The 70,892-nt window shown below is 43.7% G+C and overlaps 3 protein-coding genes across 5 annotated transcripts; all 3 read left to right on the top strand.

Annotated features, from left to right (window-relative positions):
- The first annotated feature begins 7,350 nt into the window (after window positions 1-7,350).
- LOC131911117 (pyrethroid hydrolase Ces2e-like) lies at window positions 7,351-19,556 on the top strand. Its single transcript, XM_059263070.1, has 9 exons — window positions 7,351-7,432; window positions 14,935-15,139; window positions 16,267-16,408; window positions 16,994-17,127; window positions 17,209-17,482; window positions 17,629-17,773; window positions 18,257-18,346; window positions 18,882-18,954; window positions 19,370-19,556. The coding sequence occupies exons 1-9, from the start codon at window positions 7,351-7,353 to the stop codon at window positions 19,554-19,556; spliced, it is 1,332 nt and encodes a 443-aa protein (XP_059119053.1).
- Window positions 19,557-27,723: 8,167 nt separating this feature from the next.
- On the top strand, window positions 27,724-36,907 carry LOC131911116 (acylcarnitine hydrolase-like). The gene is made up of 14 exons (XM_059263069.1): window positions 27,724-27,769; window positions 28,261-28,362; window positions 29,897-29,902; window positions 29,995-30,199; window positions 31,318-31,459; window positions 32,051-32,184; window positions 32,266-32,521; window positions 32,937-33,035; window positions 33,270-33,410; window positions 33,529-33,609; window positions 34,762-34,906; window positions 35,390-35,527; window positions 36,015-36,087; window positions 36,509-36,907. Exons 1-14 carry the CDS (start codon window positions 27,724-27,726, stop codon window positions 36,693-36,695), a joined length of 1,755 nt encoding a protein of 584 aa, XP_059119052.1. The 3' UTR covers window positions 36,696-36,907.
- A 14,278-nt stretch (window positions 36,908-51,185) lies between these two features.
- Window positions 51,186-66,405, top strand: LOC131910724 (acylcarnitine hydrolase-like). 3 transcript variants are annotated; one of them, XM_059262621.1, is made up of 13 exons: window positions 51,186-51,258; window positions 52,718-52,723; window positions 60,335-60,539; window positions 61,690-61,831; window positions 62,428-62,561; window positions 62,642-62,897; window positions 63,327-63,425; window positions 63,661-63,801; window positions 63,920-64,000; window positions 64,237-64,381; window positions 64,883-65,020; window positions 65,682-65,754; window positions 66,180-66,405. In XM_059262621.1, exons 1-13 carry the CDS (start codon window positions 51,186-51,188, stop codon window positions 66,364-66,366), a joined length of 1,680 nt encoding a protein of 559 aa, XP_059118604.1. In that variant the 3' UTR covers window positions 66,367-66,405. The 3 variants fall into 3 exon arrangements, with proteins under 3 accessions (XP_059118604.1, XP_059118601.1, XP_059118602.1); XM_059262618.1 differs by lacking the exon at window positions 52,718-52,723; XM_059262619.1 differs by lacking the exon at window positions 52,718-52,723 and having other exon boundaries at window positions 63,661-63,821; window positions 63,943-64,000.
- Window positions 66,406-70,892: the final 4,487 nt, after the last annotated feature.

Below are 70,892 nucleotides of genomic sequence, written 5' to 3'. Positions count from 1 at the left end.
GCAAACTCTATAGAACTATTTTACAAACTTTAGCACACATCTAGAAGAGATTTCTTAAAAGAATTATTTACCGAATGTATATTCAAGATGAAACTCTATTAGAAAACATCTAGAATGAATCTCTTAACAGAACTAACTTACACTAGAAAGAATCTCTTAACAGAACTAACTTACATTCAAAATCAAACTCTATTAGCAAACATCTAGAAGAGATTTCTTAACTGAATGATTACATTTTCTTCTAACAAGAAATCATTTTTAAAGTTCAGAGTTCATAGTCAGACTTGATATCATTCTGAAATTTTCTTGAGAGTTTAAAGTCAGAGCCTAATTAATCAGTGGCTCTAAGCTTGACTGAGGGTAAAATTCCCTCTTCTTAATATATTTCAAGCTGCTTTTTGAACTGCCATAAGCTCTTTTAAAGATGACTTGTCTTTGATAGGTTTTTATTAGTTCAATATTTCTGATAAGGTTATTTGTTCACAGAAACTGCTAGTATCCAAAAGAGTCAAGGACATAGATGTGTTGTCTTAAACACATCTTTGATTAGCTCACTCTGAGGAAGAACATTTTCATGATTTTTTAAATTGCCTCCTGACAGGCATCACCTGTTTCTCATTCTTCCATAGTAAATAATTCCCACCTGACAGCCAGGTTGTTCCCCTGTTTCTCATTCTTAGGATTCAAGCTAACAAAGCTTGTGGAAAAAATTTGGTCTTTTGAGCTGAGAAAACAGAGTTTTTTGGGCAGTGCCAGCATCTCTGTTATGGACTACATTTCCCAAACTTCCTTTCTCTATATTGTCATACTGTTACAAATGAATTACATTTCCCATGATGCTTTTCTGTGTCCAGGAGAAGACCCAGCTGTGACCAATTGTGGACATTGCACTCCCAGCTTTCTTGGTCTGTATTTGTGCTAAAAATCAAGATCAAGCAAGCTTTTTCACAATGGGGGGTTTCTATTCTCCCTGAGCTGGCATTGATAGGTGTACTTCCTTTATCTGACATTTTTTCCCAGAGTAGGCAGAGTTTTGGGGGTCTGAAGGATGTGATACCTGGAAAGCGCAATAACAACTCAGAGACAATGTTCATGCAAGCTGACAGGTATGTAGCTAGAGTTTTCCTGCCTGGCCCACAGTCAGGACAAATCTTTGTCTACCGCCAGTCCCACACACAGCTGCTCAGATCCAATCAAGTAAACACAGAGACTTATATTGCTTACAAACTGTATGGCTGTGGCAAGCTTCTTGCTAACTGTTTTTATATCTTAAATTAATCCATTTCTATAAATCTGTACCTTGCCACGTAGCTCATGGCTTACCAGCATCTTCACATGCTGCTTGTCATGGCGGTGGCTGGCAGTGTCTCCTCCCACCTTCCTGTTCTCTCAATTCTCTCTGTTAGTCTTGCCTATATTTCCTGCCTGGCCACTGGCCACTCAGTATTTTATTTATTGACCAATCAGAGCATTTGACATACAGACCATCCCACAGCACAGGTCACTTCAGCCTTCTGCAGTTGCTAAGTTTCTTTTGCTTCCCTAGCTTCTCTTAGCTTCTCTAAGCATCTCTAACTTCTCTTAGCTTCTCTTACTTCTCTTAGTTTCTTTTAGCTTCTCTAACTTTTCTTAGCTTCTCTTAGTTTTTGCTACAGCTTTGTTATTTTTATATTTTTTCATTTTTCTTTATTAAGAAATTTTCTACTCACTCCACATACTATCCACAGATACCCCCTCCTCCCTCCTCTCACCCCCAGCCCTCTTTCCCAAGCCACCCTGCATCCCCACATCCCCCAAATTAAAGTCTCCTATGGGGAGTCAGCAGAGCCCAGCACACTGAGCCTAGGCAGGTCCAAGCTCCTTCCCACTGCACCAAGGCTGTGCAAGGTGTCACACCACAGGCACCAGATTCCAGAAGCCTGCCCATAGACCAGGGACAGATCCTGATCCCCTTGCCTGGGTGCCCCCCAAACAGTTTGAGCCAAACAACTGTCTTCCATATCCAGAAGGCCTATTCCAGTCCCATGGGGGCTCCACAGCCACCAGTCCACAGTTCATGGGCTTCCACTAGTGTGACTGGTCATCTCTCATCATGATCTTGACCTCCCTTGCCTGCAGTATCTCTCCTCTCTTTCATCAATTGGATTCCTGGAGTTCAGCCTGGTGCTTGGCTGTGGATCCCTGTATCTGCCTCCATCAGTCACTGGACAAAGGCTCTATGATGACAACTAGGTTATTTGCTAGTTTGGTCACCAGAGTAGACTGGTTCAGGCACCCTCTGGACCACTGCCTGCAGACCAAGATGGGGTCAACGTTGTGGATTCCTGAGAGCCTCCCCAGCACCCTGCCTCTTCATATTCCCATGATGTCCTCATCTATCATGGTATCTTCCTCCCTGTCCTCCCACTCTGTCCCTGTTCCAGCTAAACCCTCACATTTCCCTATGTTCTCATCCCCCACTCCTCGCCCTCTGCCACCCCCCATACCCAGTCCATTCGTGTAGATCTCATCTATTTCTCCTTCACAGGGCCATCCATGTGTTCTTCCTAGGGTCTTTCCCTGTTAGCTAGCCTCTCTGGAGTTGTGGGTTGCGGTCTGGCCATCCCTTCACTCACATTTAGTATCCACTTATGAGTAAGTCCATACTATGTTTGTCCTTCTGAGTCTGGGTTATCACACTCAAGATGATATTTTCTAGTTCCATCCGTTTGCCTGCAAATTTCATGATATCATTGTTTTTTACTGCTGAGTAGTACTCCATTGTGTATATGTGCCACATTTTATTTATCCATTCTTCAGTTGAGGGGCATCTAGATTGTTTCCAGGTTCTTGCTATTATAAATAATGCTGATATGAACATAGTTGAGCATGTGTCCTTGTGGTAAGATTGAGCATTCCTTGGGTATATGCCCAAGAATGGTATAGCTCGTCATGAGGAAGACTTATTCCCAATTTTCTGAGAAACTGCCATACTGATTTCCAGAGTGGCTGTACAATTTTGCATTCCCACCAACAGTGGAGGAGTGTTCCCCTTGCTCCACATCCTCTCCAACATAAACTGTCTTCAGTGTTTTTGATCTTAGCCATTCTGACAGGTGTAAGATGGTATCTCAGAGTTGTTTTGATTTTCATTTCCCTAATGACTAAGGATGTTGAGCAATTCCTTAAATGCCTTTCTGCCATTTGAGATTCTTCTGTTGTGAATTCTCTGTTAAGCTCTGTAGCCCATTTTTTAATTGGATTGTTCAGTATTTTGATGTCTAGCTTTTTGAATTCTTTATGTATTTTGGAGATCAGCCCTCTGTCAGATGTGGGGTTGGTGAAAATCTTTTCCCATTCTGTAGGCTGTTGTTTCTTCTTATTGACTGTATCCTTAGATCTACAAAAGCTTCTCAGTTTTAGGAGGTCCCATTTATTAATTTGTTTCTCTCAGTGTCTGTGCTACTGGTGTTATATTTAGGAAATGGTCTCCTGTGCCAATTTGTTACAGACTACTTCCTACTTTCTTTTGTATCAAGTTCAGTGTAACTGGATTTATGTTGAGGTCTTTGATCCACTTGGACTTGAGTTTTGTGCATGGTGACAGATATGGATCTATTTGCAATCTTCTGCATGTTGACATCCAGTTATGCCAGCACCATTTGTTGAAGATGCTTTCTTTTTTCCATGGTTCAGTTTTGTCTTCTTTTTCGAAAATCATATATTCATAGGTGTGTGGATTAATGTCAGGGTCTTCAATTCGATTCCATTGGTCCACATGTCGGTTTTTATGCCAGTACCAAGGTATTTTTATTATTATAGCTCTATAGTAGAGCTTGAGGTCACTTATTCCAAGCACCTGATCAGTTACAAGCCTCTGCATTAACTGCTGACCACTGCACAGAGAAGCTTCTTTGGTTAAGGTTGAGGGCAACCATAATCTATGGGTATATGCATAAATATTTAGAGGGCAGATTCAAAGCGTGTCCATTTAGCAAGATAATAGCAGTAGGTTCCCATTAGCATCTATGACTTCCCACACCTTTGGCTTTTGACAATGTTTACAATATTAGACATGAATTCTCTCCTATGGAGCAGGTCTCAAATCCAATCCAAAAGCAGTTGGTTACCCTTATGACCTTTGTGGCAATATTGCTCCAGGGGGTATGTCTTACCTGACAAGTTGTACATGGGGTTTCCTCTTGGGGAATACCACTGATGGGTTTTCTCCCCCAGACAGCTTCATAGTCCCTTCTGAGACTATAAAAGCTAGCCATCAGAGAGAATGTTTTCAGGAGAGTTCCTTGATTTCTCTATGCCCTTTAACCAAAGTTATCTTCAGGGATAGAGTTTATCATCTAGTTAATGATTTACCCACTCCCCAGTTTTCTCTGTAGTTCTGGTAGGCAACTGTGCTGACTAGTTTTTGTCAGTTTGACACACCTGGGAAGAAGAACTCTCAACTGAAGAATTGCCTTCATAAGATTGGCCTGTAGGCAAATCTGTGGAGCATTTCCTTGACAATGACTGATTTGGGCAGTCCCACCCCTGGGTAGACGGTGCTGGATTGTATAAGAAAGCAGGCTTGGCAAACCATGAGGAAGAAGCCAGCAAGCAACTTCCCTCCACGGTTCCTACCTCTGTTCTTGGTATTTCTGACCAATAATTCACAGGGAAGTATGGCCTGCTTGCAACTAAGATCTTCATTTAATAATCCTTGCCTTCTAGAGTAAGCACTGTCTACCCATGCAGATACTTGAATGCACACAACACATTTTACCTGATCTCTACAGGTACACATCAGAGTGACCTGTTTTTGACTACTTTTAATCAAGCTCTTCAAGAACTTTTTCAAACATGGGCTTTGTGATTGGTGCTGTCATTCCACAGGGCTATGGACCTAGGACAATACTGTGGTGATATATTGTGTATCAAATAAAGCTTGCCTGAGCATCAGAGGACAGAGTCAGCCAGTAGATTAAACATAGAGGCCAGGCAGTGGTAGCACACATCTTTAATCCTACCACTCGTGAGGCAGCGATCTGTCTGGATCTCTGTGAGTTCAAAGCCACCTGGACTAATGAGATTGATTCAGTCTAGGAGAGAAACAGAGCCAGGCATTGGTGGCACACACTTTTTATCCCAGTTCTTGGGAGTCACTGGCCTTTAATCCCAGCACTTGAGATCTGATTCCTTTGCAACAGTATTTGGGAAGCACATATGCCTTTAATCCCAGCACTAGGAAGGAAATGATATGGCTGGGTGGAGAAAGGCATATAAGGTGTGAGAATACAGGAACTAGAAGGCCTTTTGCCTGAAAGCCCTTTCAGCTGAGGATTCAGAGGCATTTGTGGCTCATTCCTTTGTCTCTCTGATCTTTCAGCATTTACCCTAATATCTAGCTCTGGGTTTTTATTAAGACCATTTAAGATTCATGCAACAAGTACATGTTTAATTTTTGAAGAAATTGCTAAACTGTCTTCCAAATGATTATACAATTTTGCATCTCTTCCAGCCTTGTATGATAGTGTCAGTGAGTCCATGTCTTTGCCAACATTTGGCCTTATAGGTCTTAAAGTGAATGGGAATGTGATTGAATCTCATTTCATGTATTTCTATGATGTTTGAGAGATTTCTATCTGTTTCTCGATCCTCCCCTAATTTTGTTCTCTTACCACAGAAATACATTGAAGAGTCTTCATTCCACCTTTTAATTAGGGCTTTGGCCATCATTAGCACAAAGCCTTTGAGTGATGGTCTAACAAATGGCAGAGAGACATGGGCATTCCCAAATTTGAGTTGAAAAAAAAAAAATCTCAGATTAAGAAGTAGTACCAGGATATCTAGGAAACATGATGAAGCTGGTTCCCTGACTCCAAGATTAGAGTAACTAGAGACTTCCCAGCCCCACAGCCCAGCAGTTCTCTGGGTCAGAGAATTTAGAATAGAGACAACATCTGCCAAAGAGGAGTTCATGGACTGCACAAGAGTGCAGAGAAGTGGCTATTGGGAAATGAAAGTAAGCCTTGATGATGAGAGGAGGCAAGAAGCATGACTGCCATGCTAGGGGAAAGAGAAACTAGGAGGAAGTCTTTCAGTTCTAGGCTGAGGGTTCCCAGGACTACTGGGGCTGGAAATATGGACCAAGGCCAATTCTCAGACAACAGTACAGACTGACACTGATCCCTACAGCACATCCTCCAAGAGGTTAGACTGGGTCTCATGGTAACTCCCAATCCTGTGTTCTTTGATGCATCTTTCCAGGTTTCTTTATGATTCTGATACTCCTATTTATAGATGTGTCTCCAGATTTTATCACAGGCTATGAAAGCCCAGACTCTCTTCAGTCTGGAGCCAGCAATGCCTCAAAAAATGTTCATCGAGTAAGGCCTGGGAAGAATGCCCAGTGAGTAAGGAAGCTTTCTGCCAAGCCTGACAAACAACCTGAGTTTAATCTTGAGGACACACATGCTAGAAAAAGAAAAGAACTGGTTCCTACTGTTGTCCCTTTGCTTCCACATAGGTGCCATGGTACATGAGTGCCCATACATGTGCATGTATGCATGCACACATATAATGATAAATGAATGTGAAAAATTAAACAATATTTGTAAAGTAGATCGATGACTGTGAAGTTTTCTTATAAGGATTTGACCAATAGAGTAACCGCAATATAGAGGTGGATAGAAAAGGAGATGAGGACTTAGGTGTGGGTCCCGAGTGTAATGTATACATCCATCAGGGAGAAAGACAACCTGGGCCTGAGCACTTATTCATCTGTCTTCTTCTTCTTCTTCTTCTTCTTCTTCTTCTTCTTCTTCTTCTTCTTCTTCTTCTTCTTCTTCTCCTCCTCCTCCTCCTCCTCCTCCTCCTCCTCTTCCCCTCCTCCTCCTCCTCCTCCTCCTCCTCCTCCTCCTCCTCTTCTTCTTCTTCTTCTTCTTCTTCTTCTTCTTCTTCTTCTTCTTCTTCTTCTTCTTCTTCTTCTTCTGTCCCTTCCCTCCAGACATGACCTCCACACCATCCTTCTTTCCAATCACTCCTCTTGATTCTGGTCCTTCTGTCCTACCCCAAGCCCACCTGCAGTCAATCCACTTCTACCCAAGGACTTTGTCAGCTGCTGTTGCCCCTCTACAGCTGCCCTTTCTGCCACACTCTTCACTATTTTCTGGAGAATTTCCTGTATTCTTGTCACATCAGCTTGGCGTTTTCTCACAGTTCATCTCTGCAAGTTGGGATACTTCCAGTCTCCACTCTGCTGTCCCCTCTCCTCAGTAGCTGTTTCACCCTTAGGCTGGACTCCAACTGACCTTGAAACGCTGGGGAAGGGATCGAAGAAGCTTGACTTTGATGGAAAGGCCAATAAGCGTGGCCATGCTGCAGTGTGGAATGGTGGGTGTGAAAGCCACTACCACTGTGCTCTCGGGGTCGCTAACCTGTATGGACAAGGGAGACTGTAAAGATCACACGACCGCCCCCAGCACAGAGACCCTCCCTTTAGTTTATTGGTTTGGACAAGTTACCTAACTTTCATGGGCTTCAGGTTTAACATCCATAAACTGGAAAAACAACCTCCCCACCCAAAGATCCTCTTAGGTGCTTGTGAATGGAGAATGCCAGCCTCTAATGCATAATGGTGCTGCAGGCCACAGGAATATATCATAAGAACTCAGCTGGTTATGGCAAAGTCACTACATGGAGGGATCAGGGAATTCCTCCAGAGGAAGTCAAATCCCAAGGAGTTTTTGGTGTTACTTGGCTTGTTATATATCAGCTGTATTGTTATGAAAATCATGTGTGCCTTCATAGTTTTCCCAATTGACCTTTCCCTAAGAAGGGCTAACAGTGTGGACTGATCACTCTCTGGACATACACATTCCAGGTATTTGGAGAATAGCCTTGGGAAAGGCTTTCTCTGGAATCAGATATCTCCCTTAGCCACTTTCAAGGACTACAGGAAACACCGCCCAGGTGGGCGCCCAACTTCCGAGGACTAACAATGATAACAGCCCACACGCAAGTCTCCTGACTTAAATTCCACAAGGAGACACCGCCCAGGTGGGCCCCAACTTTCAAGGAATAACAGTGATAGCAGCCCACATACAAGTCTCCTGACTTAAGGTAAATTCCTCAAGGAGACACCGCCTAGGTCAGGTGGACATTAAGTAATAGCTTTACACAATTTAGCTCGGACCCTCCCTTTATATACTGGGACTTCCAGGGCACAGGACGGAGAAGAGAAAAGAGAATGGAAGAACTAGATGGGTAAGAACTTGAGAGGAACAAACTGAGATGGGGAAGAACTAGGTTGAAGGGCTAGAAGAGAGGACTAGAGGAACGAGATGGAAGATGAGGAGGAGCCAGATGGGGAAGAAAAAGATGAGGAAGAGCCAGATGAGAGAGAAGGAGATGGGAGAAGAGCTGATAGGGGAAAGAACTAGATGGATGAGAACCTAGAAAGGACAGAACTAGATGAAGGAATTAAGATAGAACCTAGAGGGACAGTAGATAAATATAGAGAGAAATCAGGCAAGAAAGGAGCTAGATATGAGAGCAGAATAGAAGCTGTGTAGAGAGAGAACTATCACAGAATAATAAAGTGTATGAACTAAGGAGTTTCGTGTCCATAGATCCATTTCTTTTCATCAAAGATTAATTATCAGCTGGTTGTAGATTCTTCCGGACCCTGGGAGGGGACTATCGAGGGGCTGGACCCCCATAGTCCCCAATATAATAGAATCTTTTAAATTACTTGAACAAGGGACATTTTCATTCTCTGTGAGTGGCTGTGGAAGTGGTTGGAGCCGTTAAACACCAAAGGATAATGATGGTAATAATACCGTCCCTCTGGCATTTGGTTCTGAATGTGCTCTCCAGCACTGACTGATGAAAAAGGCTCATGCAAGGTTCCTTGTCCAGGGAGATGCAGAAACTCCCAGCCCCCACATCCCACACTTGCACTAGGAGGCCCCAGTGTTCTGTTCTCCATGTGATTGACCTGAACGTGGGGCAAAAGAGTGGCTTCACTTCCAGGGCAAAGGAGATGTGTCAGGCACTCTGTAGGCCTTATTAGTATCTGAGCCAGGATGGCACTATGTCCAGGGTGTGTCTGCAGCCTTTAATGTCTCTCACCCCCAGGACATCCTAATGTGGACCCTGGTGACCCCTGCTAGGCCACTTGAATCTGCTCTGAGGAGACAGCACTTGCTTTATCCCTCAGCTCCTCCCGACCAGACTTTCTCCTTTGCCTGCTGTCAGCCAGGCTATGGAGGCCACCAGTGCCTCGGCAGGCAGAAACTTTAGCCTGACCCCATCTGTTTCCTGATTAGAAAAATCTTTGGCTCTGACTCCTGTGGACAGAATCACTCACAACCACTAGAGGGCAGAGTTGGGTCCCATCCTCTCTGTCCCACCCAGGCTTGGTTTCTCAGGGACCATCAAGTTGGCAGGGTCTTATTGAATGTCCAGGATGTACAGGAGTGAGCACTTATGCTGATTTTTCACAACATGGTCACAAACTTCCACCCTTTCTGGAGCCGGGCTTTCTCACTAGCAGACAGCTCATTTCATCTTGCAGCTTGGCACAACTTTCTCAGGAGGATTCTCCCTTGAAGAAAAAGCATTAATAAAGAGAATCTCCAAACAGGGCCATTTTAACAAGGTCGTCTGTTGCTATAAAAAGTGTTAAGCATCAGTGGTGCTTCAGTAAGTTACCTGGACAGAGATGCCATCCATACTGTGAAGATGTTTGACTGTGGGTGTCTGGAATGAGGATGGGGATGTCAGGAGGCCCAGACATGTCCATCAGAAGAGATTGCTCTCCCCTGTCTCCCTGAGATCTATTCATTTATTGAGGGCCCTTCTGCCTTTTACAATTCTCTGCACACTTCTGGTTCCTGTGACACTCTATTCTTCGTGGTCTTCCCGTCCTTAATTTCCATTCTTACCTTATTTTCACCCCTATTTTTTTTAAAAAGATTTATTTATTTATTATGTATGCAGAAGAGGGTGCCAGATCTCATTGTAGATGGTTGTGAGCCACCATGTGGGTGCTGGGAATTGAACTCAGGACCTCTGGACCTCTGGAAGAGCAGTCGGTGCTCTTAACCTCTGTGCCATCTCTCCAGCCCATACCCCCTAAATTTTCTATTTATCCTCTAAGCAAACAGAACAAAACAAAACAAAACTCCTCCCTTCTATTTTGTCTTTATATAAAAGTGCCAAATCGTGTTGTCTGCAAGAGCTTTCCTAAAACATTTTATCTCTGTCACCACACAGCTAGATCCTTCTTCCTATAGACCTGAGATGGCCATAGCCTCTTGCCTCTGAGAAACTGCCTTTCTGGGGTTCTAGTTTTCCCAGGTTCTCCAAGTCCCTCATTTTCATCCACTGCATTGAAGACCAATCACAGGAAATCATGAAGGGACGCCTCTTGCATTGCTCTCCTTGGACACTAGAGGGCAGACAAAGATAAAGTTCCATAAGGTGCTAGATGACCTCTGAGCACAGGAAGACAGCTGCCTGATAGTTCTGCTGGAGCCTGAATTTACTGCTGATTGCAAGGACATTTCAGCAGATGAACAGGGCACTTCATAGGAGTGTTAGCAGGGGACTACTTCCTCCTCCTCCTCCTCCTCCTCCTCCTCCTCCTCCTCCTCCTCTTCCTCCTCCTCGTGCTCCTCCTCCTCCTCCTCCTCCTCCTCCTCCTCTTCCTCCTCCCCCTGCTCCCCCCTCCTCCTCCTCCTCCTTCTCCCCTTCTTTTTTGAGACAGGCTTTCTCTGTGTTGTTTTAGGGCCTGTCCTGGAACTTGCTCTGTAGACCAGGCTGGACTCTAACTCACAGAAATCCACTTGCCTCTGCCTCCCGAGTGCTGGGATCAAAGATGTGTGCACCACCACCCAGGAGCAGAAGATTTTTAAGATTTAGGTAATAGTCTTATTTTTGTAGAGCTTTATTGTCAAGTGATAAGTATGCACTCAAATTCATTCATTTATTCCATAGCTTAGTATATTGGAATAGAATATGAGGCATGTAACCACACCCACTCCATGCATAAGAACATATATTTTCTGACTAAACAACAAACATTTCTCTATGTTCCTTTTCATAAACCATGGACTAGAGCCCTGTTCCCTGGGAACCAACTGACTGCTTTCTGGAGTTGAAGTTTGGAAATAGAATATAATTCAGAAACATCAGAGTCTTGTCTACCCTATCACAGAGAAGAATCATGTATGGGAGGTTCTGACACTGAGAATAATGTCTTTGAGGTTCAAATGGCATTTTCCTTTGATGATGAGTGAACACACCACTTGTTGGTGCACATCTGAGTGACATCAGGTTTGGGCTATTTTAATCAAGCTGTCATGCTCTTGTTCAAACAAGACTTTGACTGGACATGTTGGTACATGCCTTTAATCCCAGCACTCAGGAGGCTAAGGCAGGTGAATCGATGAGTTTGGCCAGCCTGGTCTATAATTATGAGTTCTCAGACAGCCTGGGCTCTGTAGAGAGACTCAAAACTAACCAAAATACAAGCAAACAAACAAAACCCATGACTTGATGTGATGCCATTCACTTGTTTCTTCAGGCTAAAGTCCTGAAAGTAGAACTGTTGAGTCATAGAACAAAGGTGTTGAACTTTCAGAGAAGATGTGAAGTTACCTTCCCCAATCACCATGTAATCATTTTCCTTCCCCTCTAGCCATGTGAAGCTGTATCAGATGCTCAATGGCTTTGCCAACACTTTTGCTTATGGGTCATAATCTGGTTATAATGACTGGGTGTGAGGTGGTGTCTCATTTCAGATGCTTCCCTGAGCTTTACTCCCTTCCCAATACACACACACATACACACACACACACACACACACACACACACACACACACACACAGACAATTTCCTCATATTCAGAACATGATTGATGAGACTCTCCAGTCCACATTTCCTATGGTCTTTCCATCATCAATGTGGAGCCTCTGAAGACAGTGCAGTAAGTAACAGAGTGCATGGGGACCCTCCTCCAGCTTGGTGCAGAAGCCCAGGGTTTGGAAGATTACCATGCTGTCCAGTTAACTGAAGAAACTGGTCCTAGGACAGGGAGCTTGGAGAAGCTGAGGGCCTTCAGATTCCATACTCCAGCTGTTTCTTCAAACAGGGAATTGAGGGCAGAGAGAGCATTGCCTAGGCAGGAGCTGTGAATACAGAGTATGCTGAGGAGGAGACAGATTATTGAGAGCAGGGTGACAGGACAAGCCCTGATTACACCATTCTAGGGAAATGACCAGAAAACTGCCATGGAATAAATCTTTCTGTGTTGTTCTGTGGGTTCTGTAGACCTCCGGGGACTGGAAAACAGAACCAAGGCCCGTTCTTAGGTGACTCTAAAGTCTTTCTGAGATTGAACCTCATGACACTACATTTGGGAAATCAGGATGGGCTAGGTGTGAGCCCCTAATTCTGTCCTCTCAGATGCAGTCTGCCAAGGTTCACCATGTTTCTGAAACTCCTACTCAATGGCCTGTATTTGAGTCTTAATTCAGGCCCCAAGAGCCCAGACTATCCTCAGTATTAGAGCCAGCAGACACCAGTGCATGTGGGTTAGCAACTGTGAACTTGTGAGAAGCTGGCCACCAGAGTAGCTACAGTAAAGAGGCCAAGTGACTATGGTATGGTGGCAGAGTTGCAGTGTGATTCATGAACTGTCAAGGCATAACTGGGAGAAACACATGAAGACCCTAAGATCAATGTAAGTTTTGAGAGATACTGAAACGGGACTCAGGAAACTGTAAGTCCTGAAAGCAGGGAGGTGTTTTCAGGGTGGTGGGCATGCGCATTGCAATTCCTCTTTACCCAGGTCACATTTCCTCAGTTCCATTCCATTCTCCATCTGTGACATCCTGAGAATGCATCTACTCAGAAAAGCCCTGCAGCTTCTCCAGTTATAGCTTCCTGCTTCATCCTCTTTACACCAATACTTTAATAGTCCTGTTCCTGCTTAATAAGCCTGATATGGTGACACCAGATTTGGAGAGAGGGCTTCAGAGTCCCTGCTGTGCCTCCCAAGGGGACTAAAGGAAGAGCAGGAATGGGAGGCAGCTTTACCTCACTTGCTGCTCATTGGTTCCCACCATGCAGCCCAGCCAGTAGAGTTCAAGGACCTTGGCCTGGACTGCCCCACCCTCTGCCCCTACTCTGACCCCTCTCCTTTGGTTCAAAGTTCCTGCCCTGGCAAATTCATATGTTTGTGACATTTACACGAGGTTGATCACACACAGCAGCACAGACTCAGGACTGGGAGCTAAGCATGCCTTTCAGACAGACAGAGAACCTGTGGGCTTCTGTTTCTCTTTGCTGTGCACAGTGAGACTACCTAGGGAGGAATGGGGGACCCATGTCCAAGCTGCCAAAACTTGAGAAGAGTTATTGACTGAGATTGCAGGGGTTAAAGTTTCAGGGAGGAAGGAGTGTGGGAAATGTGAATCTCCTAATTCCCTATAAAAGCTCAGAGTCTTGCCCCTCTACCTAAAAAGGTGTCTGAGAGGCCAGAGGAACTCCAATAATGAGAAGCTACCCCAGTATGATGGGCTCTCAGTTGCTTTGGATCTAAAGGTCAAGGGACAGAGGAACAGAGGGGACATTTTCTCTGTGTGTTGCTGAAACTGTAGCTGCTACTGACTTGGATAATAACAGCATAACTTCATGCTGCTGAAGAGTCCTCATGTGTCAGTCTCAGAATAGAGACATGCCATGGCACTCCATAAAGGCCCTGCATAAGGTACTGGCTGCCACTAAGGTATGCAGACAGTCCCAGTCCTACAACCTACAGTTGTACCTAGAAATCTGGGTTCCCTTCTCCATGTTCCTTACCTGGGTCTTGGTTTCTGGGCAAACTAGCACGTCCGTTGGGAGAGTCAACAATTTTCAGGTCCTTATAAGAGCTGAGTCAGGAAGGTACTGTGCTCAGGGTGTGTGTGCAACCCTTGATACCCCTTACAAATCCTCTTAGTGTGATTACTGGTGACCTCTAGTCAGGCCTCCCCGCTAAGGAGACTGCACTCAACTCAGCCTGAGACTCTTCTCTGTTGTCGCCAGGGTTCAGGGCATCACCAGCACCTTCTAGACAGCAGGTTCTGCCAGATTCACTCATGGCTGTTATTTTATATTGTTTGTTTGAATGTCTGGATTCAGAATCACTGACAACTATAAAATGAAAAAGATTCATGTCCCATCCCCTCTATATCTCCCAGGCCTGTCTCGTCCACAGGGACAGCAAATGGCAGAGTCTGACATATAGTTTCCAGCATTACTCAAGAAGAGATGTGTGATATGGTTGTAGCCACACAGATGCAAATTAAGCACAGAGGAAATTAAGGCAGAAGGATCTCCAACTGCAGAATGGGCTAGCAAGACCTTGTGTCAAGAAAATAAAGAACGAAAAAAAAAAAAACAAAGGAAAACAGAAAATGAAATTTTTTCAGCTGTGTTTAATTTTACCTGTTGGTCATAAACTCTGTCCCCATTCTGGATTATAGCTTACAGCCTCTGGTGGGAAGGACAGATTACCAGATTTCGTGTGAACTTTATAGAGAGCTTTTCTGTGAGGATGTAACATCATGCATGCAGCTAGCCTACATGGGATAATTTTCAGTGTGACCGAATAGTCCCTATACTGGCTCACATAGAGCTGATGGAAAGGAGACTGTGTCATTGCCACATATGTGGCCCTGTACAGGAAGCTCATAGGGCTGAATGATGTCCTTGAGTCCCATGGTGCCTAAATGAGTCCGGTCAAGGGACTAGACCTGGAGGTACCTCAGTGAAGACTAAGTCAGGAAATATGTATATCCTGTGTTTTCAATCCAGGGTCTTTTGATGAGGCTGGGGATAGGGTTCAAACGATGGAGCAAAAGTGGCTTATTGGGCAGACTAACCCATTTGTCGCCTCTTTATTTACAGGCCAGGACTCATCCAGCCCCATCAGGAACACACACACCGGACAGGTTCAGAGTAGCCTTGTATACTTGGAGGATATCAACATGGGAGTCCACACCTTCCTGGGAATTCCTTTTGCCAAGCCACCTGTAGGACCTCTGCAGTTTGCTCCTCCTGAGCCCCCTGAACCATGGAGTGGTGTGAGGGATGGAACTTCCCATCCTGCCATGTAAGCTCTTCTGGGGTCCAGAGGAGTTCAGGCCCGGAAGTGGGCTAGTGTTGTGAGGGATGTCCCAGCTGCAGTGGTTTTTACCTCTCAATCCCACATCCAGTTCCCCCTCTTCATGGAGTAGGGGGATTCCCACTATGTTTTCCCAAGGACCTGCTCAGATTCTGAATGGAACAACCTGTGCCAGGCTCAAGGTTCAGTGCTTGGCACACACAAGGAGCTAGCCTTGAGTACTGCAGATGGGAGCACAGGCACATTTGTCTTGAGAGTCAGGTTATGTCCTGTGTCTCTGACACTAGGGGAAATGTCTCTGGGAGGAGATCAGACTCCATCACTTAACCAGAAGAACTCCTGAGTTTTATAGCAGAGACTGAAGAATCCTAAATAGTGAAGCAATGGTCCCCAAAGGACTGTACCCTTCACAGTCACTGTGCCAACCATAGGACCAGATGTCGTTTGTCAAGAACAAGTGCATGTGCTGACAATGAGAGGCCTGTGGGAGAGATGAGGAACCCTGAAAATGGAGACATTAGATGAAGTAGGTCTTACTACCTTATGGGAAACTAATTCACTTTTATTTATGCAATAGCAATGTAGAGGCAACTCACTTGTTTCAGGCCTTAATGGGGATAGGGAGAAGTGGTAAAAATGTCACAACCCATGGTCAAAGTCTACTAGGACTCTCTGTTCCCTGACCTTCCAATAAGTAGGATCTAAGATCATCTAAATCTATATATGGAGGTCTGGGCTCTATCACAGCTTCCTTAGAGCCTGAGGCTTCTATCTGTGGACGAGTGACTTTATTTTATTTATTTATTATTTTGTGTATTTGGGTGTTTATTTGCATGTATTTCTGTGTTCCATGTGCATTCATTGTGCTCAGATTCCCTTTGACTGGAGTTATACAGATTGTCAGCTGTCATGTGGGTGCTGGGGATCTAACCCAGGTCCTCTGGAAGAACAGCCAGGGCTAGTGACCACTGAGCCATCACTCCAGCCCCAAGAGGGTCTTTAGAAAATGATCTCATCTTCCCAGCAGGTAGTTTTCTAGGAGGCAATCTACCCAGTTTCTGGCTTTAACTACTGTTCAGTCCTTTGAATAGTTAACCATTTACCATTGTTGACAGTTGTCTACAGAATATCACTATAATGAATTCAGCAACCGAGATCCTGTTCAAAAGCACCCCATCTCTTCTTTCTATGTCTGAAGACTACCTGTACCTCAACATCTACTTACCTGCTCATGCTTCTGAGAGCTCCAACCTGCCTGTGAGTATCAAGCCATGACTAACTAGAGGTGGAAGGACATTTCCTCTGAAGGAATATGGTAGGGCTAAGATCATTCTTGCCTTTGCTTCAGTATAGACCCTGATATTATTTCCAAGAATGCTTGCTTGCCCACTGTAGGCAGTTAAGTCATGGGCTTAGGGACAGAAATCCCTGGAGTCACCGAGAAGTCAGAGTTTGTAACTTAATGAATTCAGGGCTTATGCCCAGAAAACACAATCAGATTTCCCAAAGATGAGGATTGTATCATCTAAGTCATAAAAATTGACTCATCTGTTTGGCCAGTAAGATTGGAGGGCATTTGTTTTATTTCCATATGTGACCATGAAGAACACATGCTTTTCCATTTCTGAGGGTATCCTGGAGTATTGGAGACAGACTTTGGTACATGAGGCAAATAAGGGTCAATACACTTTTCTTCCTGATGGAATTTGGAGCTTTCACCAGATCATGATACCTGGGATCTGTCTATGTGAGCAGCTTCAGAGACAGCGATGAATAGTCTAGACAACAGGTGGCACTTGGTCTGGGTAAGAGGAGTGATCTCTTATCTTATTTATTTACCAGGTAATTGTATGTATCCATGGCAGTGGACTCACTGTGGCCATGGCTTCTGTGTATGACGGATCGAAGCTAGCAGCCATTGAGGACATACTGGTGATCACCATCCAGTACTGCCTGGGTGTCCTGGGTTACTTCAGGTGATCCTAGGGCTGGACAGGGATTTTGGAACTGAGCAGAAACAGGAGAGTCCAGTGACTCCTGTCTCAGCTTCTTCTCAGCACTGGAGATGAGCATGCCAGAGACAACTGGGGCTTCCTGGACCAAGTGGCCGCCCTGCACTGGGTCTTGCAGAATATCGCCCACTTTGGAGGCCACCCTGGCCAGGTCACTATTTTTGGCGAGTCAGCAGGTGGCACAAGTGTGTCTTCACTTCTTTTGTCCCCATTGTCCAAAGGACTCTTCCACGGAGCCATTATGCAGAGTGGAGTGGCCAGGATGCCTGGTCTCGTCTCCCAGTCTGAGGAGGTTTACACAGTGAGTTCCCTCAATTCTTCCTATCCCAGCCCTCACTCTCAGAACTCCTGGTTCTGTCTGCTCTGTGAATGCAACAAATATCATAGGGGTACCTAGGACTTTCTCTTTCCTTCTTCCTTGCTGAAGTTTTACTAATACATCTTTTCCGGATCTCTCTGAACTAGATGATGCCTCTTGGTGTTGCTGACATTCTGGAAAGGAAGTATTTGGGAGACACTGAAGACCTTGAGATTTTCCAAGCACAGTTCAAGGAGGTGATGGAAGACTTTATGTTTGTGGTTCCTGCTTTGCAAGTAGCACATGCTCAGAGTGAACACATCTATAAATATGACTCTGGCTTAGGACTCTAGTTAATAATAGAACACTTGCTTCATATGCATAATGCTACATGTTTAATCTCCAGTAGTGTCACAAAGAAAAAGAGGCCTGATTCCAAGGAGATGTCTCAGAACTTTGGGCCCAAGGACATCCCTCTGGTGTCTTCATTTGTTCTCTAGTCCCAGGCTTCTGAGGACTCTTACCTCAGTAAATCCTCATGTCTAGTGTAAGTGTATAACACCTCCAGGCACAGATGAGGAAAGTGACATAATGATGTGATAGAACTTCCACAAATGACTCAAGGTTATGATTTAACCAAGGCCTTTCCAAAGCTCATGCTTCAGCCTTGGAGTCTACACTCCTCTAAACTCCCAGCCATTGTAACAACTTTAGGTCAAGGTATCTCACACAAAAGATGAGACAGGACAGGTCCAGGTAAGAGGCTACTATGTCACCATGTGTCTACACTTCCAGGTCCCCTTGCCCCTGTCTACTTTTATGAGTTCCAGCACCCATCCAACTTCTTCAAAGACGTCAGACCACCTGATGTGAAGGCTGACCATGGTGATGAGATTTTCTTTGTCTTGGATTTTTCTTCTGGGGCAGCAAATGTGAGTCTTCCCTTTTCTCCATGAGTATGATAGTGACCGAGATGAGAACTGAGGGATGACTGAGCTCACTGTCCAAGTGAGGAAACTGAGGTTCTTGGAGAGCCTTTCTCAGCCATCTTGTAGCCCAAAAATGGTAAACTAGGATTGTAATCTGAATCCTTTCCAGTCCAGATTGTAGTTTCTGTCCCAACCCTGTCCTGATAGTGGTGCCAGGCCTAACATCCAAGGGGGATGGTTAAAGCCATGATGTTTTATTAAGTGACTATGCCAGAGCAAAGAAAGGGCCTCTGGACTAAGAATAAGCTGGGGTGAAGGTGGTGGATTCAGTTAGAGGCTGGGGCAAGTAAGGGAAGGGAGGAAAATGGAAGACCCTGGATTTAGGCAGGTGGGGAACATGAGCACCAGAGTTAGGCTGTAGCTGGGATCGTGGATGTGGCAGCTGCATGGGGTGTCTGGGACCTGGACCTCTGTCTTCCTCGTGGCTACAATTGACTTCACTGAGGAGGAGGGTCTGCTGAGCAGGAAGATAACGAAGTACTGGGCTAACTTTGCAAGACATGGGTGAGAAGACACACCCCCTGAATCTCTAAGGCCTCCTCCTGTTTGTGGTAGCCTCAGGAGCAGTATAGATCCTTTATCACATGACAGGTTATTCTTCAGGGAGAGGTTCCTCTCACACAGTGGTCCCATATGAGTGTCAGCCAACGGTCATCTCCTGTGCCCTGGTGTGGCTGACAAACTGCTCTAGTTTTGTGTACATAAGCCTGCTATAGAGAAAGGGAAAAATCATCCCAGATGGTCTTGCCCCTAAAGGAGTGACACTAGTGGGACTTTCTTTTTTGCCTCTATCCTGAGACCATCCTTCCTTGTCCTTGAATTCTGGCCTGCTTCATACACCATATTGACCCAAAGTAGGAGATCACAGCATAACTCATAGTAATCCTCACTGCACCCTAACATGGAGGTGTGTCCACAGGAACCCCAACAGCATGGACCTGCCCCACTGGCCTGTGTTTACCCAGGATGAGCAGTACCTGCAGCTGGACATCCAGACTACTGTGGGCTATGCTCTGAAGGCCAACAGGATGCAGTTCTGGACCAAGATTCTGTCCCAGAAGATCCAGCAGCTGAAGGATGTTGAGAAAAAGCACACAGAGCTGTAGCATGTTATGCACCATAGTGGAGTGTCCTGAGTAGAATTGGAGTCAACCTAAGGTGCCCCCACACTCAAAAGAGGGGGGTGACTCCATCTTTCATGTGTCCATGCATCCCCTCTTCATGTATCTGTTCAGCTTACACTTAAGTGTGTCACTGGTACCCTGTTTGTGGGTCCTGTCTTGTTTCACATATTCAATAAATTCCCCATGACAGTGTGTTTGTGTGAGCCCCAGTGGATGCTAACATTGCTTTGTATCCCTGTGGACCTGCATCTCTTCCTCTCTTCTTTACCTCATCTTCTCCCAGCCCTCTTTCTCCTCTTTCCCAAATCCTAAATTTCTTCAGATGAATCAGAAGCTCTGGACAGTTTTAAACATGACACATGTGGGTGGGTATTAAAACCCCATATGCATCTCTCAGCAAGTCCCAATCCATTATCTATGAGTTGATTATAACCTGATTAGTAACAGCACTGGTGTCTTAGTATATTCAAGATGCCATGAGAAAATCATAATAAGCTGCAAGGTGAGTGTTGTGACAGATGTGTAGCCCCACTACTAGCAAGACTGAGTGAGAGGATCTATGCAGAAATGTAAGGGTAACTTGTTCTAAATATGGACACTGCATGTAAATATATAATAACTATACAGATGTATATATATATCACTGTGTATTTAAGTATGTATCACAAATAGTGTGGCTTATAAACAACAGAAATTGTTTCCAGAGTTGGTGATCATGAAGTTTAGGGTTAAGATGCCATTAGATTTGCCATGTGGAGAGGGCTAACTCTCTGACTCAAAGATTGCCCCATGTGTCCTCCTTGGATAAAATAGACAAACAATGGTGTTAATAACCTGTCCTCTGCCTATTGGACCCAATCTTATAATCATGGCATTGGACATCAGGCTGTAACTTACAAGTATGGGCCACAAAAACTTTCAGAATATAGCATCCAAGGTCTTCCCATCAGCCAGCAATGTTGCCAACAATTGAAAACCTGACTAGCTATTGTCTCCATAGATTGTCACCTATGATTGTTTGTGTAACAATTCACTTATTTATTTCTGTGCTCTAATGGGGAAAGGAAGTGTTTTGTTTTGTTTTGATTTTTAAAGTTAGTAGCATGTCTAGGCATGTCCATTTGTGCTTTGATCCTGGGACAGTGTGTGTGTGTGTGTGTGTGTGTGTGTGTGTGTGTGTGTGTGTGTGTGTGTATGGCAAGAAGAACAACTAAGAATCACTTTAGTTCCTTGCTGTCTGCCCACATCAAGGTTTGTTTTTATTCCAAGGGCTCTACAGATGTGGTGAGACCCTATTTGCATGATCACAGCACAGATCTGTGAAGATGTTTCACTGTGGGTTGTGTAGACGGGGTGTGATCTGTTCAGCAGAAGAAATGGTCTGCCTGATTACTGCATGGAGGGCTCTTCAGCCTTTCTCTGTTCCTAGCTATTTGTTGCTTCCTTATGGAACTCAAATTCTCTTTGGTCCTCTAGCTCATTAATTTTCTTTTCTTTTTTTGTGTTTTTTATTTTTATTTTGTTTTATTTTATTTTACTCTCCCCCCCCCCCCCCCCCCCCGAGACAGGGTTTCTCTGTATAGTTTTGGTGCCTGTCCTGGATCTTGCTCTGTAGACCATGCTGGCCTCAAACTCACTGCCTGGCTGTGCCTCCCAAGTGCTGGAATTAAAGGCCTGCGCCACCACCGACCAGCTTGGGTGATTTTTAAAAAAGTTTCTTTCTTTTTTATTTAAGAAATTTTAAAAATTCAATTTACAGAATTGTCCCTCTCTCATCCCTCTTCCCACTCCTCTTCAGCCTTCCCTCCATCGACCCACAACCTTTGTCCTCTTCCAAAAGTGTAAGGCCTCCCATGGGGAGTCAGCAAAGCCTGGTACATTCAGTAGAGGCAGGACCAAGCTCCTCCCCCTGCATCAAAGCTATGCAAGGTGTCCCACCATAGGTAATGGGCTTCAAAAAGCCAGCTCATACACCAGGGATGGATCCTGATCCCAGTGCCAGGGGCCCCTCAAACAGAAGAAACTACACAACTGTCTACCTTATTTATGCAGAGGGCTAGTCTGGTCCCATGCAGGTTCCACAGTTGTTGGTCTAAAGTTGGTGAGTTCCTATGAGCTTGGTTCAGTAGGCTCTGTAGATTTGGCCATCATGATCTTAACCCCCCTACCCCCTTATTCATATAATCCCTCTTCCCTCTCTTCGACTGGACTCCGGGAGTTCAGCCTACTGCTTGGCTGTGGCTCTCTGCATCTGCTTCCAAGTTACTGGATGAAGGAGCCATGACAGTCCAGGTATTCAGCAATCTGATTACTGGGGTAGGCCAGCTCAGGCACCCTCTCCACTATTGCTAGCAGTCTAAGCTGGGGTCATCCTTGAGGATTCCTGGGAACTTTCCTAGCACCAGGTTTCTTCCTATCCTCATGATGTCTCCCTCTATCCAGAAATTTCCTTCATTGCTCTCCCACTCCAACCTTCTCACAGCTCGACCATCTTGTTCCCTCAATTTCTCATCCCCCATCCCATCCCCTATATTGCTCCCCATCACCCCCATTTTACTCACGGAGATTTCATCTATTTCCCCTTCCCAAAGTGATTCATACATCTTTCTTAGGGTCCTCTTGTTACCTAGCTTCTCTGGAGCTGTGGGTTGTAGTCTGGGTACCCTTTGCTTTACATCTACTATCCACTTATGAGTGGGTACATACAATGTTTGTGTTTCTGAGTCTGGGTTACCTCACTCAGGATGCCCTTTTCTTGTTCCATCCATTTTCCTGCAAATTTCATGATGTCTGTGGGAGGTCTACCATTTCTCTGTGGGAGGACCACTCCCACTTTTCCTCCAGGGCACTCTTGAAGAGTGAGGGATAAGAGATATTAGATAGAAGGATAGAGGGGAGAGAAACAGATAGAAACACAGGATAGCTTAGGAATTGCCGGGATCAATTACCACTAGTCCCTTCTGTCTCTTCTAAAGGGCCTTTTGTAGGAATGCCAAGGGGTGAAGCAAAAGACCTCCCCCTAGCACAGCCAAGTGCAGACCCTTCCAAACACCTGGTAACCATGCATGTAGTCAAGCAATCCTCTAATTCAGCCCTGCTGAGTAAAACAAGCTCAGATCTCACTAGGAAACCTTTGTGGGCCTCCACAGAAGTCATTATTTTTTACTTCTGAGTAGCACTCCATTGTGTAAATGTACCATATTTTCTTTATCCACTCTTCAGTTGAGGGGCATCTAGGTTGTTTCCAATTTCTGGCTATTATAAATAATGCTGCTATGAACATAGTTGAGCACGTGCCCTTGTGGTATGATTGAGCATTCCTTGGGTATATGCCCAAGAGTGGTATCACTGGGTCTTGAGGTAGATTGATTTCCAATTTTCTGAAAAGTTGCCATACTAATTTCCAAAGTGGCTGTACAAGTTTGCACTCCCACCAACAGTGGAGAAGTGTTCCTCTTGTCCACATCCTCTACATCATAAGCTGTCATCAGTGTTTTTGATCTTAGCCATTCTGACAGGTGTAAGAGGGTATCTCAGATTGTTTTGATTTGAATTCTCTGATGACTAAGTATGTTAAGCACTTCTTTAAAAGTCTGGCTGCCATTTGAGATTCTTCTGTTGAGAATTCTCTATTTAGCTCTGTACCTCTTTTTTTTTTTAAATTGGATTATTTGATATTTTGATTTCTAGTGTTTTGTCAGATGTGTGGTTGGTGATTATCTTTTCCCATTCTGTAGGCTGATGTTTTGTTTTATCGACTGTGTCCTTTACCTTACGTAAGCTTCTCAGTTTCAGGATGTCCCATTTATTAATTATTGCTCACAGTGTCTGTGCTACTGCTGTTATATTTAGGAAGTAGTCTCCTGTGCCATTGTGTTCAAGGCTACTTCCCACTCTCTCTTCTATCAGGGTCAGTGTAACTGGATTTATGTTGAGGTGTTTGATCCACTTGGACTTGAGTTTTGTGCATGGTGAGAGATATGCTGTTCCCTGTCTGTGAGACACGGCATGTCTAACGGCAGTGCAGACACAAACCAAGCTACTGAAGATAATGTGGCCAGACAGACTCTGGCTGTTTAAACGCTGTGGTTTGTGGGCCCTTGATTCTCCTCTTCCCAGTACAGGAGGAGACCCTTGCAGGGGACAGAGACTTGAGTGGGAATTACACAATTGTGTAGAGTAGAGGCTGAGACTGAAGGTGAGGATGCACCATGGAGAGGAGCTAGCGGAGGAATAGTGCACCCACCCAATGAACTGTCAACAACATTTAGAGATACAGGGTCTCTTGCAGCATTAGGAGGGGCAGATATTTCTGAGGACACCCAGTACAGAATCTAGTCAGGCATAGGAGCTCTGAGGAGTGCTGTTCTTGGAGGTTAGAAACCTCTGGGTAGAGGTGGGTGGGTGAGGTTTGGGACATATTCATTCTCTGTGAATGGCTGTGGAAGTGGTTGGAGCTGTAAACACTATAGGATAATGATGGTAATAATAGCATACCTCTGGCATTTGGTACTGAGTGTGCTCTCCAGCACTGACTGATGAAAAAGGTTCACGCAAGATTCCTTGTCCAGGGAGATGCAGAAACTCCCAGCCCTCACATCCCACATTGCACTAGGAGGCCCCAGTGTTCTGTTCTCCATGTGCTCGACCGGAACGTGGGGCAAAAGAGTGATTTTGCTTCCAGGACAAAGGGGATGTGTCAGGCACTCTGTAGGCCCTATTAGTATCTGAGCCAGAATGGCACTTTGTCCAAGGTGTGTCTGCAGCCTTTAATGTCTCTTACCCCAGGACATCCTAATGTGGACCCTGGTGACCCCTGCCAGGCCACTTGAATCTGCTCTGCTCTGAGGAGACAGCACTTGCTTTATCCCTCAGCTCCTCCCGACCAGACTTTCTCCTTTGCCTGCTGTCAGCCAGGCTATGGAGGCCACCAGTGCCTCGGCAGGCAGAAACTTTAGCCTGACCCCATCTGTTTCCTGATTAGAAAAATCTTTGGCTCTGACTCCTGTGGACAGAATCACTCACAACCACTAGAGGGCAGAGTTGGGTCCCATCCTCTCTGTCCCACCCAGGCTTGGTTTCTCAGGGACCATCAAGTTGGCAGGGTCTTATTGAATGTCCAGGATGTACAGGAGTGAGCACTTATGCTGATTTTTCACAACATGGTCACAAACTTCCACCCTTTCTGGAGCCGGGCTTTCTCACTAGCAGACAGCTCACTTCATCTTGCAGCATGGCACAACTTTCTCAGGAGGATTCTCCCTTGAAGAAAAAGCATTAATAAAGAGAATCTCCAAACAGGGCCATTTTAACAAGGTCGTCTGTTGCTATAAAAAGTGTTAAGCATCAGTGGTGCTTCAGTAAGTTACCTGGACAGAGATGCCATCCATACTGTGAAGATGTTTGACTGTGGGTGTCTGGAATGAGGATGGGGGTGTCAGGAGGCCCAGACATGTCCATCAGAAGAGATTGCTCTCCCCTGTCTCCCTGAGATCTATTCATTTATTGAGGGTCCTTCTGCCTTTTACAATTCTCTGCACACTTCTGGTTCCTGTGACACTCTATTCTCCGTGGTCTTCCCTTCCTTAATTTCCATTCTTACCTTATTTTCACTCTAAGTTTTTTATTTATCCTCTAAACAAAACAAAACTTCCCACTTCTATTTTGTCTTTATATAAAAGTGCCAAATCATGTTGTCTGCAAGTGTTTTCCTAAAACATTTTATCTCTATCACCACACAGCTAGATCCTTCTTCCTATAGACCTGAGATGGCCATAGCCTCTTGCCTCTGAGAAACTGCCTTTCTGGGGTTCTAGTTTTCCCAGGTTCTCCAAGTCCCTCTTTTTCATCCACTGCATTGAAGACCAATCACAGGAAATCATGAAGGGACTCCTCTTGCATTGCTCTCCTTGGACACTAGAGGGCAGACAAAGATAAAGTTCCATAAGGTGCTAGATGACCTCTGAGCACAGGAAGACAGCTGCCTGATAGTTCTGCTGGAGCCTGAACTTACTGCTGATTGCAAGGACATTTCAGCAGACGAACAGGGCACTTCACCAAGAGTGTTAGCAGGGGACTTCTCCTTCTCCTTCTCCTTCTCCTTCTGCTTCTTCTTCTGCTTCTTCTTTCTCTTTCTCTCCTTCTGCTCCTTAACCTCGTTTCCATCTCCTCCTCCTCCTCCTCCTGTCTTTTCGAGAGTGGAGACAAGGTTCCTCTGTGTTGTTTTGTCCTGGAAGTTGCTCTGTAGACCAGGCTGGCCTGGAACTCACACAGATCCGCCTGCTTCTGCCTCCCGTGTCCTGGGATCAAAGACATGTGCCACTACCACTGGTCAGCAGGGAACTTTTTAGATTTGGGTAATAGTCTTAATTTCGTAGAACTTTATTGTCAAGTGATAAGTATGCACTCAAATTCACTCATTTATTCCATAGCTTAGTATATTGGAATAGAATATGAGGCATGTAACCACACCCACTTCAGGTATACATATTTATTTTCTGACTAAACAACAAATATTTTTCTATGTTTCTTTTCATTAACCATTGACCTGAGCCTTGTTCCCTGGCAACCAACTGACTGCTTTCTGGAGTTGAAGTTTGGAAATAGAATATAATTCAGAAACATCAGAGTCTTGTCTACCTATCACAGGTAAGAATCATGTGTGAGCGGTTCTGTCACTAAGAATAATGTTTTTAAGATTTGAATTGCATTTTCTTTTGATGGTGAGTGAACACACCACTTGTTGGTGCACATCTGAGTGACATCAGGTTTGGGCTATTTTAATCAAGCTGTCATGTTCAAACAAGACTTTGACTGGGCATGTTGGTACATGCCTTTAATCCCAGCACTCAAGAGGCAAAGGCAGGTGAATCAGTGAGTTTGGGCCAGCCTGGTCTATAATTATGAGTTCTCAGACATACAGGGCTATGTAGAGATCCCCTGTCTCAAAACCAAACAAAATACAAGCAAACAAACAAAACCCATGACTTGATGTGATGCCATTCACTTGTTTCCTCAGGCTAAAGTCTTGGAAGTAGAATTGTTGAGTCATAGAACAAAGGTGTTGAACTTTCAGAGAAGATGTGAAGTTGCCTTCCCTGATCACCATGTAATCATTTTCCTTCCCCTCTAGCCATGTGTAGCTGTATCAGATGCTCTATGACTTTGCCAACACTTTTGCCTATGGGTCATAATCTGGTTATAACGACTGGATGTGTGGTGGTGTCTCATTTCAGACACTTCCCTGAGCTTTACTCCCTTCCCAATACACACACACACACACACACACACACACACACACACACACACACACACACACACACACTGACAATTTCCTCATATACAGAACATGACTGATGAGACTCTCCAGTCCACATTTCCTATGGTCTTTCCATCATCAATGCAGAGCCTCTGAAGACAGTGCAGTAAGTAGCAGAGTGAACGGAGACCCTCCCCCAGCTTGGTGCAGAAGCCCAAGATTACCATGCTGCCCAGTTAACTGAAGAAACTGGTCCTAGGACAGGGAGCTTGGAGGAGCTGAGGGCCTTCAGCCTCCATACTCCAGCTCTTCCTTCAAACAGGGAATTGAGGGCAGAGAGAGCATTGCCCCGGCAGGAGCTGTGACCACAGAGTGTGCTGAGGAGGAGACAGATTATTGAGAGCAGGGTGATAGGACAAGCCGTGGTTGTACCATGCCAGGGAAATGACCAGAAAACTGCCGTAGACTGTCTTTCTGTGTGGTTCTGTGGGTTCTGTAGACTGAAAAACGGAACCAAGGCCTATTCTTAGGTGGCTCTAAAGTCTTTCTGAGATTGAACCTCATGATACTACATTTGGGGAATCAAGATGGGCTAGATGGGACCTCCTGATTGTGTCCTCTCAGATGTAGTCTGCCAAGGCTCACCATGTTTCTGAAACTCCTGCTCAATGGCCTGCATTTGAACTTTAATTCAGGCCCCAAGAGCCCAGACTGTCCTCAGTATTAGAGCCAGCAGGCTCCAGTGCATGTGGGTTAGCAACTGTGAACTTGAGAGAAGCTGGCCACCAGAGTAGCTACAGCAAAGAGGCCAGGTGACTATGGTATGGTGGCAGAGTTGCAGTGTGATTCATGAACTGTCAAGGCGTAACTGGGAGAGGCACATGGAGAAAGATGAAGATCAATGTGTTGAGGGACCCTGAACCTGGACTCAGGAACTGTAAGTCCTGAAAGCAGGGAGGTGTTTTTCAGGGTGGTGGGCATGCGCACGCAGTTCCCCTTTACCCAGGTCACATTTCCTCAGGTTCCATTCCATTCTCCATCTGTGACATCCTGAGAATGCATCTACTCAGAAAAGCCCTGCAGCTTCTCCAGTTATAGCTTTCTGCTTCAATCCCTTTACACCAATACTTTAATAGTCCTGTTCCTGCTTAATAAGCCTGATATGGTGACACCAGATTTGGAGAGAGGGCTTCAGAGTCCCTGCTGTGCCTCCCAAGGGGACTAAAGGAAGAGCAGGAATGGGAGGCAGCTTTGCCTCACTTGCTGCTCATTGGTTCCCACCATGCAGCCCAGCCAGTAGAGTTCAAGGACCTTGGCCTGGACTGCCCCACCCTCTGCCCCTACTCTGACCCCTCTCCTTTGGTTCAAAGTTCCTGCCCTGGCAAATTCATATGTTTGTGACATTTACATGAGGTTGATCGCACACAGCAGCACAGACTCAGGACTGGGAGCTAAGCAGGCCTTCAGGTAGACTTTCTAGATGGCTGAATTTTCTGACCTGTGGCCTTCTGCTTCTCTTTGCTGTGCACAGTGAGACTACCTAGGGAGGAATGGGGGACCCATGTCCAAGCTGCCAAAACTTGATGAGAGTTATTGGCTGAGATTGCAGGGGTAAAAGTACCAGGGAGGAAGGAGCCGATGGAGATGGCAGTGTGGGAAATGTGAGTCTCCTAATTCCCTACAAAAGCCCAGAGTCTTGCCCCTCTACCAAACAATCTGGGAGGCCAGAGGAACTCCAATACTAGTATGATGGGCTGTCAGTTGTGTTGAATCTACAGGGGACAGAGGAACAGAGGGGACATTTCCTCTCTGTGTGTCTGAAACTGTAGCTGCTACTGACTTGAATAATAACATCATAACTTCATGCTGCTGAAGAGTCCTCATGTGCCACTCTCAGAATAGAGAAGTGCCATGGCACTCCATAAAGGCCCTGCACAAGGTACTGGCTGCCACTAAGGTATGCAGACAGTCCCAGTCCTACAACCTATTGTTGTACCTAGATAGTCTGGGTTTCCTTCTCCATGTTCTTTACCCGGGCTTGGTTTCTGGGGCAACTAGCATGTGCTTTGGGAGAGTCAACAATTTTCAGGTCCTTATCAGAGCTAAGTCAGAGAGCACTGTGCTCAGGGTGTGTGTGCAGCCCTAGATGCCCCTTACCACAAATCCTCCTAGTGTGAACTCTGGTGACCTCTATCCAGGCCTCCCCACTAAGGAGGCTGCACCCAGCTCAGCCTGAGACTCTTCTCTGTTGTCGCCAGGGTTCTGGGATGTCACCAGCACCTTCTAGACAGCAGGTTCTGCCAGATTCACTCATGGCTGTTATTTTATGTTGTTTGTTTGAATGCTTGGGTTCAGAATCACTGACAACTATAAGAGGAAAAAGATTCATGTCCTGTCCCCTCTATACCTCCCAGGCCTGTCTCATCCACAGGGACAGCAAATGGCAGAGTCTGACATATAGTGCCCAGGATTACTCAAGAAGAGAAGTGTGACCAGGGTGTAGCCACACAGCTGCAAATTAAGCACCCAGGAAATTGAGACAGGAGCATCTCCAACTGCAGAACCAGTTTGGGCTAACTAGCAAGACCTTGTGTCAAGAAATTAAAGAACAAACAAGCAAGCAAGCAAACAAACAAAAAAACAAACAAACAAAGGAAAACAGAAAATGAAATTTCTTCGGCTGTGTTTGATTTTACCTTTTGTTCATAAACTCTGTCCCTGCTTTGGGTTATAACTCACAGCCTATGGTGGGAAGGACAGATTACCAGATTTCATATGAACTTTATAGAGAGCTTTTCTGTGAGGTTGAAACATCGTGCATGTAGCTAGCCTACATGGGATAATGTTCAGTGTGACCGAATAGTCCCTATACTGGCTCACACAGAGTTGATGGAAAGGAGACTGTGTCATTGCCACATATGTGGCCCTGTACAGGAAGCTCATAGGGCTGAATGATGTCCTTGAGTCCCCTCATTCCTAATTGAGTCTGGTAAATGGAATAGGCCAGGTGGTAGCACAGTGAAGACTGTAACAGGGAGGAAATACGCAAATTCTGTGTTTTCAGTCCAGGGTCTTTTGAGGAGGCTGTAAAAAGGGTCGAAAGGATGGAACAAAAGTGGCCTATTGGGCAGACTAACCTAGCTATCACTTCTTTATTTACAGGCCAAGACTCATCCAGGCCTATCAGGATCACACACACCGGACAGGTGCAGGATAACCTTGTCCACTTGGAGGATATCAACATGGGAGTCCACATCTTCCTGGGAATTCCCTTTGCCAAGCCACCTGTAGGACATCTGCGGTTTGCTCCTCCTGAGCCCCCTGAACCATGGAGTGGTGTGAGGGATGGAACTTCCCATCCTGCCATGTAAGCTCTTCTGGGGTCCAGAGGAGTTCAGGCCCGGGAGTGGGCTAGTGTTGTGAGGGATGTCCCAGCTGCAGTGGTTTTTATTTCTCAATCCCACATCCAGTTCCCCCTCTTCATGGAGTAGGGGGATTCCCACTTACATTTTCCCAAGGGCCTGCTGAGGTTCTGAATGGAACAACCTGTGCTCAAGGTTCAGTGCTTGGCCCACACAAGGAGCTAGCCTTGAGGACTGCAGATGGGAGCACAGGCACATTTGTCTTGAGAGTCAGGCTATGTCATGTGTCTCTGGCACTAGGGGAAATGTCTCTGGGATGAGATCAGACTCCATCACTTAACCAGAAGCACTCCTGAGTTTTATAGCAGAGACTGAAGAATCCGAAATAGTGAAGCAATGGTCTCCAAAGGACTGTACCCTCCACAGTCACTGTGCCAACCATATGAGCAGATGTCGATTGACAAGAACAAGTGCATGTGCTGACAATGAGAGGCCTGTGGGAGAGATGAGGAACCCTGAAAATGGAGACATTAGATGAAGGAGGTCCTACTACCTTATGGAAACTAATTCACACTCATTTATGCAATAGCACTGTAGAGGCAACTCACCTTTTTTAGGCCTTAATTGAGAGAGGGAGAAATGGTAAAAATGTCAAAACACATGGTCAAATCTGCCATGAAGACTCCTAGGACTCTCTGTTACCTGGCCTTCCAATAAGTAGGATCTAAGATCATCTAAATCTATATATGGAGATCTGGGCTCTATCACAGCTTCCTTAGAGCCTGAGGCTTCTATCTGTGGAGGAGTGACTTTATTTTATTTATTTATTATTTTGTGTATTTGGGTGTTTTAGTGCATGAATGTCTGTGATCAATGACCATTCAGTGTCCTCAGATCCCCTTTGACTTGAGTCATAGGGGTGGGTGCTAGGGATCTAACCCAGGTCCTCTGGAATAGCAGCCAGGGCTAGTGACCACTGAGCCATCCCTCCAGCCCCAAGAGGAACTTTAGAAAATGATCTCATATTTACAGCAAGTAGTTTTCTAGGAGACAATCTACCCAGTTTCTGACTTTAATTACTGTTCAGTCCTTTGAATAGTTAACCATTTACCATTGTTGACAGTTGTCTACAGAATATCACTATAATGAATTCAGCAACCGAGATCCTGTTCAAAAGCACCCCACCTCTTCTTTCTATGTCTGAAGACTGCCTGTACCTCAACATCTACTCACCTGCTCATGCTTCTGAGGACTCCAACCTGCCTGTGAGTATTAGGCCATGGCCAACTGGGGGTGGAAGGACATTCCTTATGAAGGAATATGGAAGGGCTAAGATCATTCTGGGTTTTGTTTCAGTATAGGCCCTGCCTGAATATTTCCAAGAATACTTTCTTGCCCACAGTAGGCAGTTAACTTATGGGCTTAGGGACAGAAATCCTGGAGGCATTGAGAAGTCGGAGTCTGTAACTTAATGAATTTAGGGCTTGTGCCCAAAACACCCAATCAGATTTCCCAGAGGTGAGGCTTGTATCATCTAAGTCATAAAAATTGACTCATCACTGTTTGGCTAGTAACACTGGAGGGCACTTGCTTTATTTCCATATGTGATCATGAAGGACACATGTCTTTCCTTTTCTGAGGGTCTCCTGGGGTATTGGTGACAGCCTTTGGTACATGAGACAAAATAATGGTTGAGAGACTTTTCTTCCTGGTGGAACTTGGATCCTTTAACAGATGATGACAGCTGGGATCTGTCTATGTGGGCAGCTTCTGAGACAAAGCAATGGATATTCTAGATGACAAGTGGCACTTGGGTTGGGTAAGGGGAATGATCTCTTATCTTATTTATTTACCAGGTGATGGTATGGATCCATGGAGGTGGACTCACTGTGGGCATGGCTTCTGTGTATGATGGATCGAAGCTAGCAGCCATTGAGGACATACTGGTGGTCACTATCCAGTACCGCCTGGGTGTCCTGGGTTACTTCAGGTGAGCCAAGGGTAAGGCAGGGAATTGGGAGCTGAGTATAAACAGGACAGCCCTGTGATTCCTGTCCCTGCCACTTCTCAGCACTAGAGATGAGCATGCCAGAGGCAACCGGGGCTTCCTGGACCAAGTGGCTGCCCTACACTGGGTCCAGCAGAATATTGCCCACTTTGGAGGCAATCCTGACCAGGTCACTATTTTTGGCGAGTCAGCAGGGGGAACAAGTGTGTCTTCACTCGTTGTGTCCCCCATGTCCAAAGGACTCTTCCATGGAGCCATTATGAAGAGTGGAGTGGCCAGGATGCCTGGTCTTGTCTCCCAGTCTGAGGAGGTCTACATAGTTCCCTCTATTCTTCCTATCCCAGCCCTCACTCTCAGAACTCCTGGTTCTGTCTGCTCTGTGAATGCAACAAATATCATAGAGATACCTAGGTCTTTCTTTTTACTTCTTCCTTGCTGAAAGCTTCAAGGGTCAGACTGCATACACCTCTGCTTCACAAAAGCTGAGTTTTTTCTCTGCCCCAAACAGTTGTACCTAGTAGCTCCCATTGTGTCCAGATGCATTGCAGCAGGTGCATTAGCTCCCCTGTCTATCTCATATTAACACAGGGGACGTGGGAACAATTGCATTCCTGCTGCAATCCACACACTTTACCCACTGTGATTTGTGGGGCACCCACACTAACTAGAAGTATTAGGAAGACTTCTTTCCCTGCCTGGAAGGATGAACAGGCTTCTGCTTGTGCTCTGTACAGATGGTGGCCAACCTCTCTGGATGTAATCAGATGGACTCAGAATCCCTGGTGGGCTGTCTGAGAGGCAAGAGTGAAGAGGAGATTCTGGATATCACTAAGGTTTGATCACATGGTATTTGTGTCTTGGAAGGGATCCAATAGGGGTGAAACAGAAAGTCCTTTCTGCTCAGGGACAACATAGCTGATGTACATGGCTTGATGCCCCTGTAGTTGTCAATGCAAAATGGATACAAGTTCAACTAAACCATGGATGTGTATGGGTATCATGGGATTATTTGACATCAGAAAATATCTGGGCCCTGAGCTTGATCCTTCACCTTGAATGCCCCTCAGGTCTTCACAATCATTCCTGCTGTGGTGGATGGGGTGTTCTTTCCTAGGCACCCTGAAGAGTTGTTGGTGTCTGCTGATTTTCAACCTGTCCCCAGCATCATAGGTGTCAACAATGATGAGTTTGGCTGGGGCATCCCAATGGTGAGTTCAGATACAACTCTTTGATTACCTGATTGGATGGGAGAGGGTGCTCAGAGATCCACAGTCCCAACTACAACCTATTGGAAAATCAACTTGAACTTTTCCATCCACCTCTCAGTACCTGTGCAACACTGATACTTGGGAAAAAATGGACAGAGAGACCATTCAGGCTGTTCTACAGAGCACACCAACACAACTGGTAAGACTCTTAATATTGTGGGCCAGTGACCAGGGAGCTTCTACTTATCTGCCATTGCCAAGAGCCACCTGAGCAAAGAATAGAGTATGCTTATTGTTAGTAAATTGCAAAAACTCTGGGTTTGGTTTCCTGGATTTCAGCACCCAAATGTTAATAAATTTCATGTTTTACAACTCTCTGGGTTTAGGTCCTGGGTTTCGGCACCAAAATGTTAGTAAATTGATGGCTGAAACTGCGAGGAGACAGTTCAGCCCTGGAGGGCGATTATTCTTACTTTTTGGGAGAATCAAGTCTGAAACTGCTTCAGCAGGGAAGGGCATCCTGACTCTTTGGGGAAGTCAGGGTATACCTGGTGGGATGAGGGTGGTCTCCCCACAGGATATAGGAACCCCACTCCTCTCCTGGAGAGCTTCTACAGCTGAGCTTTGCTCAGCTCCCACTTAAGGGGACTTCTTAGCAGAGCTCTGCTTCTCTCGCCTGAGATGGTGCTTCTTTTGCTTCACTCTGGGAAAGGGGAAACCCCTGCAGAAATGTAGCAATCTCTCTGTCCACCGAGGGATGTCTTAGCAAAGGTCTCTGTTCAGCTCCTCCTTGCCCTGCTCTTTCAGTTCTCTCTCTCGTTTTTACCACATTCCTGGGGGACGTCTTAGCAAAGATCTTCTCTATGCCAGTGAATGAAGATTTTCACACCCAAAAAACTCTTTTGAGGAAGAGGTTTATTTGGGAGGGAGGAGTCCAGGAGAGTAGCTGCCTCTACCAGGGTGGAGAGAACAGCCTTCTTTTCTAACAGACTAGGCAGGGCAATTTTTACAGGAAGTCTAGGGGGTGGAGTCAACTCCAGACCCAGGGTTCTACTATCCTGCTCTGTGATTGGTTGGTTTCACAAGTCAGTTGGACAGGGACAGAGATGGCTCTGATCTGAGCTAAACTGTGTTTCTCTCACTGGCTTTATCTGAGCCATCCTTCCCTAATTCTGGGCTCCAGGGTCAGGGTGGATTTCTTTATCCAGCCCCTTTCCCCTTATGTTACTTGCAAGTATGTCCTTTGCTCCATTACGGTCTCCACCTCAGACCCCTCTCTCTTCACCTGAGGATACTGATGCCTGGTGCTGAAGTTTTACTAACACATCTTCTCTGAATCTCTCTGAACTAGATGATGCCTCCTGGTTTTGTTGACATTCTGGTAGAGGAGTATTTGGGAGACACTGAAGACCCTGAGATTCTCCAAACACAGTTCAAGGAGATGATGGAAGACTTCATGTTTGTGGTCCCTGCCTTGCAAGTAGCCCATGCTCAGAGTAAATACATCTATAAATATGCCTCTGGGTTGGGACTCTAGCTAGTGAAAGAACACTTGCTTCATATGCATAATGCTACATGTCTAATCTCCAGTAGTGTCACAAAGAAAAAGAGGCCTGATTCCAAGGAGATGTCTCAGAGCTGTGGGTCCAAGGACAGCCCTCTGGTGTCTTTATTTATTCTCTGGTTCCAGGATTCTGAGGACTATTACCTCAGTAAATCCTCATGTCTAGTGTAAGAGCATAATACCTTCAGGCACAGATGAGGAAATTGAGGTAATGATGTGCTAGAACTTCCTCAAAAGACTCAAGGTTATGATTTAACCAAGGCCTTTCCAAAGCTCATGCTTCAGCCTTGGAGTCTACACTCCCCTAAACTCCCAGCCATTGTAACAACTTTAGGTCAAGGTATCTCACACAAAAGATGAGACAGGACAGGTCCAGGTAAGAGGCTACTATGTCACCATGTGTCTACACTTCCAGGTCCCCTTGCCCCTGTCTACTTCTATGAGTTTCAGCACCCATCCAACTTCTTCAAAGATGTCAGACCACCTGATGTGAAGGCTGACCATGGTGATGAGATTTTCTTTGTCTTTGGATGCTCCTTCTGGGGCAGCGAATGTGAGTCTTCCCTTTTCTCCACAAGTAGGATAGTGACCGAGATGAGAACTGAGGGATGACTGAGCTCACTGTCCAAGTGAGGAAACTGAGGTTCTTGGAGAGCCTTTCTGAGCCATCTTATAGCCCAAAATGGTAAACTAGGACTGTAATCTGAATCCTTTCCAGTCCAGATTGTACTTTCTTTCCCATCCCTGCCCTGATGGTGGTGTCAAATCTGATATCTGAGGGAGACACTTAAAGCCATGATGTTTTCTTAAGTGACTATGCCAGAGCAAAGAAATGGCATCTGTACTAAGAATAAGCTGGGGTGGAGGTGGTGGGTTCAGTTAGAGGCTGGGACAAGTAAAGGAAGTGTGGAAAATGGAAGATCCTGAATCCCAGCAGATGGGGAACACGCACACTGCAGTTAGGCTGTAGTTGGGATTGTGGATGTGGCAGGTGTATGGGGCGACTGGGACCTGAACATTTCTTTTCCTCATGGCTACAGTTGACTTTACTGAAGATGAGGAGCTGCTGAGCAGGAGGATAATGAAGTACTGGGCCAACTTTGCAAGACATGGGTGAGAAGACACACCCCCTTAAACTCTCAGGGCCTCCTCCTGTTTGTGGTAGCCTCAGGAGCATATATAGATGCTTTATCACATGATAGGTTATTCCTCAGGGGCAGGTTTCTCTCACACAGTGGTCTCATATGAGTGTCAGTCAATAATCATCTCCCTGTGACTTGGCATGTGTGGCCAAACTGCTCTAGTTTTGTGTCCATGAGCCTGCTATAGAGAGAAAGTAAAAAACACCCCAGATGATCTTGCCCCTTATGGAGTGGGAGCTTCTCTTTTGTCTCTATCCTGAGACCATCCTTCCTTGTCCTTGAATTCTGGCCTGCTTCATGCACCATATTGACCCAAAGTAGGGGATCAAGTCTGGCCACAGCATAACTCATAGTGATCCTCACTGCACCCTAATATGGGGGTGTGTCCACAGGAACTCCAACAGCATGGACCTGCCCCACTGGCCTGTGTTTACCCAGGATGAGCAGTACCTGCAGCTGGACATCCAGACTACTGTGGGCTATGCTCTGAAGGCCAACAGGATGCAGTTCTGGACCAAGACTCTGCCCCAGAAGATCCAGCAGCTGAAGGATGTTGAGAAAAAGCACACAGAGCTGTAGCATGTTATGCACCATAGTGGAGTGTCCTGAGTAGAATTGGAGTCAACCTAAGGTGCCCCCACACTCAAAAGAGAGGGGTGACTCCATCTTTCATGTGTCTATGCATCCCCTCTTCATGTATCTGTTCAGCTTACACTTAAGTGTGTCACTGGTACCCTGTTTGTCTGGGTCCTGTCTTGTTTCACATATTCAATAAATTCCCCATGACAGTGTGTTTGTGTGAGCCCCAGTGGATGCTAACATTGCTTTGTATCCCAGTGGACCTGCATCTCTTCCTCTCTTTTTTACCTCATCTTCTCCCAGCCCTCTTTCTCCTCTTTCCCAAATCCTAAATTTCTTCAAATAAATCAGAAGCTCTGGACAGTTTTGAACATGACACATGTGGGTAGGTATTAAAACCCCATATGCATCTCTCAGCAAGTCCCAATGCATTATCTATGAGTTGATTATAACCTGATTACTAACAGCACTGGTGTCTTACTTAGTATATTCAAGATGCCATGAGAAAATCATAATAAGCTGCAAGGTGAGTGTTGTGACAGATGTGTGGCCCCACTACTAGCAAGACTGAGGTGGAGGATCTAATGAACTCAGAAATGCAAAGGTAACTCATTCTACATATTGACACTATATGTAAATATATAATAACTATACAGATGAGTATGTATATCACTATGTATTTAAGTATGTATCATAAACAGTTTGGCTTATAAACAACAGAAATTGGTTCCTAGATTTGGTGATCATGAAGTTCAGGGTTAGAAAGCCATTAGATTTGGCATATGGAGAGGGGTAACTCTCTGACTCAAAGTTTGCCCCTTATGTCCTCCTTGAGTAAAATAGACAAACAATGGTGTTAATAGCCTGGCCATTACCTAGTGGATCCAATCTTATAATCATGACATTGGACATCAGGCTACAACATACAAGTCTGAGCCATAAACTTTTCAGAATATAGCATTAGTGTCCTCACATCAGCTAGCAAGGTTCCCAACAACTGAAAACCTCATTGTCTATTGTCTCCATAATTTGTCACAAGTGATCGATGCTGTAACAATCCAATTTATTTTTGTCCTCAAATGGGGAAAGGAATCTTTTTTTTCAAGTGAGATACATGTCTTGGCATGTTCATTTGTGTTTTGATCCTGGGAAAGTGTGTGTGTGTGTGTGTGTGTGTGTGTGTGTGTGTGTGTGTGTGTATGTGTGTGTGTGAAGAAGAACCACTTTAGTTCCTTGCTGTCTGCTTCCATCAAGGTTTGTTTTTATTCCAAGGGCTCTACAGATGTGATGACACCCTATTTGCATGATCACTGCATAGATCTGTGAAGATGTTTGCCTGTGGGTTGTGTAGTGGGGTATGAACTGTTCAGGAGAAAAAATGGTCTGCCTGATCACTGCATGGAGGGCCCTTTGGCCTTTCTCAGTTCCAGGCTACTTCTTGCTTTCTTCTGGAACTCAAATTCTCTTTGGTCCTCTAGATCATTATTATTTTTTCTTTTTTTTTTTGTGGGTTTTAAAAATATTTATCTATTTATCTATTTATTTGTTTGATTGTTTGTTTTTTTCCGAGACAGGGTTTCTCTGTATTTTTGGTGCCTGTCCTGGATCTTGCTCTGTAGACCAGGTTGGCCTCAAACTCATAGAGATCCACCTGGCTCTGCCTCCCGAGCACTGGGATTAAAGACGTGTGCCATCACTGCCCAGTTTGTGTGTTTTTTAAAAAAGTTTCTTTTTTACTTAAGAAATTTTAAAAATTCATTTTACAGACCAACCACAGGTTCCCTTCTCATCCTTCCTCCCACTCCCCTACGTCTTTCCCTCACCCAACCCACCCCCTATCCTCTCCTCCAAAAAGGTAAGGCCTCCTGTGTCGAGTCAGCAAAGCCTGGTACATTCAGTTGAGGCAGGATCAAGCCCCTTTCCCCTGAATCAAGGCTGTGCAAGGTGTCCTACCATAGGTAATGAGCTCCAAAAAGCTCATACACCAGGGATGGATCCTGTTCCCAGTGCCAGGGCCCCTCAAACAGACCAAACTACACAACTGTCTCCCTCATGCAGAGGGCCTAACTGGTCCCATGCAGGTTCCACAGCTGTTGGTCTAGAGTTTGTGAGTTCCTACGAGCTTGGTTCAGTAGGCTCTGTAGATTTTGCAATTATGATCTTGACACCTGCCACCCCCCCTGTTCATATAATCCCTCTTCCTTCTCTTCAACTGGACTCCTGGAGTTTAGCCTGGTGCTTGACTGTGGCTCTCTGCATCTGCTTCCATCACTGGATGAAGGCTCTATGATGACAGTCCAGGTATTCACCAATCTGGTAACCAGGGTAGGCCAGGTCAGGTATGGCAAATGTGTTGCTAATTAATCAATAAAACACTGATTGGCCGTTGGCTAGGCAGGAAGTATAGGCGGGGCAAGGAGGAGAATAAAGCTGGGAAGTGGAAGGCTGAGTCAGAGAGACACTGCCAGCCACCACGATGAGAAACAGCATGTGAAGATGCCGGTAAGCCACGAACCATGTGGCAAGGTATAGATTAATGGAAATGGATTAATTTAAGCTATAAGAACAGTTAGCAAGAAGCCTGCCACGGCCATACAGTATGAAAGCAATATAAGTCTCTGTGTGTGTTTACTTGGTCGGGTCTGAGAGGCTGTGGGACTGGCAGGTGAGAGAGATTTGTCCTGACTGTGGGCCAGGCAGGAAAACTCTAGCTACAAATGGCGTCCAACGTGGTGGCAAGAGTTTCCACCTAAAACCTGAGAAAAGATTCTAAAACGGAGCTAAAAATAGTTCCTAATTGTCTCTCTCAAATGAGCGTCAGCTGCTGGTTTGAGCTACTTGTGGGTTCCTGGCGTGCTTGCTCAACCTGCAGTATGGCAGGAATCAGGCCTCTGCAAGTGGCACATTAAGCTGCGTGGTGGATTTAGCCTTTGCAGGTACAAAACAAAAAAAGAGGTTTTTGGGCTACACGCTGCTTGGATAAAAGCATAGACCCACGATAGCTCCCAGAGCTGGCGGTAAACATAGCCATGTTGGGAAGCTGAGGTGGGCGGAGCCAGCAGCCACAGCTGCTGCAGTTTAAGGCAAGAGATTCACAATAAGACAGTTTCAGATGTAATAGTTTACAATGTGTGTAAAAGATACGTAGGCTTGAAAGAGACAAAAAAGGTGATATATAGAGTTATAGAAACAAATACATAGTTTTAAAAAATAAAGTCTTTAAAGAGACAGTAAAGGTAGTATAAAAAATAAGCCACGTAAAAATGAATATTACACAGAGAATCTGGATTGTGTTGTCTTTGGGACTTTTAACTGCAGAAAAACATTTGATTGTAAAAACTGTTGAGTTATGCCAAAATGTATATTTTAAAAATATCTTGACTTCAAAATTTCGATGTAAGGATATGTTACTTTGGAAAGGAGACTCTGCTTTTGTTCCCACAGAAAGCCAGAGACTATGGATTTGTTCAAGATTAAGATACATCAGGTTTGACCAGCCAAGACCCCCTGAAGGTCTCCAATGACACCATGGCCCAGATGATCCAACATCCAGAATGGTTTGAAGGCATCTGGCTCAGACGATACAGCCTCATGGACTATTCCATAATTCTAAAATTTTCTTTGTTTCCCCATAAGATACAGCGCCCCCTTCCAGCAGGAAGTAGTAAGAGAAGCTACGCCCAAATTCCCAAATTATATGTAATTTTACTTTGTTAAGGTTAAAACCTTCCTTTTTGAAAAAAAAAAAAAGGGGGGAAGTGCTGTGGGATGTATGGCAAATGTGTTGCTAATTAATCAATAAAACACTGATTGGCCGTTGGCTAGGCAGGAAGTATAGGCGGGGCAAGGAGGAGAATAAAGCTGGGAAGTGGAAGGCTGAGTCAGAGAGACACTGCCAGCCACCACGATGAGAAACAGCATGTGAAGATGCCGGTAAGCCACGAACCATGTGGCAAGGTATAGATTAATGGAAATGGATTAATTTAAGCTATAAGAACAGTTAGCAAGAAGCCTGCCACGGCCATACAGTTTGAAAGCAATATAAGTCTCTGTGTGTGTTTACTTGGTCGGGTCTGAGAGGCTGTGGGACTGGCAGGTGAGAGAGATTTGTCCTGACTGTGGGCCAGGCAGGAAAACTCTAGCTACACAGGTACCCTCTCTATATTGCCAGTAGTCTAAGCTGGGGTCATTCTTGTGGATTCCTGGGAACTACTCTAGCACCAGGTTTCTCTCTATCCCAATGATGTCTCCTTCTATCAAGAAATCTCTCTCATTGCTCTCCCACTCCATCTCTCCCCCAGCTTGACCATCTTGTTCCCTTAATTTCTCATTCCCCATCCTCTCCCCTCTTTTTCTCCTGTCACCCCCAGTTTACTCATGGAGATCTCACCTATTTCCCCTTCCCAAAGTGATCCATGCATTCTTCTTAGGGTCTTCCTTCTTAGCTAGCTTCTCTGGAGCTGTGGGTTATAGTCTGGTTATCCTTTGCTTTACATCTAGTATCCACTTATGAGTGAGTACATACCATGTTTGTCTTTCTGATTTTGAGTTACCTCACTCAGATGATATTTTCTAGTTCCATCTGTTTGTCTGCAAATTTTATGATATCTGTTGCTATAAAAAGGGTCAAGCATCAGTGATGCTTCAGTAAGTTACATGGGCAGAGATGCCATCCATACTGTGAAGATGTTTGACTGTGGGTGTCTGAAATGAGGATGGGGGTGTCAGGAGGCCCAGACATGTCCATCAGAAGAGATTGCTTTCCTCTGTCTCCCTGAGCATCTATTCATCTATTGAGGGCCCTTCTGCCTTTTACAGTTCCCTGCACACTTCTGGTTCCTGTGACACTCTATTCTCCGTGGTCTTCCCGTCCTTAATTTCCATTCTTACCTTATTTTCACTCTAAGTTTTTTATTTATCCTCTAAACAAAACAAAACAAAACTCCTCTCTTCTATTTTGTCTTTATATAAAAGTGCCAAATCGTGTTGTCTGCAAGTGTTTTCCTAAAACATTTTATCTCTATCACCACACAGCTAGATCCTTCTTCCTATAGACCTGAGATGGCCATAGCCTCTTGCCTCTGAGAAACTGCCTTTCTGGGGTTCTAGTTTTCCCAGGTTCTCCAAGTCCCTCTTTTTTCATCCACTGTTTTGAAGACCAATCACAGGAAATCATGAAGTGACAACTCTTGCATTGCTCTCCTTGGACACTAGAGGGCAGACAAAGATAAAGTTCCATAAGGTGCTAGATAGCCTCTGAGCAGAGGAAGACAACTGCCTGATAATTCTGCTGGAGCCTGAATTTAACTGCTGGTTGCAAGGACATTTCAGCCAACGAGCAGGGTACTTAACCAAGAGTATTAGCTGCCGACATCATCATCATCATCATCATCATCATCATCATCATCATCATCATCTTCAGTTAGAAATATACATATAGCAGAGAGGAAAATTAAAACCATATGTGGCTAACATAGCTATGAACCTGTGGGGTCGAGACTTGTTGCAACAATGGAATACTCAGATTAACATCCCTCCAATCTCAGAAACAAATCATAAACTAGCACATGTTTCTGAGAGAAATATTAGAAGATATTATTCTAAAGAGTGGTCACCAGCCATCCATGTTATACAAGAACAGGGCACAACAACTCAGGATTTTCCAAAAACACCAACAGCTTTACCTTTAAAATGGTCAGCAGACAAGCCTGTATGGGTTCAGCAATGGCCTTTAACAACAGAGAAACTCCAGGCTTTAGAAGAGCTGGTAGAAGAACAGTTAAATGCTCAGCATATTGAAGAATCAACCAGCCCTTGGAATTCTCCTGTATTTGTTATTAAAAAGAAATCTGGTAAATGGAGAATGGTAACAGACTTTAGAACAATTAACAAAGTAATTCAGCCAATGGGCTCTCTACAATCTGGAATTCCTTCGCCTACTCTGTTACCAAAAGGATGACCTCTCATAGTTATTGATTTAAAAGACTCTTTCTTTCTTTCTTTCTTTCTTTCTTTCTTTCTTTTTTTTTTTTTTGGTTTTTCGAGAGAGTTTCTCTGTGTAGCTTTGCGCCTTTCCTGGATCTCACTCTGTAGACCAGGCTGGCCTCAAACTCACAGAGATCTGCCTGCCCCTGCCTCCCAAGTGCTGGGATTAAAGGCGTGTGCCACCACCGCCCGGCAAGACTGTTTCTTTTCAATACTCTTACAAGAAAAAGACAGAGAAAGATTTGCTTTCACAGTGCCTACTTATAATAATTCTCAACTGGTTAAAAGATTTCAATGGAGGGTCCTCCCACAGGGAATGTTGAATAGCCCAACTCTGTGCCAATATTTTGTACAACAGCCATTGGAAGTGGTACGAAAAAAATTTCCTAAATCTATAATTTATCATTATATGGATGATATTTTACTAGCTGACTCAAATGCAGATACTTTAGAAAGAATGTTTGAAGAAGTAAAGAAAATTTTGCCTTGCTGGGGATTACAAATTGCTCCTGAAAAGATACAAAGAGGAGATTCTATTAATTGTTTAGGATATAAAATAGAGCTACAAAAAATTAGACCCCAAAAGGTGCAAATTAGGAGAGATCGACTACAGACTCTTAATGACTTTCAAAGATTATTTGGAAACATTTTTCATCTAAGAACTATTGTTGGGGTAAAAAATGATGAACTGAATAATTTGTTTAAAATCTTAGAAGGTGACAAGGACTTAAATAGTCCAAGAGAATTATCACCTGAAGCTGAGAAAGAATTGGCCTTGGTAGAAAAGAAAGTACATGAAGGGCATGGGATCATATTGATCCAAAGCTGGATTGCATTTTGGTTATTTTACCTTCTAGACATTCTCCTACAGGAATATTAATGCAGAGGGAAGATATTATATTGGAATGATATTTTTACCAAATAAACCAAATAAAAAATTAAAAACTGATGTGGAAAAAATCTCTGACTTGATTTCGAAAGGAAAATTGAGACTTCGTCAATTAGCAGGAATAGACCCAGCAGAAATTGTTGTACCTTTAACTAAGGAGGACATTGAAAAATTATGGGCAGAAAGTGAACCTTGGCAAAAAGCTTGCAGTAATTTTTTGGGAGAAATTAACAGCAAATATCCCAAAAGCGATAGAATTGATCTTATAAAAAGAGCTGATTGGATCTTGCCTTGAATTGTATGGGAAAAACCCATATCTGGAGTTTGTACGTTTTATACAGATGCCAACAAACAAGGAAAGGCATGTTACAAATCCAAAAATTTAAGTAAAGTGGTTCAAAGTCCTAATAATTCAGTTCAAAAATCAGAATTGTATGCTATTCTGTTGGTATTAATGGATTTTTCAGAACCTCTCAACGTAATAACTGACTCTCAGTATATTGAAAGAGTAGTGTTACATATTGAGACTGCATAGTTTATCCCTGATGCTTCAGAATTAACTTCACTATTTATTCAATTACAAGATACAATCAGGAAAAGGAGTCATTCTTATATATAACTCACATCCGATCCCATACTGGTCTGCCAGGCTATCTAGCACAAGGCAATGATAAGATTGATAAATTATTGATAGGAAATGTGCTGGAGGCCTCAGAATTTCATAAAAAACATTATGTCAATAGTAAAGATTTAAAAAAGGATTTTCCCATAACCTGGCAACAAACCAAAGAAATAGTAAAGAAATGTCTTACTTGTTCCTTCTACAATCAAACGCTATTACCAGCAGGATGTAACCAAAAGGGTACTCAGAGGAATGAAATCTGGCAGATGGACGTCTTTCACTTTGTAGAATTTGGAAAATTGAAATATGTACACCATACCATCGATACTTATTCAGGATTTCAATGGGCAACTGCTTTGAGTCCTGAAAAAGCTGATTCTGTAATTACTAATTTGCTAGAAGTTATGGCCATCATGGGTATACCTGCACAAATCAAAACTGACAATGCTCCATCATATGTCTCTGTTAAAATGAAACAGTTTTTTGCTTATTACAATATAACATAATCCTACAGGTCAAGCAGTTATAGAAAGATCAAACAGAACTCTAAAGGATATGCTAAATAAACAGAGAGGGGTAACAAAAACCCCAGAAATAGACTACATAATGCTCTATTAACTTTGAATTTTCTCAATGCCAATGAGTAAGGAACAACAGCTGCAGAGAGACATTGGAAAATAGAAAAAAACTACAGAATTAAATCAGCCTATATACTTTAAGGATGTGCTGACCTCACAATGGAAACCAGGATATGTGTTACATTGGGGACGAGGTTTTACTTTTGTTTCTACAGGAGAAGATAAGCTGTGGGTACCATCAAAATTGATAAAGGTTCGATTTGAACAAGAGAGACCACTTAATTAGAGGAGGTGATAGTTCATCAACCAGCATGAACATCCAATTTAAACTAACTTACACCAGTAACACATGCCTTTTCATTTAATCAGATAATAACTTGCCAAAAAGGAACATCCCCAAAAAACCTTGGGGAAAGTTTTTTTTTTTTTTTTTTTTTTTTTTTTTTTTTTTTTTTTTTTTTTTTTTGTCTTTTAGGAGAATGAAGGTTAAGGAATCTGAAAAACACTGGACAAATGAGACAACTGAAGAAAAGGGACAAATCATCTATCCCAGGAAACAGAGTGAAATGGCATATGGGTATATCATCTAAAAAAATTTATGTTTTCCTAAATGTTTGTTTCTGCTTTTCTCTAAAGATTTAACACTATTGGTCTTCTAATAGTCCCAGTTCAATTAAAATTTAAAGCTGACTTTGGAGTTGGAGAATGGCTCTCTCCTTTTTAAACTCAAGCATGTTGTTAAAAGGAAAATGCAAACCCCCTGTATCATGCCAGAAGAAAAGAGCCATCTTCTGCCATGGGACAGGAGAAAAGCCAAATTAATTAAGGGACTATTCTATTACTAATCTCAACTTTTTTTTTTTTTTTTGGTTTTTCGAGACAGGGTTTCTCTGTGTAGCTTTGCGCCTTTCCTGGAACTCACTTGGTAGTCCAGGCTGGCCTCGAACTCACAGAGATCCGCCTGGCTCTGCCTCCCGAGTGCTGGGATTAAAGGCGTGCGCCACCACCGCCCGGCCCTAATCTCAACTTTTTGATTCTATTCTGATTCTTTAAACTTTCCTTAAAGTATGAATTTTATATCAAAATTTACAAGATTAATATATATATATATATACATTTTAAACTTTGTTAAGATATGAATGGTCATATAGAGTACTAACTAATTCTAGAAAGAAAAAAGGCTTCAATTAGCTGCATATATATGTCTTTGTGTTCAAGTCTCTTATCAGTTTTCTGTAGGAAATCATGGTCAGGCCTAACATCAACTGAAGTCTCCAGGAAGAAGATGGGGCCCCACAACAATTCCACGTGGACAATAATAACATCCCTAAGCTGACAAACATCATCTACAGATCAGCTTTGAACTACAAAGTGCTCAGAGCAATTTTGAGAGGGCTAGCTGAGATGATCCAGTCTCAAAGACTACTTGAATAAGGATTTGAGATAAACCCTGAACTTTGGCATTATACACAAACTGGATAATGAAGGATATAGTTACCTTTCCTAGAATTTGACAATTAACCTAAAATTTTTCTTTTCAGGATAAAGATACCTTCGCCCATACCCAGCAGGAAGCAATTTTAAGAATACGACTCCCACATTCCCAAAGAGGTGGTGTGGAGCGGGTGGTTTTTTGGTCTTTTAATGGATTTTGGGTCTGGGATAATTTTCATTGATTAGGGGGGTTGGTTACAAGTTGTTGTCAAGGGTTAGGAAAAGGGCTAAGCAAAAGAGATTAGATTTAAGGTTCTTGTTTAAAAAAAAAGAAGAAAAGAAAAGAAAAGAAAAAGACAATACTAGTTTTAAATACTTTGCATTGGATTGGATTGTTTTATATTGTATACAAAATATATATATTGAAATTGATATTGTTAGAAAATGCTATATGTATATTTCTAACTGTATTTATACCGTTCATTTAACAATGTAATACAATTTTCTGATCCTTGAATGTTATTATTACCAACTATTAGGATACAAAGAAATGAAAAAGTAGCTAGACAGTATAATAGAACTTGTAGTCATATTAGGTATGTTTTCAAGATTGAGCAGATATATTTTAGATAGACAGGTCATCTTCAAACCCTTCAGAGATCTACAGAATATGGCATTTAAAATGTTTTAATAACTTAGAAAATTTTTCTTTTTTGTTATGACTATGAGACATGTTGGCTCCTGGCAGTACCAATCTACTTCAGAGAAAATATGGGCATTGAAAAAACTGCAATTGGAGTTAACTTTCATTGTGGCAAAAGTTAGCCACTGGACAACAAAGTATCCTTGAATCAACTGCTGACAAACAGGACAGACAGGACACGAAACAAAGGACTACTGATTCTTGCCAAAACAAGTGTGATTATGGCTTTATCAAAAGGCATCTTCTGAGGCCAGGACAATATGGCACCATCCCTGAAGTGGCCTTCGCAATCCAGAAAAGGTACAGTGCCCTTTTCTTCGAAGGCAGCTGAACAGGCAGTGGGCCAATGGCTTCTGATGTGCAATGGAACAGCAGCTGAAACATTATTCTTGAAGAGTAATTAAGCTCACGCCTCTCAATAGTAGAATGGTATTTAATAGAGGGATGTGGAGAAGAACGGGATGCTGAGATGAAGCCACATACACACATAGCCAAGAAGAATGGACAGCTGAATTAAAAAAACATCAACAATTTCCAGAATTTAAAATCCTGAATCATGACATGACACTAGTGGAATTCAGGTGTTTCTGGTATATAGACTGCTCTCACCCAATGCGAGGTTGAACTGTTGACCATGTGTACATCCTACTTCACAAATGAGTCTGTCAGATATGCTAAGCCCATAGGCTGAAGATGATGCCCCAACACTGCGGAGAAACCTCAGATGACTGTCCAAGCAGCTGGCTGTTTCTGTCAACTCACAATTTTTTGGAAGTTGCTTGCATGTACTTCCTGTTTTTATTTTTATTAGCTAATATTATTTCCTTTTTGGGTCTCTGAGGGAGTTGAAGATTAGTTAGTTATAGTTGAAGATTAATTAGGATAGAAAGTGAATTAGATACAATAGGATAGATAATGGAATTATTTTCTCTGAATTTGTCAAATACAAATGGACTAGACATTGTTTAGGTATTTATTACTTCTATATATTATATATAGTTATTGTACTTTTGTATATAGTTTTTCTTATGTTAGTTATAAGCTTTTTCCTTTTTTCTTTTTATTAAAATAGAAAAGGGGAAATATGGTGATATTTTATTTGTACTAAAATGTTATTTGTATGTTAATAAATAAAGTTGCCTGGGGGTCAGAGCTATTAGCAAGCCATAGGAAAGCCAGGCGGTGGTGGCGCACGCCTTTAATCCCAGCACTTGGTTGGCAGAGCTAGGTAAGTCTCTGTGTGTTCAAGGATACAGCCAGCATTGGATACACACACCTTTAATCTCAGTACCAACCATAGAAGACCTGGAGGTCTGTTCAGACAGGCAGTGAAGAGGCGGTCATGTGGTTGGGTTTACAACCAATGAGAAGGCAGAACAGAAAGTCTAGATAAAGACTTTAACACAGGAAGTAGCTCTCTTTCGGAGAGGTAGGACCACTGCAGGAGGAATGGTAAGATTTTAGCTCTTAGCTCTGACCTCTTAGCTTTCTTCTTTGCATTGGTTCTGCGTTTCTTATTTAATAAGACGGTTGGTTACATCTACAATCTTCTTCTTCTTCTTCTTCTTCTTCTTCTTCTTCTTCTTCTTCTTCTTCTTCTTCTTCTTCTTCTTCTTCTTCTTCTTTTTCTTCCTCTTCCTCTTCCTCTTCTTCTTCCTCTCCTTCTCCTCCAGGAACAATTCCTCCTTCTCAACCTCCTCCTCTCCTCCCCTCCCCCTCCTCCTTTACAGAAGGGTTTCTCTGTGTAATTTTGGAGCCTGTCCTGGAACTCTCTCTGTAGACCAGGCTGGCCTCGAACTCACAGAGATCCACCTGCCTCTGCCTCCCGAGTGCTGGGATCAAAGACATGTGTCACCACCACCCAGCAGCAGGAGACTTTTTAGATTTAGGTAATAGTCTTATTTTTTTTAGAACTTTATTGTCAAGTGATAAGTATGCACTCAAATTCACTCATTTATTCCATAGCTTAGTATATTGGAATAGAATAAGAGGAATGTAACCACACCCACTTCAGGTATAAATATTTATTTTCTGACTAAACAACAAATATTTCTGTATGTTCCCTTTCATTAACCATAGACCAGAGCCCTAATACCTGGCAACCAACTGACTGGTTTCTGGAGTTGAAGTTTGAAAATAGAATATAATTCAGAAACATCAGAATCTTATCTACCCTATCATATAGAAGTATCATGTGTGAGAGGTTCTGACACTGAGAATAATGTTTTTGAGATTCAAATGGCATTTCACTTTGATGGTGAGTGAACTTACCACTTGTTGGTGCACATCTGAATGACATCATATTTGGGCTATTTTAATCAAGCTGTCATGCTCTTGTTCAAACAAGACTTTGACTGGGCATGTTGGTACATGCCTTTAATCCCAGCACTCAGAAAGCAAAGGCAGGTGAATCGATGAGTTTGGCCAGCCTGGTCTATAATGTGAGTTCTCAGACATACAGGGCTGTGTAGAGAGACTCTGTCTCAAAACCAAATAAAATACAAGCAAACAAACAAAACCCATGACTTGATGTGATGCCAATCTCTTATTTCTTCAGGCTAAAGTCCTGTAAGTAGAACTGTTGATTCATAGAACAAATGTATTGAACTTCTAGAGAAAATGTGAAGTTGCCTTCCCTGATCACCATGTAATCATTTTCCTTCCCCTCTAGCCATGTGTAGCTGTATCAGATGCTCAATGGCTTTGCCAACACTTTTGCCTATGGGTCATGATCTGGTTATAATGACTGGGTGTGTGGTGGTGTCTCATTTTAGATGTTTTCCTGAGCTTTACTCCCTTCCCTACACACACACACACACACACACACACACACACACACACACACACACACACACAGACACACACACACACATACACACACACACTTTGACAATTTCCTCATATACAGAAAATGACTGGTGTGACTCTCCAGTCCACATTTCCTATGGTCTTTCCATCATCAATGCAGAGCCTCTGAAGACAGTGCAGTAAGTAGCAGAGTGCATGGGGACCCTCCTCCAGCTTGGTGCAGAAGCCCAGGATTCAGAAGATTACCATACTGTCCAGTTAACTGAAGAAACTGGTCCTAGGACAGGGAGCTTGGAGGAGCTGAGGGCCTTCAGCCTCCATACTCCAGCTGTTCCTTCAAACAGGGAGGGCAGAGAGAGCATTGCCTAGGCAGGAGCTGTGACCACAGAGTGTGCTGAGGAGGATATAGATTATTGAGAGCAGGGTGATAGGACAAGCCGTGGTTGTACCATACCAGGGAAATGACCAGAAAACTGCCATAGATTAAGTCTTTCTGTGTGGTTCTGTAGGTGGGTTCTGTAGACTGGAAAATGGAACCAAGGTCAGTTCTTAGGTGGCTCTAAAGTCTTTCTAAGAGTCAATCTCATGATACTCCTTTTGGAAAATCAGGATGGGTGAGGTGTGAGCTCCTGATTCTGTCCTCTCAGATGTAGTTTGCCAAGGTTCACAATGTTTCTGAAACTCCTGATCAATGGCCTGCATGTGAACCTTAATTCAGGCCCCAAGAGCCCAGACTGTCTTCAATATTAGAGTCAGCAGGCTCCAGTGCATGTGGGTTAGCAACTGTGAACTTGAGAGAAGCTGGGCACCAGAGTAGCTACAGCAAAGAGGCCAAGTGACTATGGTATGGTGGCAGAGTTGCAGTGTGTTTCATGAACTGTCAAGGCATAACTGGGAGGGGCACATGAAGACCCTAAGATCAATGTAAGTGTTGAGGAACCCTGAACCTGGACTCAGGAACTGTAAGTCCTGAAAGCAGGGAGGTGTTTTCAGGTAGTGGGCATGTGCATGCAGTTCCCCTTTACCCAGGTCACATTTCCTCAGTTCCATTCCATTCTCCATCTGTGACATCCTGAGTATGCATCTCTGCAAAAAAGCTTCTCTAGTTATTGCTTTCTTCTTCATCCTCTCTACACCAATACTTTAATAGTCCTGTGAGTGCTTTATAAGTCTGAAAATGGCGACTCCAGATTTGGAGAGAGGGCTTCAGAGTCCCTGCTGTGCCTCCCAAGGGGACTAAAGGAAGAGCAGGAATGGGAGGCAGCTTTACCTCACTTGCTGCTCATTGGTTTCCACCATGCAGCCCAGCCAGTAGAGTTCAAGGACCTTGGCCTGGACTACCCAGCCCTCTGTCCCCACTCAGCCTATCTCCTTTGGTTCAAAGTTCCTGCCCGGGCAAGTTAATATATTTGTGACATTAACAGGAGGTTGATCGCACACAGCAGCACAGACTCAGGACTGGGAGCTAAGCATGCCTTCAGACAGACTTTCTAGATGGCTGAATACTCTGACCTGTGGCCTTCTGCTTCTCTTCAGTGTGCATGGTGAGACTACCTAGGGAGGAATGGGGGACCCATGTCCAAGCTGTCGAAACTTGATGAGAGCTGTTGGCTGAGATTGCAGGGGTAAAAGTACCAGGGAGGAAGAGCCGGTGGAGATGGCAGTGTGGGAAATGTGAGTCTCCTAATTCCCTATAAAAGCCAGAGTCTTGCCCCTCTACCAAACAAGGAGTCTGGGAGTCCAGAGGAACTCCAATACTGAGAAGCTACCCCAGCATGATGGGCTCTCAGTTGCTTTGGATCTAAATGTCAAGGGATAGAGGAGCAGAGGGGACATTTCCTCTCTGTGTTGCTGAAACTGTAGCTGCTACTGACTTGGATAATAACAGTTTATGCTTCATGCTGCTGAAAACTCCTCATGTGTCACTCTCAGAATAGAGAAGTGCCATGGCACTCCATAAAGGCCCTGCACAAGGTATTGGCTGCCACTAAGGTATGCAGACAGTCCCAGTCCTACAACCTACAGTTGTACCTACCTGGAATCTCTGTGTTTCCTTCTCCATGCTCCTTATCTAGGCTTGCTTTCTGGGGCAACTAGCATGTGCTGTGGGTGTGTACAATTTTCAGGTCCTTATCAGAGCTGAGTCAGAGGGCACTGTGCTCAGTATGTGTGTGCAGCCCTAGGTGTCCCTTACCACAGCTCCTCCTAGTGTCATCTCTGGTGACATCTAGTCAGGCCTTCCCACTAAGAAGACTGCACTCCCCTTGGGCTGGGACTCTTCCCTGTTGTTTCCAGGGATCTGAGAGATCACCAGCACCTTCTAGACAGGAGATTCTGCCAGATTCACTCAGGGCTGTTATTTTATGTTATTTTTTTCATTTTTTTTATTAAGAATTTTTCTATTCACTTTACATACCAACCACAGATCCCCCCTCTTCCCTCTTCCCACCCCCCATCTTTTCTCCCTACTCACCCTCATCCCCACATTTTCCAAATTAAGTTCTCCCATGGGGAGTCAGCACAGCCTGGCCCACTCAGCTGAGGCAGGTCCAAGCATTTACCCCCTGCACCAAGGCTGTGCAAGGTGTCACACCCTAGATACTGGGCTCCAAAAAGCCAGCCCATACACCAGGGATGGATCCTGATCCCCTTTCTGGTGGAGCCCTGCAAACAGTTCAACAAAACAACTGTCTCCCATTTCCAGAGGGCCTAATCTAGTCCTATGGGGGAGCCACAGCATTTAGTCCACAGTTTGTGGGTTTCCACTAGTGTGGCTGGTCCTTTCTGCATGTTTACTCATCATGATCTTGATGTCCCCTGCTACAGAATCCCTCTTCTCTCTCATTGATTGGATTCCGGGAGCTCAGCCTGGTGCCCAGCTTTGGATCTCTGCATCCGCTTCCAGCACTCACTAGATGAAGGCTTTTTGATGACAATTAGGGTATTCACTAGATTGGTCACCTTAGTAGACCATTCCGGCACCCTCTTGACCTTTGCCAGTAGTCCAAGGTGGGATCATCCTTATGGATTCCTGAGCGTTTCCCCAGCACCATGCCTCTTCTTATTCCCAGGATGTCTTCAGTTTATCATGGTATCTCTTTCCTTGCTCTCCCACTCTGTCTCTGTTCCAGCTCAAACCTCCAATTTCCTATGTTCCCATCCCCCATTCTTTGTCCTTCATTACCACCTGCCCTCACTCCCAGTTTGCTCATGTAGATCTCATCTATTTCTTCTTCACTGGGCTATCTATGTGTCCACCTTAGTATCCCTCTTTGTTAGCTAGCTTCTCTGGAGCTGTGGGTTGTAGTCTATTATCCTTTGCCTTACATCTAGTATCCACTTATGAGTGAGTACATACTATGTCTCTCCTTCTAAGTCTGGGTTACCTCACTTAGGATGATATTTTCTAGTTCCATCCATTTGCCTGCAAATTTCATGATATCATTGTTTTTTACTGTTGAGTAGTACTCTATTGTGTATATGTACCACATTTTCTTTATCCATTCTTCATTTGAGGGGCATCTAGGTTGTTTCCAGGTTCTGGGTATTATGAATAATACTGCTATGAACATAGTTGAGCATGTGTCCTTGTGGTAAGATTCAGCATTCCTTGGGTATATGGCCAAGAATAGTATAGCAGAGTCTTGAGGAAAACTGATTCCCAATTTTCTGAGAAACTTCCATGCTGATTTCCAGAGTGGCATTACAAGTTTGCATTCCCACCAACAGTGTAGAAGTGTTCCCCTTCCTCCACATCCTCTCCAACATAAGCTGTCTTCAGTGTTTTTGATCTTAGCCATTTTGACAGGTGTAAGATGGTATCTCAGAATCATTTTGATTTGCATTTCCCTGATGACTAAGGATGTTGAGCAATTCCTTAAATGTCTTTCTGCCATTTGAGATTCTTCTGTTGAGAATTCTCTGTTAAGCTCTGTAGCCCCCCCTTTTTTTTTTTTTAAAAAAAAATTGGATTGTTCAGTATTTTGATGTCTAGCTTTCTGAGTTCTTTATATATTTTGGAGATCAGCCCTCTGTCAGATGTTGGGTTGGTGAAGATCTTTTCTCATTCTGTAGGCTGTCATTTTGTCTTATTGATCATGTCCTTTGCTCTACAAAAGCTTCTCGGTTTCAGGCGGTCCCATTTATTAATTGTTGCTCTCTGGTGTCTGTGCTACTGGTGTTATATTTAGTAAATGGTATCCTGTGCCAGTGTGTTCAAGAGTACTTCCTACTTTCTCTTCTGTCAAGTTCAGTGTAATTGGATTTATGTTGAGGTCTTTGATCCACTTTGACTTGAGTTTTGTGCATTGCGACAGATAGGGATCTATTTGCAATCTTCTGCAGGTTGACATCCAGTTATGCCAGCACTATTGGTTGAAGATGCTTTCTGTGGTGGTATTGTGTTCCCCAAAATATTGTGCACCCTTACAAATTTTAATCCCAGAATGTGAGCCTTTAATCCCAGGGAGTGTTGGCAGAAAGCAGAAAGGTATATAAGACATGAAAACCAGGAACTAGGCTGGTTAAGATTTCAGGCTGTGAGTAGCAGTTCAGCTAAGATTCATTCTGGATGAGGACTGAGAAGCTTCCAGTCTGAAGAAACAGGATCAGCTGAGGAATTGGTGAGGTGAGGAAGCTGTGGCTTGTTCTGCTTCTCTGATCTTCGAGCATTCACCCCAATACCTGGCTCACATTTGATCTTATTAATAAGAACATTATAAGATTCATGCTACAGCTTTCTTTTTTCTATGGTACAGTTTTAGCTTCTTTGTCGAAAATCAGATGTATACAGGTGTGTGGATTAATATCAGGGTCTTCAATTCGATTCCATTGGTCCACATGTCAGTTTTTATTTCTATAGCTCTATAGTAGAGCTTGAGGTCAGGGATCGTGATGCCTCTAGAGGTTGCTTTATTATACAGGATTCTTTTAGCTATCCTTGTTTTTTTTCCATATAAAGTTAAATATTGTTCTTTGCATGTCTGTGAAGAATTGTACTGGGATTTTGATGGAGATTGCATTGAATATATAGATTGCTTTTGGTAAGATTGCCATTTTTACTATGTTAATTCTACCTATCCATGAGCATGAGAGATCTTTTCATTTTCTGATATCTCCTTTGATTTCTTCCTTCAGAGACTTAAAGTTTTTGTCATACAGGTCTTTCACTTGCTTAGTTAGAGTTACCCCAAGGTATTTCATACTATTTGTGGCTATTGTAAAGGGTAATGTTTCTCTGATTTCTTTCTCAGCCCATTTATCATTTGTATATAGGTGGCCTACTGATTTTTTTGATTTAATCTTGTATCCTGCCACCTTACTGAAGGAGTTTATCAGCTGTAGTTCTCTGGTAGAATTTTTGGGGTCACTTATGTATGCTATCATATAGTCTGCAAATAGGGAAGGTTTGACTTCTTCCTTTCCAATTTGTATCTCCTTTTGTTGTCTTATTGCTCTAGCTAGGACTTCAAGTACTATGTTGAATAAATATAGGGAAAGTGGACAGCCTTGTCTTGTTCCTGATTTTAGTGGATTCACTTTGAGTTTCTCCCCATTTAATTTGATGTTGGCTGTCGGCTTGTTGTAAGTTGCCTTTATTATATTTTGGTACGTACCTTGCATTTCTGATTTCTCTAGAACCTTTATCATGAAGGGGTGTTGGATTTTGTCAAAGGCTTTTTCCACATCTAATGAGATGATCATGTGTTTTTTTTTTCAGTTTTTTTTATTTGGTGTATTACATTGACAAGTTTTTGTATGTTGAACCATCCTTGCATCCCTGGGATGAAGCCTACTTGGTCATGGTGGATAATTGTTTTGATGTGTTCCTGGATTCCATTAGCCAATATTTTATTGAGTATTTTTTGTATCAATATTTATGAGGGAGATTGGTCTGTAATTTTCTTTCTTTGTTGCATCTTTGTGTGGCTTGGGTATCAGGGTAACTGTAGCCTCATAAAGAGTTTGGTAATATTCCTTCTGTTTCTATTGTGTGGAACAATTTGAAGAGTATTGGAATTAGTTCTTCTTTGAAAATCTTGTAGAATTCTGGGCTGAAACCATCTAGTTCTGGGCTTTTTTTGGTTAGGAGACTTTCAATGACCATTTCTATTTCCTTAGTGGTTATTGGTGGATTTAAATAGTTTATCTGGTTTTGATTTAACTTTGGTATGGGGCACCTATCCAGAAAATCATCCATTTCTTTCACATTTTCCAATTTTGTGGAGTACAGATTTTTGAAGAATGACCTGATGATTCTCTGGATTTCTTTATTGTCTGTTGTTATGTCTCCCTTTTCATTTCTGATTTTTGTTAATTTGGATGCTCTCTCTCTCTCTCTCTCTCTCTCTCTCTCTCTCTCTCTCTCTCTCTCTGCTTTTTGGTTAGTTTGGATAAGGGCTTGTCTATCTTATTGATTTTCTCAAAGAACCAATGTAACTAGAGTTTTCCTGCCTGGCCCACCTCAGAACAAATCTCTGTCACCCGCCAGTCCCACAGCCATTCAGACCCAACCAAGTAAACACAGAGACTTATATTGGTTACAAACTGTATGGCCGTGGCAGGCTTCTTGCTAACTGTTCTTACAGCTTAAATTAATCCATTTCTATTAATCTATACCTTGCCACATGGCTCGTGGCTTACCGGCATCTTCACATGTGGCTTGTCATGGTGGCGGCTGGCAGTGTCTCTCTCTCAGCCTTCTACTTCCCAGAATTCTTCTCCTTGTCCCGCCTATACTTCCTGCCTAGCCAATGGCCAATCAGTGATTTATTTACTGACCAATCAGCAACACACTTGACATACAGACCATCCCACAGCAAACCAACTCTTTGTTTCTTGGATTCTTTGTATTGTTCTCTTTGTTTCTATTTCATTGATTTCAGCCCTCAATTTGATTATTTCCTGGCATCTATTTCTCCTGGGTGAGTTTGCTTCTTTTTGTTCTAGAGCTTTCGGACGTGATGTTAAGTTGCTAGTGTGCGATTTCTCCAACTTCTTTATGTGGGCATTTAGTGCTATGAATTTTCCTCTTAGTACTGATTTCATAGTGTCCCATAAGTTTGGGTGTGTTGTACATTTGTTTTCATTGAATTCTAGGAAATCTTTAATTTCTTTTTTTATTTCCTCCTTGACCCATTGGTGATTCAGTTGGGCATTATTCGGTTTCCATGAGATTGTAGGCTTTCTGTTATTTGTGTTGTTGTTGAAATCTAACTTTAAGCTATGGTGGTCAGATAAGATACATGAGGTTATTCCAATATTTTGTATTTGTTGAGATTTGCTTTGTGACCAAGCATGTGGTCAATTTTGGAGAAAGTTCCATGGTGTGCTGAGAAGAAGGTATATTCTTTTGTGTTAGGGTGGAATATTTTGTAGAAATCTGTTAAGTCCTTTTGCATCAAATTGTCTGTTATTTAAGCTTTAGTAATGTTTCTTTTACAAATGTGGGTGCCCTTGTATTTGAGGCATAAATATTCAGAATCAAGACTTCATCATTTTGGATTTTCCCTGTGACAAATATGTAATGTTGTTCATTACCTCTTTTGATTGATTTTAGTTTGAAGCCTATTTTATTAGATATTAGGATAGCTACACCAGCTTGCTTCTTAAGTCCATTTGATTAGAAAATCTTTTTCCAGTCTTTTACTCTGAGGTAGTGTCTGTCTTTGAAGTTGAGGTATGTTTCTTGTATGCAGCAGAAGAATGAATCTTCTTTTCATATCCATTCTGTTAGACTGTGTCTTTTTATAGGTGAATTGAGACCATTGATATTAATGGATATTAATGGCCAGTGATTGTTAGTTCCTGTTATTTTTTGGTGGTAGTGTTGTATGTTTATATTCTTTGGTGTTTGTTGATGTGTGACTAACTATTTCTTGTGTTTTCGTGAGTGTATCTAACTTCCTTAGGTTGGATTTTTCCTTCTAGTGCTTTCTTTAGGGCTGGATCTGTGGAAAGATATTGTTTAAATCTGGTTTTTATCATGAAATATTTTGTTTACTCCGTGTATGGTGAATGAGAGTTTTGTTGGGTATAATAGTCTGGGTTGGCATCCATGGTCTCTTAGTGTCTGCACAACATCTGTCCAGGACCTTCTGGCTTTTAGAGTTTCCATTGAGAAGTCGGGTGTTATTCTTTTTTTTTTTTTTTTGGTTTTTCGAGACAGGGTTTCTCTGTGTAGCTTTGAGCCTTTCCTGGAACTCACTTGGTAGCCCAAGCTGGCCTCGAACTCACAGAGATCCGCCTGGCTCTGCCTCTCGAGTGCTGGGATTAAAGGCGTGCGCCACCACCGCCTGGCTAGGTGTTATTCTTATAGGCCTCCTTTATATGTTTCTTGGCCTTTTTCCTTTGCAATTCTTAATACTTTTTCTTTATTCTCTATGTTTAATGGTTTGATTATTATGTGGAGAGGGGACTTTTTATTTATTTTTGATCCATTCTATTTGGTGTTCTGTAAGCTTCTTGTGTCTTTATAGGCATTTCTTTCTTTAGGTTGGGAAAGTTTTCTTCTATGATTTTGTTGAATATATTTTCTGTGCCTTTAAGTTAGTATTCTTCTCCTTCTTCAATCCCTATTATTCTTAGGTTTGGTCTTTTCATGGTGTCCCAAATTTCCTGGATATTTTGTGTTATGACTTTGTTGGCTTTTGTGTTTTCTTTGACTGATGAATCTATTTCCTCTATCGTATCTTCAACACCAGAGATCTGCTCTTCCATCTCTTGCATTCTGTTGGTTATGCTTGCATCTGTAGTTCCTGTTCATTTACTCAGATTTTCCATTTCGAGCATTCCATCAGTTTGTATCTTCTTTATTGTCTCAATTTCAGTTTTCAATTCTTGAACTGTTTCCCTCACCTGTTTAATTGATTTTTCTTGGCTTTCTTTAAGGGATTTATTGATTTTTTCCAATTTTTTTGTTTCCTCGATATCTTTAAGGGAATTTTTCATTTCCTCTTTAAAGATCTATATCATCTTCTTAAAGTCATTTTTAAGGTCGATTTTTTTTTCTGTTTCTTCTGTGTTGGGATGTTCAGGTCTTGCTGATGTAGGTTCTGATGGAGCCATATTGGTTTTTATGTTGTTGACTGTATTTTTGCACTGGCGTCTACCCAGCTCTTTCTCCACTTGGTGCAAGTGGTGTCTGTGTCTGAGGGAGCCTCTCTTGGTCTGATCGATACTCTTGGTCCAGTGGGAGCTCTTGGTCGAGTTGGGACTCCCGGTCTAAGCAGTGCTGATGGACTTTTTGTCACAAGGAGCAGCTCTTAGTCCAATTGGCACTGGTGGGTTCTGTCTCAGGGAGTACCTGCAGTCTGGGAGGGTAGGTATGTTTGGGAGGGATTGGGCTTGTGGGTTACAGGGTCTAGTGGGTGACGGTCATAGTCCAACGTGTCTGTAGGATGTCTGCCTATTGGCCTGAGACTGGAACTGCAATGGCTGGTGGTGTGGGGGTACAGGGTTGTGCCCCTGGGCCAAACCTAGAGAAAGACTCACCTCTTAGTCCAGTCGGGCACTGGCAGGCTCTATCTCAGGGAACAGTTGCATCTCAGTGGGTGAATGGGATATGGAGGAGGTGGGGATTGTGGGTTACAGGGTCTTGTGGAAGATGGTGGTAGTCTCACCTGTCTGCAGGAGGTCTGCCTGCCGACTGGTTTGAAACTGGGACTGCAATAGATGGTGGAATGGGGGTGCAGGGTTGTGTCCCTAGTCCCAAAGCCTAGTGGCTGGGGTGTTTAGATTTGAGCATAAAGACTCACCTCTTAGTCCAATCGGGCTCTGGCGGGCTCTGGCGGGCTCTGTCTCCATGGCTGATGTTTGTTTGAATTTCTGGGCTCAGAATCACTGATAACAATAAAATGAAAAATATTTGTGTCCCATCCCCTCTATACCTCCCAGGCTTGGCTCACCACAGGGACAGCAAATGACAGAGTCTGACATATAGTGCAAGGATTGCACAAGAAGAGATGTATGATTTGGGTGTAGCCACACAGCTGTAAATTTAGCACCCAGGAAATTGAAATGGGAGGAACTCCAACTGCAGAACCAGTCTGTGCTACCCAGTAAGAACTTGTGTCAAGATAATAAAAAACAAACAAGCAAACAAACAAACAAACAAAGGAAAGAAAATGAAATTTTTTCAGCTGTGTTTAATTTTACCTGTTGGTCATAAACTCTGTCCCTGCTCTGGATTATAGCTTACAGCCTCTGGTGGGAAGGACAGATCACCAGATTTAATGTGAACTTTATAGAGAGCTTTTCTGTGAGGATGAAACATCGTGCATGCTGCAAGGCTACATGGGATAATGTTCAGTGTGACCGAATAGTCCCTATACTGGCTCACATAGAGCTGATGGAAAGGAGACTGTGTCATTGCCACATATGTGGCCCTGTACAGGAAGCTCATAGGGCTGAATGATGTTCTTGAGTCCCATGGTGCCTAAATGAGTCCTGTCAAGGGACTAGACTTGGACGTAACTCAGTGAAGACTGTAACAGGCAGCAAATATGTAAATCTTGTGTTTTCAGTCCAGGATTTTTGATGAGGCTGGGAAAAGGGTCGAAAGGATGGAACAAAAGTGTCTGATTAAGCAGATTAACCCAGCTGTCACCTCTTTATTTACAGGCCAGGACTCATCCAGGCCCATCAGGAACACACACACCGGACAGGTGCAAGGTAGCCTTGTCCACTTGGAGGATATCAACATGGGAGTCCACACCTTCCTGGGAATTCCCTTTGCCAAGCCACCTGTAGGACCTCTGCGGTTTGCTCCTCCTGAGCCCCCTGAACCGTGGAATGGTGTGAGGGATGGAACTTCCCATCCTGCCATGTAAGCTCTTCTGGGGCCCAGTAGACTTGAGGCCTGGGAGTGGGCTAGTATTGTGAGGGATGTCCCAGCTGCAGTGGTTCCAACTTCTCAATCCCACATCCAGTTCCCCCTCTTCATGGAGTAGGGGGAGTCCCACTTACATTTTTCCAAGGACCTGCTCAGATTCTGAATGGAACAACCAGTTCCAGGCTCAAGGTTCAGTGCTTTGCCCACACAAGGAGCTAGCCTTGAGGACTGCAGATGGGAGCACAGGCACATTTGTCTTGAGAGTCAGGTTATGTCATGTGTCTCTGACACTAGGGGAAATGTCTCTGGGAGGAGATCAGACTCCATCACTTAACCAGAAGAACTCCTGAGTTTTATAGCAGAGACTGAAGAATCCTAAATAGTGAAGCAATGGTCCCCAAAGGACTGTACCCTCCACAGTCACTGTGCCAACCATATGAGCAGATGTCATTTGACAAGAACAAGTGCATGTGCTGACAATGAGGAGGCCTGTGGGAGAGATGAGGAACCCTGAAAATGGAGACTTTAGATGAAGGAGGTCCTACTACCTTGTGGGAAACTAATTCATACCTATTTATACAATTGCACTGTAGAGGCAACTCACCTGTTTCAGGCCTTATTGGAAATAGGGAGAAATGGTAAAAATATTAAAGCCCATGGTCAAAGGCTGCCTTGAGGTTTCCTAGGACTCTCTATTTCCTGACCTTCCAATAAGTAGGATCTAAGACCATCTAAATCTATATACGGAGATCTGGGCTCTATCACAGCTTCCCCGAAGCCTGAGACTTTTATCTGTGGAGGAGTGACTTTATTTTATTTATTTATTATTTTGTGTGTTTGAGTGTTTTAATGCATGTATGTCTGTGCTCAATGCGCATTCACTGTCCTTAGATCCCGCTTTGACTGGAGTTATAGGGGTTGTCAGCTGTCATGTGGATGCTGGGAATCTAACCCAGGTCCTCTGGAAGAGCAGCCAGGGCTAGTGACCACTGAACTATCACTCTATCCCCAAGAGGGACTTTAGAAAATGATCTCATATTTGCAGCATGTAGCTTTCTAGGAGCAAATCTACCTGGTTTCTGACTTTAACCAGTTTGACCCAGTTCAGTCCTTTGAATAGTTAACCATTTACCATTGTTGACAGGTGTCTACAGAATATTACTGTAATGAATTCAGTAGCCAAGATCATGTTCAAAGGCTCCCCACCTCTTCTTTCTATGTCTGAAGACTGCCTGTACCTCAACATCTACTCACCTGTTCATGCTTCTGAGGGCTCCAACCTGCCTGTGAGTATTAGGCCATGGCCAACTGGGGGTGGAAGGACATTCCTTCTGAAGGAATATGGAAGGGCTAAGATCATTCTGGATCTTGCTTCAGTATAGATCCTGCCTGATATTGTGTCCAAGAATGCCTTCTTGCCTACCATAGGCAGTTAACTCATGGGCTTACGCACAGAAATCCCCGGAGGCACCGAGAAGTCAGTCTTTATCTTAATGAATTCAGGGCTTGTGCCCAAAAAACCCAGTCAGATTTCCCAGAGATGAGGTTTGTGTCATGCCCAAAGCAAGTCATAAAAGTTGACTCATCTGTTTGGCCAAAAGATTGGAGGGCATTTGTTTTATTTCCATATGTGATCATGAAGGACACATGTCTTTCCTTTTTTGAGGGTCTCCTGGAGTATTGGAGACAGCCTTTGGTACATGAGACAAAATAATGGTTGAGAGACTTTTCTTCCTGATGTAACTTGGATCCTTTAACAGATTATGACAGCTGGGAACTGTTTATGTGGGCAGCTTCTGAGACAAAGCAATGGATATTCTAGATGACAGGCAGCACTTGAGCTGGGTAAGGGGAATGATCTCTTACCTTATTTATTTACCAGGTGATGGTATGGATCCATGGTGGTGGACTCGCTTTGGGCTTGGCTTCTGTGTATGATGGATCGAAGCTAGCAGCAATTGAGGACATCATGGTGGTCACCATCCAGTACCGCCTGGGTGTCTTGGGTTACTTCAGGTGAGCCAAGGGCAAGGCAGGGAATTGGGAGCTGGGCAAAAGAAGGACAGCCTGTGATTCCTTCCCCTGCCACTTCACAGCACTGGAGACGAGCATGCCAGAGGCAACTGGGGTTACCTGGACCAAGTGGCTGCCCTGCGCTGGGTCCAGCAGAACATCGCCCACTTTGGAGGCAACCCTGACCGGGTCACTATTTTTGGCGAGTCAGCAGGGGCAACAAGTGTGTCTTCACTTGTTTTGTCCCCAATGTCCAAAGGACTCTTCCATGGAGCCATTATGGAGAGTGGAGTGGCCACAATGCCTGGTTTCGTCTCTCAGTCTGAGGTGGTCTACACAGTGAGTTCTCTCAATTCTCCACATCCTAGTCCTCTGTCCCAGCCCTCACTCTCAGAACTCCTGGTTCTGTCTGATCTCTGAATGCAGTAAATATCATAGGGGTACCTAGGACTTTCTCTTTCCTTCTTCCTTGCTGAAAGCTTCAAGGGTTAGAATGCATATACCTCTGTCTCATGTAAGCTGAGTATTTTCTCTGCCCAAAGCAGTTCTGCCTGGTAGCTCACATTGTGTTCAGAAGCATTGCAGATGCATTAGTTCCCTTGTCTATCTCATATTGACACTGGGGATGTGGGAACAATTGCGTTTCTGCTGCAATCCACATAGTTTACCCACTGTGATTTGTGGGGAATCCACACTAACGAGGAATATTAGCAAAACTTTTTTCCCTGCCTGGAATGATAAACAGGTTCCTGCTTGTAATCTGTACAGATGGTGGCCAACCTCTCTGGATGTAATCAGATGGACTCAGAGTCCATGGTGGGCTGTCTGAGAGGCAAGAGTGAAGAGGAGATGCTGGATATCACTAAGGTTTGATTGCATGGTGATAGTGTCTTGGAAGGGTTCAAATAGAGAGTGAAACAGAAAGTTCTTTCTACTCAGCGACAATATAGCTGATGTGCACGGCTTGATGCCCTTGTAACTGTCAATACAAAATAGATACAAGTTCAACTAAACCATGGATGTGTATGGATTTAATGAGATTTTTTGACGTTAGAAAATATCTGGGCCCTGGACTTGATCCTTCACCTTGAATGCCCTTCAGGTCTTCAAGATCATGCCTGCTGTGGTGGATGGGGTGTTCTTTCCCAAGCACCCTAAGGAGCTGTTGGTCTCTGCTGATTTTCGACCTGTCCCCAGCATCATAGGTGTCAACAATGATGAGTTTGGCTGGGACATCCCAATGGTGAGTCCAGATACAACTCTTTGGTTAACTGATAGGATGGGAGAAGATGCTCAGAGCTCCACAGTCCCAACTACAACCTATTTGAAAATCAACTTGAACTTTTCCATCCACCTCTTAGTATCTGTTCCACATTGATACTGGGGAAAAAATGGACAGAGAGACCATTCAGGCTGTTCTACAGAGCACACCAGCACAACTGGTAAGACTCTTAATATTGTGGGCCATTGAAAAGGGAGCTTCTAGTTATCTGCCATTGCCAAGAGCCACCTGAGCAAAAAATGGGGTATACTTCTGTTTTGTGGTAGTGTCACCCTCAGTTTTGTCCTTTGCTCCATTACCTTCTCCCATCTCAGACCCCTTTCTCTTCACCTGAGGATACTGATTCCTGGTGTTAAAGTTTTCCTAACACATCTTTTCTGGATCCCTCTGACCTAGATGATGCCTCCTGGTGTTGCTGATATTCTGGTAGAGGAGTATTTGGGAGACACTGAAGACCCTGAGATTCTCCTAGCACAGTTTAAGGAGATGATGGAAGACTTCATGTTTGTGGCCCCTGGCTTGCAAGTAGCCCATGCTCAGAGTGAATACATCTATAAATATGACTCTGGGTTGGGACTCTAGCTAGTGGTAGAACACTTGCTTCATATGCATAATGCCACATGATTAATTTCCTGTAGTGTCACAAAGAAAAAGAGGCCTGATTCCAAGGAGAGGTCTCAGAGGTGTGGGTCCAAGGACAGCTCTCTGGTGTCCAGGTTCCCACCTATGTCTTTATTTTTCTTTGGTTCCAGGCTTCAGAGGACTCTTACTTTAGTAAATCCTCATGTCTAATGTAAGAGCATAACTTCTCCAGACACAAATGAAGAAAGTGATGTAATGATATGCTAGAACTTCCTCAAATGACTCAAGGTCATGATTTAACCAAGGGTTTTCCAAAGGCTCATTTTTTAGTCCTGGAGTCAACACTCCCCTAAACTCCCAGCCATTTTAACAACTTTAGGTCACGGTATCTCACACAAATGTTGAGATAGGACTGGTCCAGGCAAAAGGCAACTATGTCACCGTGTGTCTATACTTCCAGGTCCCCTTGCGCCTGTCTACTTCTATGAGTTTCAGCACCCAACCAACTTTTTCAAAGATGGAAGACCACCTCATGTGAAGGCTGACCATGATGATGAGATTTCCTTTGTCTTTGGATCCTCCTTCTGGGGCAGCAAATGTGAGTCTTCCCTTTTCTGCATGAATAGGATGGGGACCCAGATGAGAACTGAGGGATGACTGAGCTCACTGTCCAAGTGAGGAAACTGAGGTTCTTGGAGAGCCTTTCTGAGCCATCTTGTAACCCCAAATGGTATACTAGGACTGTAATCTGAATCCTTTCCAGTCTAGATTGTACTTTCTGTCCTGTCCCTGCCCTGATGGTGGTGTCAGGCCTGACATCCAAGGGGGATGGTTAAAGCCATGATGTTTTCTTTTCTTTTCTTTTTTTTGGTTTTTCGAGACAGGGTTACTCTGTGTAGCTTTGCGCCTTTCCTGGAACTCACTTGGTAGCCCAGGCTGGCCTCGAACTCACAGAGATCCGCCTGGCTCTGCCTCCCAAGTGCTGGGATTAAAGGCATGTGCCACCACCACCCGGCTATGATGTTTTCTTAAGTGATTATGCCAGAGCAAAGAAAGGGCCTCTAGTCTAAGAATAAGCTGGGGTGGAGGTGGTGGGTTCATTAGAGGCTGGGGCAAGTAAGGGTGGGTGGAAAATGGAAGACCTTGGATCTAGCAGGTGGGGAACATGAGCACCAGAGTTAGGCTGTAGCTGGGATTGTGGATGTGGCAGCTGCATGGGGTGTCTGAGACCTGGACCTCTGTCTTCCTAATGACTACAGTTGACTTCACTGAGGAGGAGGAGCTGCTGAGCAGGAGGATAATGAAGTACTGGGCCAACTTTGCAAGACATGGGTGAGAAGATACACCCCTTGAATCTTCCAGGACCTCCTCCTGTTCCTGTTTGTGGTAGCCTCAGGAGCATATATAGATGCTTTATCACATGATAGGTTATTCCTGAGGGGCAGGTTTCTCTCACACAGTTGTCCCATCTGAGTGTCAGCCAACAGTCATGTCTCTGTGACTTGGCGTGTGTGGCCAAACTACTCTAGTTTTATATACATGAGCCTGCTATATAGAAAGGAAAAAACACCCCAGATGATCTTGCCCCTTATGGAGTGGGAGTTTCTCTTTTGTCTCTATCCTGAGACTGTCCTTCCTTGTCCTTGAATTCTGGCCGGCTTTATGCACCATATTGACCCAAAGTAGGGGATCAAGTCTGGCCACAGCATAACTCATAGTGATCCTCACTGCACCCTAATATGGGGGTGTGTCCACAGGAACCCCAACAGCATGGACCTGCCCCACTGGCCTGTGTTTACCCAGGATGAGCAGTACCTGCAGCTGGACATCCAGACTACTGTGGGCTATGCTCTGAAGGCCAACAGGATGCAGTTCTGGACCAAGACTCTGCCCCAGAAGATCCAGCAGCTGAAGGATGTTGAGAAAAAGCACACAGAGCTGTAGCATGTTATGCACCATAGTGGAGTGTCCTGAGTAGAAGTGGAGTCAACCTAAGGTGCCTCCATACTCAGAAGAGAGGGGTGACTCCATCTTTCATATGTCCATGCATCCCTTCTTCATGTATCTGTTCAGCTTACACTTAAGTGTGTCACTGGTACCCTGTTTGTCTGGGTCCTGTCTTGTTTCACATATTCAATAAATTCCCCATGACAGCGTGTTTGTGTGAGCCCTAGTGGATGCCAACATCGCTTTATATCCTAGTGGACCTGCATCTCTTCCTCTCTTCTTTACCTCATCTTCTCCCAGCCCTCTTTCTCCTCTTTCCCAAATCCTAAATTTCTTCAAATGAATCAGAAGCTCTGGACAGTTTTGAACACATCAGATGTGTGTGGGTATTAAAACCCTGTGTATATCTCTCAGCAAGTCCCAATGCATTATCTATGAGTTGATTATAACATGATTAGTAACAGCACTGGTGTCTTGGTATTTTAAATATGCCATGAAAAAATTATAATAAGCTGCAAGGTGAGTGTTGTGACAGATGTGTGGCCCCACTACTAGCAAGACTGAGGGGAGGGTCTAGTGAACTCAGAAATGCAAGGGTAACTTGTTCTAAATATGGACACTGTATGTAAATATATAATAACTAGACAGCTGAGTATGTATTTCACTATGTATTTAAGTATGTATCATAAACTCATATTCTCCTTGGTTCTCTAGCTCATTAATTTTCTTTTCTTTTTTTTTTATTAAATTATTTCTTATTTAAGTGTAGATGGAGTTTTCCTGCCTGGCCCACAGTCAGGACAAATCTCACTCACCTGCCAGTCCCACAGCCTCAGACCCGACCAAGTAAACACAGAGACTTATATTGGTTACAAACTGTATGGCCGTGGCAGGCTTCTTGCTAACTGTTCTTACAGCTTAAATTAATCCATTTCCATTAATCTATGCCCTGCCACATGGCTCGTGGCTTACCGGCATCTTCACATGCTGTTTCTCATCGTGGCGGCTGGCAGTGTCTCTCTGACTCAGCCTTCCACTTCCCAGCTTTATTCTCCTCCTTGTCCCGCCTACACTTCCTGCCTAGTCAATGGCCAATCAGTGTTTTATTTATTGACTAATTAACAACACATTTGCCATACAGAACATCCCACAGCACTTAAGAAATTTTTAAAATTCATTTTACAGACCAACCACAGATCCCCCTCTCATCCCTCCTCCCACTCTCCCAGCATTCCCTCCCCTGACCCATCCCCTCTCCCCTCCTTTAAAAGTGTAAGGCCTCCCATGGCAAAGCCTGGTAATTCAGTTGAGGCAGGACAAAGCCCCTCCCTCCTGCATCAAGGCTGAGAAAGGTGTCCCACCATAGGTAATGGGCTCCAAAAAGACAGCTCATACACCAGGGATGGATCCTGATACCACTGCTAGGGACCCCTCAGACAGGTCAGGCTACACAATTGTCTACCTCATGCAGAGGGCCTAGTCTGGTACCATGCAGGTTCCATAGCTGTCAGTCTAAATTTCATGAGTTCCTATGATCTTGGTTCAGTTGTCTATGTAGATTTTGCCATCATGATCTTGACTCCCATTGCTCATATAATCCCTCTTCCCTCTCTTTGACTGGAATGCTGGAGCTTGGCCTGGTGATTGGCTGTGGCTCTCTGCATCTGCTTCCATTGGTTACTGGATGAAGGCTCCATGATGACAGTTCAGGTATTCAGCAATCTGATTACTAGGGTAGGCCAGCTCAGGCACCCTCTCCACTATTGCTAGTAGTCTAAGCTGGGGTCATTCTTGTGAATTCCTGGAAACTTCCCTAGTACCAGGTCTCTTCCTATCCCCATGATGTCTCCCTCTGTCAAGATATCTTTCATTGCTCTCTCACTCCATCCCTCCCCCAGCCTGACCATCCAGTTCCATCATGTTTTCATCCCCCATCCCCTCTCCTCTATTGTCTCCTGTTGCCCCCAGTTTACTCATGGAGATCTCTTCTATTTCTCTTTCCCAAAGTGACCTATTCATCTCTTTTAGGGTCCTCCTTGTTACCTATCTTCTCTGGAGCTGGTTAGTCTGGTTATCCTTTGCTTTATATCTAGTATCCACATATGAGTGAGTACCTACCATGTTTGTCTTTCTGAGTCTGGGTTATCTCACTTAGGATGATATTTTTTAGTTCCATCCATTTGCCTGCAAATTTCATGATGTCTGTGGGAGGCCTACCATTTCTCTGTGGGAGGCCCACTCCCACATTTTATGACAGGCTACTCTTGAGTGAGAGATAAGAGATTAGATAGAAAGACAGAAGCGAAAGAAACAGATAGAAACACAGGATAGCCTTGAGAGGGCCTGGATCAATATCACCAGGCCCTCTGTCTCTTCTAAAGGGCCTTTTATAGGAATGCCAAAGGGTGGAGCAAATGACCTCCCCCTAGCACAGCCAAGTGCAGACCCTTCCAATCACCTGGTAACCACGCACGTGGTCAAGCAATCCTCTAATGCATCCCTTCTGGGTAAAGCAAGCTCAGATTTCACTAGAAAACCCTTATGGGCCTCCACAACTACCCCAGGCCTCTCAGATAGACTGTGCCTGTCTTAAGTCATCCTTCTTGATTAATTTCACATACATACATTCAGGAAGTTATAAAGAAGAAAGTTGCCCATCTTTGGCTACCAGCCACTGGCAAGAGGGGGTACACAGCTTAACTCAGCTCTGATCCAGATCCCTTCTAAGAGCTTGTAAACATCCACAGTGATCTCTATAGCTGCCACATGTCTCAGCAAAGTAGTAGAGGATAACAAAAATGGAATGTCTTTACTGGAATGGGTCTAAGGTAACTATATCAGTCTTAGCTGCACCAAGCCCTTTTTGTCTTTTAGAAAGAAGACAGAAAAGCTCCCCTAAGTATGAAACCTTAGCTTAAGTTTTCCAGGGATCACTGAGACCATAAAAATTACATTTTGGGCTATTATAAAAAATGTTCAAATATATCTTGTATAAACCCTATTATACATATTTACTGCTAGTATGAATATCATTATACTACTATACATATTTATTCTTTTTACAAGCTTACATTCAATGGAAAACTCTGCTATATATATTTACAATTTTTACAAACTTATATTCAAAAGCAAACTCTATTATACATATTTACACTTTTTACATATTTACAATTTTACAAACTTATATTCAAAAGCAAACTCCATTATACATATTTACACTTTTTACATATTTACACTTTTTACAAACTTATGTTCAAAAGCACACTCCATTATACATATTTACACTTTTCACAAACTTATATTCAAAAGCAAACTCTATAGAACTATTTTACAAACTTTAGCACACATCTAGAAGAGATTTCTTAAAAGAATTATTTACCGAATGTATATTCAAGATGAAACTCTATTAGAAAACATCTAGAATGAATCTCTTAACAGAACTTACACTAGAAAGAATCTCTTAACAGAACTAACTTACATTCAAAATCAAACTCTATTAGCAAACATCTAGAAGAGATTTCTTAACTGAATGATTACATTTTCTTCTAACAAGAAATCATTTTTAAAGTTCAGAGTTCATAGTCAGACTTGATATCATTCTGAAATTTTCTTGAGAGTTTAAAGTCAGAGCCTAATTAATCAGTGGCTCTAAGCTTGACTGAGGGTAAAATTCCCTCTTCTTAATATATTTAAAGCTGCATTTTGAACTGCCATAAGCTCTTTTAAAGATGACTTGTCTTTGATAGGTTTTTATTAGTTCAATATTTCTGATAAGGTTATTTGTTCACAGAAACTGCTAGTATCCAAAAGAGTCAAGGACATAGATGTGTTGTCTTAAACACATCTTTGATGAGCTCACTCTGTGGAAGAACATTTTCATGATTTTTTAAATTGCCTCCTGACAGGCATCACCTGTTTCTCATTCTTCCATAGTAAATAATTCCCACCTGACAGGCAGGTTGTTCCCCTGTTTCTCATTCTTAGGATTCAAGCTAACAAAGCTTGTGGAAAAAATTTGGTCTTTTGAGCTGAGAAAACAGAGTTTTTGGGCAGTGCCAGCATCTCTGTTATGGACTACATTTCCCAAACTTCCTTTCTCTATATTGTCATACTGTTACAAATGAATTACATTTCCCATGATGCTTTTCTGTGTCCAGGAGAAGACCCAGCTGTGACCAATTGTGGACGTTGCACTCCCAGCTTTCTTGGTCTGTATTTGTGCTAAAAATCAAGATCAAGCAAGCTTTTTCACAATGGGGGGTTTCTATTCTCCCTGAGCTGGCATTGATAGGTGTACTTCCTTTATCTGACATTTTTTCCCAGAGTAGGCAGAGTTTTGGGGGTCTGAAGGATGTGATACCTGGAAAGCGCAATAACAACTCAGAGACAATGTTCATGCAAGCTGACAGGTCTGTAGCTAGAGTTTTCCTGCCTGGCCCACAGTCAGGACAAATCTTTGTCTACCGTCAGTCCCACAGCCGCTCAGATCCAATCAAGTAAACACAGAGACTTATATTGCTTAC

This window comes from Peromyscus eremicus, chromosome 5 (assembly GCF_949786415.1).
Source record: "Peromyscus eremicus chromosome 5, PerEre_H2_v1, whole genome shotgun sequence".
Lineage (NCBI taxonomy): Eukaryota > Metazoa > Chordata > Mammalia > Rodentia > Cricetidae > Peromyscus > Peromyscus eremicus.
The sequence above is the reverse complement of the archived record's forward strand: the minus strand, read 5'-3'. Positions and strand labels throughout refer to the sequence as shown.

Coding starts and splice junctions, on each gene's coding strand:
- LOC131911116 (XM_059263069.1), top strand. CDS start 27,724: ATGAAGATCAATGTGTTGAGGGACCCTGAACCTGGACTCAGGAACT. Junction 33,036..33,269: donor AGATTCTGGATATCACTAAG/GTTTGATCACAT, acceptor AATGCCCCTCAG/GTCTTCACAATCATTCCTGC. Junction 34,907..35,389: donor GCAAGTAGCCCATGCTCAGA/GTAAATACATCT, acceptor CTACACTTCCAG/GTCCCCTTGCCCCTGTCTAC.
- LOC131911117 (XM_059263070.1), top strand. CDS start 7,351: ATGCTGCAGTGTGGAATGGTGGGTGTGAAAGCCACTACCACTGTGCTC. Junction 15,140..16,266: donor GGAACTTCCCATCCTGCCAT/GTAAGCTCTTCT, acceptor CATTGTTGACAG/TTGTCTACAGAATATCACTA. Junction 17,128..17,208: donor GGTGTCCTGGGTTACTTCAG/GTGATCCTAGGG, acceptor GCTTCTTCTCAG/CACTGGAGATGAGCATGCCA.
- LOC131910724 (XM_059262621.1), top strand. CDS start 51,186: ATGCCTTCAGACAGACTTTCTAGATGGCTGAATACTCTGACCTGTGGC. Junction 64,001..64,236: donor AGAGCACACCAGCACAACTG/GTAAGACTCTTA, acceptor CCTCTGACCTAG/ATGATGCCTCCTGGTGTTGC. Junction 65,021..65,681: donor CTCCTTCTGGGGCAGCAAAT/GTGAGTCTTCCC, acceptor TAATGACTACAG/TTGACTTCACTGAGGAGGAG.